Genomic DNA, 72,089 nt, shown 5'->3' with positions numbered 1-72,089 from the left:
ACATGAATATGAATGGATATTGGAAACTAAGGAGCAAAATTAGCCAATTCTTGAAAAATAGAAAATGAGGGAAAATAAAATATAACTGCACAAATTTTCCCAAATGGTTGCCTAGGATACTTAGCTAGGAGTGGTTCTCTCTCTGCTGAATAATTATTAAGGGTCACACTGAATTTAGTCTCTTGGTTCTATCAGTATCAACCAGAAAACTAACATAAGTTTTAGGCATAATAGTTATGAGCACCATATTTTCTATATTATGCTTCTAACAGCAGAAGTGGCCAATTTCAACAATTATGAATGTAATAAGAAAGGAATCATGAGATTGAAGCCCAGGAATACAAGCAGGGTCAAACTTTGAAAATTGAGCCAGTCTGAGATGGCAATTAGTATATGTAATGACAAGTTGTAAATTGTGGTTAAAGCAGCTCAAAGTCCATTTGGCAATGTGATTTAAGATTTATAGCTTGCCCAGTGTTCTGCTGAAAACCATTTTTCCATGTTAAAGAACTTGGTACACCTGAGGTCGTGTAGCGACAAAGTTTCACATTACACTGCAGTTCTTTATTTTCCACAAGTGTCTAGCCCTGTGGATCCTATTATCACTGTTTTCTTTTTAATTGAAGAATTGTGAAGTACGAAAAGCATCAAAAAATGCCTTCCTGCTCCCATTTGAATTTCTGTTTCCTACAGTTTACTCTATTTGCAGAAATGTTAATATTAAGGTGCCATGAATAAGTTCATTTCTAAAACTTTGTCCCCTTTGGGTTTCTTGGGCAGACTTCTTAGGGTGTGTGTGTGGTGGGAATGACTGGGAGGGGACAAGGACCCCAGGAAGCAGGGGTTGTTTTCTGGAATGACTTACACCATCTCTTTTCATAAACAAAAATAGGACTTAAGAGTGTAAGAAGTTTTCTGTTGGTTGGACTAATACTTTAGTCTGTCTTTGTTTTTCTTCAGGTTAAGCACAGAGAGGTTTTCTATAAGAGAGACTTGAAAGGCCATATCCTCTATAGTGGGATAGAATGAATCCTAAGATTATAAATATTTATGCTATAGACAAATTGGAGAGGCATAACATAAAACAACAAGAAGAATATCTCTGGCTTTTGGCACACATTTTGAATTTCCTCCTAGGAATTCATGTTGTTAAACATTTACTCATCCTTATACTGGCATTGTCTTATTAGTTTCCACTATCCAAAAAAAGAAGCGAAGTCGTGGAAGTTCAGGACAGAACCAGCAGCAAAGCAAATGAGATATTCGACCCCCAGCCATCTGTCTGAATCAAGGTCAAAATCATTTCCAAAATAGGAAAGGTACAGAGAAAGCCAAGAAAATCATGGTGAGTTTCCACTCTGGTTGTATTTATAGCTCCTACTGGCTCTAGGTAAAACTAAGGGAAAATACTATGTTCATATCTCTACATATTTTACATAATTTTAGCATAGTTTATGTATGTATATATAATTTTTTTCTAGATAGTATAGTGAGCAAAACAGCTATATATTTTAATTCTAAGCAAATCTCACAAAAGAGCAATAAAGATGTAACTCAGGAATAATGATTGTAATACTGCAAATAATTTTGGAAGTGCCAATAAAATTTGGCATTGCAGTGTTAATATTTCTTACCTGGTGACTCCCAGTTTATGCTCACAGATTAACAATCAGCTGAGTGTGTGACCTTGACACTCTTAATATGTTATATGAGGGAGCTGGTCCTGATGATTTTTCAAAATTTTATTCTGACATTGCTCTATAGGTTTCACTATTTAAGAATTCCTTATATAAAAATTGGGGGAAATATTTATAATTATAAAGACAATATAAGAGAGAAATTTTTTTTAAAAAAGCATTAGATTTCAAATTGAAAAATAATAGGTAATACCAGAAAACAGTTCACAAAGAAGGAAAAGCAAATGTTTGAGAAATAATAAAAATATGAATGGAACACAAGCTGTGTGTGTATGTGTGTGTGTGTGTGTGTGTGTGTATACGCATGGTGTGTTTGTTTCCTGAGTATTAGCAAAGATGAAGCAATATGTTACAGCAGCTAAGTGCATGAACTCTGGAGGTGTAGAAAGTTAACTGGAAGCAATGTTCAACCACTTATAGGTTATTGGTCCTGGGCAAGTCTTCGTTTTCCCACAGCAGATTGTGAATAACTATAGCTCCTACCTCATAGGGTGACTAATGAAGATTTAAATGAAATACTACAATATGTGTAGCATAGTGACTAGCAAAATATTTAAATAAATTTTGATAAATTATTGTCACTCATGCCAGTGGAAGATATTTTAATAAGCAATTGAATAAATGTATTGATGAAATATTCAGTAGTCTTTTAACATGGTTTATATAGTTTTTAAAAACACAGGCATGAATCTAGAAACTTGAGTTTATGAACCACAATGAATTAAAAGTTCCTAGATTTTTCCTCAGCAAAGGTTACTCACTTTTAAGCTGTTTTGACTCAATGTCTCATTCTATAAGAGTACACAGAAGTGTACACATACACACACATACATATATAGGTATAGTTTTGACTTACTATTTCATTCTGTTAGGTGAATGTGTACATGTGCATACAGCATAGTTATGTGAATATATACAAACAATAACAACAAAAATCTAAACAATTCAGAACTTTATGTTCAGTAAAGGGGATGATTTGCCACTGTTGTATAGTAAATTCTGTATCTAATTTTGAAAATGATGATATTCTATATGTGAAAATTAAGAAATTTATTTAGTTATATTTTCTGGAGATGTATTAATTATTTAAAAAATTTTGGTAATGTCCACACAATTTCTAACTGTATATTTTTAAAATATCTAATGCTTGCAAATTTAACTTAAATTCAATAAACTATATGATTTGTCAGCTGGTGATGGAGTGCAGTTGTAAAGCACTTGTCTAGCATGGGCAAGGCCCTCAGTTCAATGACCAATATGGCAAAAAACAAAAAATAAATAAATAAACTATATAATTTGTAAATACATTGAAACCTTCTAAAAATCTTCAAATCAAATAACTAAATGATTCCACTACAGTGTTTACTTTTTATTTAAGTATTTCGATGTTATAGAGCTGATTATTACAAATTGAAGTTGTAGGCATTTTTTTTTTTTTGACTAAGAAAACACCTTATCCACAAAATGAATTATGCACAGTAAACAAAGCTACCATCTAATAATAAACCTTTGTATAACCAATATTTATATCATTGTCTTCCATATCTACCTTTTTTAGTATCTTGTAGAATTTTTTGACAATATATTTCTGAATAAAAGATTTCTAATTAATAAGATTTACTGAGCCTAAACTCCATCCTAAGTTAATTTTGGGCAAGGATGACAGCATATTTTTATATTTATTTTTCTTCTTAGAGCTTAATGATTATACATAGTAATTGGGTTCATCCTAATAAACTCGAACATGCATAGAAATCAATTTCAGTTCATGATTCTCCCTTTTTCCTCCTGTCCTCCTCCACTTCTCCTTCCTTTTCCTCTACTCTCATAGTCTTCCTTTTGTCTATTAATTTGCATTTGATTGGTTCTTTATGTAATCTTATCCTTCCCTCTGCCTTTCCTTTTACTCTAGCTTCCACATATAAGAGAAAACATTTGACCTTTGAGTCTGAGTTTAACTAACTTCACTTAGCATATTATTCTCAATTTCCATCCATTTACCAACAAATGACATAAACTTCATTCATTCTAATGGCCAAGTAAAACTCCATTGTGTATATATACCACATTTCTTAATCCATTCATCTATTGACGGATATCTGGGTTGATTCTATAATTTAGCTATTGCGAATTGTGCTGCTATAAACATTGCTGTGGCCTTGTCACTGTAGTATGCCATATTTAGATCTTCTGGGAAAATACCAAAGAGTGGCATAGTGGGGTCATATGGTGGTTCTATCCCTACTTTTTTGAGGAATCTCCAAACTGGACAGCATATTTTTAAAAAGCTGGCTATCATAATGTTCTCTCATGTGAAAACTTTTTTTCTAAAGATAATTCTTAATTCTTTTAAAACAGGAAAATATTTAAATCTTGGTTTCCAGTGTAATGCCTGAAAACACTTTAATCAACTTAGTATTTTTCTGTGGCTCTTCTGTAGTGGATGAATTAAAGACTTTATTGTTAAAGTTACATGGTCTCTTAGTCAACTCATTATCAGAATTTTTAAACACAATGATTTGTTCTTCTAAATTTGTTCTTTATAGTCAAGTGGATTAAAAAACCCCACAAAACCATCAAGCTCTATTCTTATCATATTTTACTACTTCATGCATATGCACTAATGTGCATAGAGATTATTAAATTAAAATGGACTTTTTATTAATTTGTTAAAAGAATCTTATATTAAGAATTTTTCTCATAGAATAACACTAATAATGATAAATAAAATAATAGTAGGAAAGTTTGGGAGTCAGGAATAAGACAATAGTAGGAAATTTAGGGTAGATTTATGTTAAGAATTATCCTGGCAGCTGCTGCAGATGCCACCGCGGTCACCTGGAGGTCTTTTCTCCAGGCCGGGTTGTGGCCTATACCACCGACTCTGCTGCTCCCCCAAAACACCGCTGCTACTGTAGTCACCAGGAGCACTTCTCTCCAGGAGTGGCTGTTGCCCACATGCTGCCCAGACCCTGCTGCTACCATCACCCAACCGGTTCTCTGGGTGCCAAGTCCAACAACCCACCGCCTGCTGCTGCTGACCTGCTGCTGCTACCACCCAGAGGTCCACTCCCAAGTGCCTGGGTTTGGTTACACGCAGCCGCTTCCATCTTGGGACACTGGCCAGTGCCTGGAGGGTCAGGGTGAGGGCTGCTTTGCCACAGCTGCTTCTGTTTGGGGACACCTGCTGGGAATTGGAGGTCCAGTGTCAGAGTGCCTGCAGACTTGGCTGCTCCTGCTGTTCTCCTGTTGGGCTTGCTGGTGGGCTGCCATCTTGCAGCTTCTTTTCAGGGTCACTCCTCTGTGTGAGGGCATCCCTGGTGATCCCTCTGCAAATTGAAACAGCATTGAGATATTGGAACTGCACTGTGGCCAAACCTAAGGAATTTGAAACCCAGATTGGTGCAGTAGACCCAGACTGGCTCTGCGTGGGCCAGCCTGGGCCTGATAATCCCATGAAGAATCAGAGACAGGAGACTGAAAATACGTTGAACTCTGAAACAAAGAGTTGCTCAGCTTTTCAGTGAGTTTTTAAAATTTGTTTTTATTTATTTTTTTTTGCTTTTGTTTTAAACTATATATATGTAGTCTTAAACTACATAAATATATTATATATATATACATATATATATAATTTAAATTTATTTATTTATTTTTTCTCTTCTCTAGCATCTTTACCATTTTAGGGACCCAGTATTTTTCATGCATCAGTTTGTTGAGGACTGTGGTGTGGTGTTTGGATGGTATTTTGAAGTTTTGCTGTGTATTCTTATATTTTGAATTATTTATTGTATATGATTTTCCTCTTGCTTGTCTTTTTTCCTGGATTCTCCATCTCTCTCTTCACATTTAAAACATTAGAAAAACTAGGGATAGTAGGAACATACCTCAACATTGTAAAAGTTAAACCTAAGGCTAACATCATACTAAATGGAGAAAAATTGAAAGCATTCCCTCTAAAAACTGTATCAAGACAGGATACCCTCTTTCACCACTTCTATTCAGCATAGTCTGGAAACTCTGGCAAGAGCAATTAGGGGTAAGAAATTAAAGAATATGAATAGGAAAAGAAGAACTCAAGACTATCACTATTTGCTGATGACATGATTCTATATTTAGAAGAGCCAAAAAATTCCACCAGAAAACTTCTAAAATTCATAAATGAATTCAGTAAAGCAGCATGTTATCAAATCAGCACCCATAAATCAATCACATTCCTATATGTTAGTGATGAATCTTCTGAAAGAGAAATTAGGAAAACTACCCCATTCAAAATAGCTTAAAAAAAAAATACTTGGGAATCAATTTAACAAGAGGCAAAAGACCTCTACAGTAAAACTACAGAACACTAAAAAAAGAAATTGAAGAAGAACTTAGAAGATGGAAAGACCTCCCATGTTCCTGGATAGGCAGAATTAATATTGTCAAAATGGTCATACTACCAAAAGCATTATACAGATTTAATGCAATTCCAATTAAAATCCCTATGACATTCTTCATAGAACTAGAAAAGGCAATCATGAAATTCATTTGGAAAAATAAAAAACTCAGAATAATCAAAGAACTCTTTACCAAGAAAAGTGAAGCAGGAGGCATCCCAATACCGGTCCTTAAATTATACTATGGAGCCATAGTAACAAAAACAGCATGGTATTAGCACCAAAACAGACACATAGACCAATGGTACAAAATAGAAGACACATAGCCAAACCCACATAAATACAGTTATCTCATACTAGACTAAAGCACCAAAAACATACAATGGAGAAAAGATAGCCTACTCAATAAGTGGTGCTGGGAAAATTGGAAATTCACATGTAACAAAATGAAATTAAACCCCTCTCACCCTGCACAAAACTCAACTCAAAGTGAATCAACGACTTACAGCACTAGACCAGAGACCCTGTGCGTGAGAGAAGAAAAAGTAGGCCCAAATCTTCACCATGTTGGCTTAGGATGTGACTTCCTTAACAAGATTCCCAAAGCACAACAAGTAAAATCAAGAATAAATAAATGGGATGGATTCAAACCAAAAAGCTTCTTCTCAGTAAAGGAAACATTAAGTAATGTAAAGAGAGAGAGACTACAGAATGGAAGAAAATCTTTACCACATACACCTGAGGTAGAGCATTAATCTCCAGGATATATAAAGAACTCAAAATTCTTAACATGAAAAATTAAAATAAAATAAAATAAAATAATCAATAAATGGGCTAAGAAACAAGAAGAAGAAGAAGAAGAAGAAGAAGAAGAAGAAGAAGAAGAAGAAGAAGAAATACAATTGATCAACAAATATAAGAAAAAATATTCAACATCTTTAGCAATTAGAAATGCAAATCAAAACTACTCTAACATTTCATCTCACCCCAGTCGGAATGGCAATTATCAAATACAAACAATAAAAGTTGGCGAGGATGTGGGGAAAAAAGTACAGTCCCGCACTGCTCATGGGAATGCAAATTGGTGCAACCACTCTGGAAAGCAGTATGGAGATTCCTCAGAAAACTTGGAATGGAACCACCACTTGACTCAGCTATCCCACTCCTTGGTTTATACCCAAAGAACTTAAAATCAGCATACTACAGTGATGCAGCCACATCACTGTTTATAGCAGCTCAATTCACAGTAGTTAAACTATGGAACCAACCTAGATGCCCTTCAACAGATGAATGGACAAAAAAAAAAAAAAAAAAAAATGTGGTATGTGAATATTACTTAGCCTTGAAGAAGAATGAAATTATGGCATTTGCTGGTAAATGGAAGGAGCTGGAGAATATCATGCTAAGTGAAATAAGCCAATCCAAAAAACCAGAGGTGAAAAGTTTTCTCTGATATGCTGATGCTAATTCACAATGGGGTGACTAGGGAAGAATAGAGTTACTTCAGATTATGTAGAGGGGATTGAAGGGAGGGAGGAGAATAGGGATAGGAAGGATAGTAGAATGAATCAGACATTATTACCCTGTGTACATATATAACTATACAACCAGTGGGATTCTACATCATGTATAACCAGAAGAATGAGAAATTATACTCCATTATATGTGATGAATCAAAGTGCATTCTACTGTCATGTATAACTAATTAAAACAAATAGAAAAATTTTTAAAAAGAAAATAAAAGAATTCTCCTTACACAAAATAATGATGATGATAAAAAAGATGGTAGTAGGAAACTTTTGGAAGTCATGGATGTTTGTGGCATTGATAGTGTTCATGGCTTCATGGTATATACTTATTTCCTAATTCATCAAGTGGTCTGCATTAAAATATGTACTGCTTTTTGTATATCAATCATTTCTCAACAAATTAGTTTTAAATTAGATTTTCCCAAGTACTCAGTTTTTCTATCATTTTTCATTAAGATTATGGTTATCGTTATTATTTTGGTACCAGAGATTGAACCCATAGATGATTTCCCACTGACCCACATTCCCAGGCAATTTATTTTTTACTTTTTATTTTGAGACAATGTCTTGCTAAGTTGTTTAGGGCCTCACTAAACTGCTGAAACTGACTTTGAACTTGCAAACCTTCTGCTTCATCCTCCCAAGCTCCTGGGATTAAGGTGTGTGTCACCATGCCCAGCGATAATGATTATTATGTTAATAATCTTTTCATAATTTTTAAAAAGTCTCTCTCTTGAATTAATTAGAATAGTGAAACCTGTCCCACAAGGCCAGCATTTTGAGTTCTCTGAAAGGTGCAAACCAGTAAGAAAGTGCAGGTAGAAAAGGTGGAAGAGCCAATGGTGATTTTCTCCTTTGTGTGAGGCCATGTACTTATTAGAGGTATAGTTCCATTATTTTCAACCCGCTAATCACAACTTAAGTGTCTGTTAATTGGGACATTATACCAGCTAACCTGTGCTTCATCCAGCTCTCAGTTTTACCAACCTGGCTGGAGAGTCTGTCATGCTTACTTTTTGTCAAGGTGCAGTTTGCCTAGTTCATGTCAAGACTAAGATCTGAGCACAAGTTCCTGCTCCATCTTTCTCCAGCCCTGCTTGTCATGCCTAGGTAGTGTCTGTCCTATGAATCTATGTTTAATCATCAGCTGTAGATTATACTTTAAGTTCGACTTCAAGAGGAAGACACTCAATTCATATAACTATCTGTACGTCCAAAAGTGTAACCCACCCTGCAAAAAGGAGGTTGGGGCTTCAATAATACTCTTGGGCTTTGCCTCTGCTTCTCAGTTCTCTATGGTTTGTTTGTTTGTTTTTGTTTTGTTTTGCCTATTCACAGCTACATCCAGGAGCTTAAGCTTGTTAACAGGGCTACAGGGCTCAGACTCTTGCCCTTGGTTCTGCTCATCTCTGTCTGGCTTGAGTTTTCACGCCAGGGCTTGATGTGTGGCAGGCAGGATGGACACCAGCAGCCTCAAGCTCACAATTCCCAGTTTAAACACCCCACAGATGGAAGAGACTGATGCCTCCACCTCACAGAGTGCCAGCAAATAAATTCTGGGATGACTTTCGCTTTCTGATTTGAGACCTGCTCCTGCAACTGAACTTTCAGTCTTAGAAAGAAAATATTTGGACTGGCCTTGACTGATACTTGTTCTCCCCACTAGAACGAGGAACAGATAATTGTCCCCATTTGAACCCAGTGGAATTTAGTTGAAGAAAATAAATTTTATTTCTCTACTTATCAAAGCAGTAAATCAATAAATGGCAGACAACTTATTTCTGAATTCTGAAAATATTTTATGGTGTTGCCCATATTTATTATGGAACACATGACCATAATGATAACAATGGAAGGTAAGAGATGATTAGTATCATCTCACTGCATGACTATATATATGTGAACATTTCCATATTATTTAGGGAAAAAAATCATGTCTTTGTTTCTTAAGATCTATTGCTCTATCCTTAGTGAGAAAGTGAAGCAGGAGGCATCACAATACCAGACCTTAAATTATACTCCAGGACTACAGTAACAAAACAGCATGATTTTGTCACCAAAACGGACATGAAGACCAATGGAACAGAATAGAAGACACAGAGACAAGCCACATAAATACAGTTGTCTCATACTAGACAAAGGTGCAATAAACATACATTGGAGAAAAGAGAGCCTCCACAACAAATGGTGCTGGGAAAACTAGAATAAGATGTATTCCATGTTTGTATAAATATGTCAAAATATACCTTACCATCATGTATTACTACAAAGAACAAATAAAAGATCTAATGCTCTGATGAACTAGAGGAACTTTCAACCCTCAATATCCAATCTCATGATTAATACCACATAAGATTCAAGGAATCATTTCTCCATATATAACCTTGCCTATTGGCTATATCCTTGAAATAAAAGGCAACTCTATTTAAATTCCACAAATGTCTGTGGGTAGTTTTCCTTGCCAAGATCATAGACAAGTCTTCCTTTTAGTTCAGGGAAGATTTGAGCAGGAGAGTCATTTAGTTTAGATAAAAGACTGATTTGTCAAAGTCTTTATCACAGATAAGAAGAATACAGTATATTTTTGCATATAAAATGTCATTTCCTATAACACCAAGCATATGGCTTTTCATTTGTCATTTGTGGTTCCAATACTAACCACAAGTCAAAATGGCATTCACAACAGTTGCACAAAGTAGCTGAGGAACATTTTATAGTATTAAGCAATTTATATTATTTTTAGGTGTAACATGAATAATTCCACTGGTTGAAAATTGAACCCTAGAATTGTGAGCAATTTCTATTGTTCTGCTAACTGCTGGGTCAAAGAGAACTCAACAAATTTTGCTACCTCCATTTTTACTTGGCAATTGAGGCCTAAACTCTTCATCTCTCAGATCCTTCCAAATTTATACCCAAAGGACTCAAAATTAGCATACTACAGTAATGCAGTCACATCAATGTTTATAGCAGCTCAATTCACAATAACTAGATTGTGGAACCAACCTAGATGCCCTTCAACAGATGAATGGATAAAGAAACTGTGGTATATATACACAATGGAATATTATTCAGCCATAAAGAAGAATAATATTATGGCATTTGCAGATATATGAATGGAATTGGAGAATATCATGCTAAGTGAAATAAGCCAAACCTAAAAAACCAAAGACCAAATGTTTTCCCTGATAAGTGGATGATGATACAGAATGGGGGTAGGGGGGTGGAGTGTGAGAGAAGAACGGAGGAACTTTATGTAGAAGGAAATGAGAGGGAGCAGGGTATGAAAAATGGTGGAAAGAGACAGACATCATTACCCATGTAGGTGTATAACTACACAAATGGTATGAATCTACATCGTGCACAACCACAGAAACAAAAAGATGTACCCCATTTGTGTACAATGAATCAAAATGCAGTCTGTAGAAATTAAAAAAAAGTAAATAAAAAATTTTAAAAATAAAAAAAATAATAAAATACACATAAACTAAAAAAAAAAAAAAAAAAAAAAATCCTTTGTCTTGGACTCCTACCCTGAACTAAGCCTGGGGAAAAAGGCAGCTGAAGGACATTGAGTCTCCACAGGGACTCACTAGCTCCCAAACTCTCTGGTTTCCCCATTCATCTCTCTTTCTTCTCTCAGCCCTTTGCTCTAGCCTGGATAATCTTTATTTTCTATGGATTTTACAAAATCCAAGCTGTGAAACTGGCATTTTCTTAGATCCATTATTTATGTCCCTGAATCCCCAAACCAAATGCTTTGACCTCTGTGATAATCCACCACCCATCTCATCTTTCTGCCCCAGCCCACCTCTTGCTTTTCTCTGTTAGCAGTTTTCTGTACAGAATCTATTGCACAAGAGTAGTGACTCCCTCGATCTGGCATGAGTATGTGGTTAGATGAGTGACATTTCCTACTCTCTCTCCAGGGTGAAACCTAGACAGTGGTTTACAAATGCATTTCCTTTGACTGGGTTCCCAGTCGTTTTATAGGCACTTTCCCTCCTGTAAGTGCTGCCCTAACCCCTGTTATCCCTCCTTACCTCTCCTGAAGATATTAGCCATGATGCAGTCAGTAGATCTTTGTGAATAAAACCCAAGGAAACCTCTGGCATAAAGGGTGAAGAGTTGGCTTTCCTTATACGTAGGGTGCAATAGAGCCAGTTTCCCAGAAAAAAGTTTTAGCCATATCTACTCCCTCTGTGTGGCTATTTCCTAGTCTTTTGCCATCAGCTACACAGTTGTAGGAAGTATTTATTTAATCTACACTTGTGCCAGTGGTCCCTCTTTGATTTACTGACTCCTCTAAGTCTACATGGTTTAGCTTTTTAACATGGTTCCTTTTTAGGAGCCCAGCTAAAAACAAAGTTCTGTTTTGAAGAAAGATGCTTACTTAGACTACGCGCTAAACGGCTATCTAAACAAAAATTCTCTCTGGCTTTACCACTGAGTTCAAACTCCTCATTCACAATAAGATCTGGCCTCCAGCATGTGCCTGCACTAATAGTATTTATGTTCTGCATGATAGCTGGGGCTCTGTCTTATGTTTCTGTAGATAGTTTTGTTTTGTTTTGTTTTGTTTCAATTCAGAATTTAAACAATTGGCTTTAAATATAACTTTTACCATTCCTAAGTGTTTTCCACTTAGATTACTGAGCCTCTGTGGCAATTCATAAGGCTCTGTGGACTCCAGTTTCTTTCCTCACGCAGATTCCCATTTCTGTGCCCAGAAAATTCAGTAATTTGCTCAGTTGCAGCCTCATCACTCCAGTGGTTTATCTGAAGTTGGTATTGACTTCAGAGTCAGCCTCAACTCCACATGCCGATTCTCTGTCACCTGTCACTTCAAGATTACTTGCTTCCGTGGGCACACATTTGTCATAGGCAAGCTCTTATATATAGAGGGTACTACTATTAGCCCCCAAGACTCACTTTTATAATATATGTAACTTTATTTTTCTGAATTCAAACTTAGCTGCAATTAGAAGAGTCACAAAATGGTTTCTACTTTATCTTGGTCAAATCTAGATCATTTCAATTCATTCAAGTTTTGTCTATTAAATGTGTAATATTTCACAGGAAAATCAGACAACTGTTCTCCATCTCCTTTTCTCAAATCCACCAGTTTCCCTTCTTCAGTGCCCACAGACTGTGACTTCCTCCCTATTTCAAATGAAGCAGTGTCTCCCGTCTTAAGGAACTCCTCCTCTGCACAAGAGCTCTCAGGCGTTTTTACTCTCTTGAGGACATCTCTCCTACATTCATCTTTATTTTCTTCATTTAACCTGAGACCTTCAAGGTCTTGGACTTTTGTAATTCAAAAGTTCAGGCTTTATCAACTCAAAAGCATTAACTTCTAAAAATTCTCCCCCTCCTCTGCTCTTCAGTCATAGCATTAGGTGTCTCTAAATCTAGTTTGAAAAAGTAATAAGATAAAAAGGAATTGCCAGATATGTTATCATATAATGGTTTTTTTTTTTTTTGGGTGGGGGTACTATGTATTGAACTCAGGGCACTCAGCCACTGAGTCACGTCCCTAAGACTATTTAGTATTTTAATGAGAGACAGGGCCTCACTGAGTTGCTTAGCACCTTGTTTTTGCTGAAGCTGGCTTTGAACTCATAATCCTCCTGCCTCAGCCTCCAGAGCTGCTGGGATTACAGGCGTGTGTGCCACTGGTGGCACCTGGCTCCTACTACAGTTTTTCAGGCAGTGCTGGGTATTGAATCCAGAGCCTTGTACAGTAATTCTAAGTGTGTGCTCTACTACTGAGCAGTGTCCCCAGCCCTCAATTGCACTTAGATTTACTATGACATGACACTGTGTCTACTGCCCATACCAGGTTTCAAGGCTTCCTGGGAGGGCCCAGTGCCCCTGCTGAGATCATCACAACTCCCCTAAAAATGGGAAATGGTACCATATCTATGAAGGCCACTGGGGACCAGTCATTGACTTCTCCCTAGGACATGGTCATTAGAAATAGGCTTATCACCCCTGACATCCAAGTCTCTTGGGTTATCTCTCTTAATTTATATGCTCATCTTTTATGACAATATAACTCTTTTCCAACCCTGTCTTAGTTTGTGCTGTTAATAGAAAAATATCTGACACTGAGTAATTTCGTAAAGCATATTTTTGTTTTTCTTTTTCTCATAGTTCCGGAGGCCAAGAAGCACCAGCAGGTTTGAAGTCTTGTGTAGACCTGGTCCTCAGTGGTGGTGCCATCTAGGTGTCCTCACATGGTAGAAAAGTGGAAGAGAGTTGTTATGATTTAGCTATTGGGTGTTCTCCAAAAGTTCATGTGTTAGAGAATGCGGGTGAATTTGAGGTGAGATGATTGGGTTATGAGAGTTTTAACCTAATTAATGCATTAATTCCCTGATAAGGGATTAACTGCCAGGGAGTGTGTGTCTGGAGATGGTGGGTCATTGGGAGCACATGGAGTACATATTGTCCTTGGAGAGGGGAAATGTCTCTCTCTGCTTCCTGGTGCCTTGTCCTGAGCTACTTTCCTCTGCTCTACTCCTCCACCATGATGTTCTGCTTCACCTTAGGCACAGAGCAATGGAGTCAGCCATTATGGTCGGAGACCTCTGAAACTGTAAGCCCCCACATAAACTCTTCCTCCTCTAGTTCTTCTTGTCAGGTCTTTTGATTACAGCAGTGAAAAAGCTGACTAAACCAACAGTGAGCCTCTTTCCTCAAGCCCTCTTATGAGGGCCCTAATCCCATTAATGAGGGTCCTACCCTTATGACCCACCTCCTTCAGCCACAACTTAAATACCATCTTCATAACATCACATTGGTAATTTTCAGCATATAAATTTTAAGGGATACACTACAACTATAGCAACTCTCCTAAAACTTCACTGTGACAGCTTACAGGAATTCACAGGCAGGCCATCATGAGCAAAATCCTCATACCCTTGGTCATCAATAATTACACCACTTAAAGATTCTCATTCCCTAACAATGACTTTCTTTCTTCTCAGTTCACTACTTATAATAGTGCCACTCCCACAGGGCTTTGACCCCCAGAGGCCTCTCCTAACTTTACCATTTCTTTGCTGTGTCCTGTGCCTCTCGCTTCCTCACTTCTATCAATGCTTGGCTCTATGCTCTATGACTCATTGCTATATGCTCTCATATACAACACGAAGTCACTTCGACCTCACTCTCTCCATTATTCTCACCTTATAAAACCTAACCTTAATAAAATCCATTCCTCTTCCATTCTGAGCTGTACTTGAATGACTTAAAAAACACAAAAACCACTCTGTTTTTGTATTATTACTTTATATCTCGCTACAATATAATATAAACAATTACATTAAAAATATATTTTATGAAGTATTGATTTCTATTTATAATCATGATTTTGAAGAGGGACCTGTGGTGAGGGAGCTGTTGCTAACACAGACCAAACATGTTTGTGTTTTCCATAATGTCAGAATTTCACAGGCCACACCACTTTCATCAGTGGCAGTTCACTGAATACTTGTGAGTCACCTGATAGTCATAAGCCAGGCAAACACAAATTCTTTTATTCCAGTCTTAATTTCTAATATCTATAATATTCAAGTCACACATACTTCATATAATGATATATAAACAGGTTACACAAAAAACTAAGAAAGGGTTAAAGCAGCCACAGGGTTACAGGAGGCTGTGCCAAGAGCATAGGTAGAGAGAGATGTGAATACAGAGTCAAAGAGTTGCTGGAGGTGGTCAGATAAGGATTTTAACGAACCAGTTCTGCAGAGTTGTCCAAGCAGAGGGTCCAGATGGATGACTGTGTCAGTTTCAGAGCATCAGCTTGAGGTGTCAGCCTGGAGTGGGCTGTGCATGATCATCACAGGCAGAGGAAACTGCACTGTGCTGAAGCTTGATGGGGGAAAGAAAGCAGAAGTTCTTGGCTGTGGCGATTTTTCTGGGTGAGGCTTTTGATGACCGATCAGGTGATGGGATCAAGGTGTCACCAAGTAAGTCTCAGAGGGCTCCTCCTTTTATGGATCTTGAGTGAGGGGCTCCCATCTGATGGGGTTGATAAGTTCCCATATCTGCCGTTTGTATAAATAGCTTCTGAGTTATTTATCAATTTGTGCCTTATGTTGGTGCTGGGCAGATGGTGGTTGTTTGCTTGTACAAACAAGATATAGAGTCATTCTACCTTGGTGCTCATACTCAAAATGGAATTGCTTAAGACAAACTTCTTATAAAATGGAATACTCAGTTTTAGGCAAAACTGCTGTTCCAGACATCAAAGAGTAACTTAAACAGAACATGACCTGCTGTCCCAGGACCTCAACACCTTCTATGCCTTCCAATACATTTCCTGAGTGAATTCCTTTTCATCTACTCAAGCACCTTCTCTTCCTTATTCTACTAATGAAGTTGCTTCCAATTTCAGTGAGAATATAGAAACAATCAGAACAGGACTTCCTCTCTCTACCACCAACACATATCCACCAACACACATCTGTGGCAACATAGTCAGTGTTCTATTCATATCTAACCCCTTCTACTTATATCCTGGGTCTTGTGTTCTCTTGCTCAGTATGTGCATTATGCTCATTAGCATAACACTGTGCTTTCATATCAACCAACAACAGCAACAAAAAAGCTCCATGACTCCACATAACCTTTCAACCACGGTCCCACTGCCCCAGTTTCTAAGTCCTTCCTTCTGACAGAACTCCTTAAAGGATTTGCCTATGCTTGCTGTCCATCCACTTTCTTTCCCTTGAGTTTCTCTCCAGCTACTCTTCCAGCCTGTGGAAATCACTGTTATCAAGAGGCATCAGTGACATCTCTGGTACTTAACCTGGAGATCTACTCTCTCTCGTCTTACCCAACTTCTCACGAGCACTTGACAGCCAACCACTCTTTCTTGGAGCACCACTTCCTTTGTCTGTCTGTATGGAACCAGTTTTCTTTTTGTCCTACCTCGCTGGCCTCCTTTTCTCAGTTTTCCTATCTATCTCTTTCTACATTTTCTTATTTGTGTATTAAAATATTTTGTTTTAGTTGTAGGTGGACACAATACCTTTATTTTATATGTGGTGCTGAGGATAGAATCCAGGACCTCACAAATACTAGGTAAGTACTCTACCATTGAGCCATAACCCCAGTCTCATTTTTCTGATTTAGTAATGCTAGAGAATTACTAAGGCTCAGTCTTTGAATTGCTTTTCTGTAGGTCCAGGGTCACTCCTTGGAATCTAAATGGGTAGATGATCTAATTCAGTGCCATAGCTTTAAAGATCAATTATATAGCTAGACCTGGTGGGGCATACCTATAATTCCAGTGACTTAGGATGCTGAGGCAGAAGGATCAAAAGTTGTAGGGCAGACTCAGCAAATTAATGAGAATCTGTCTCAAAATAAAATAAAAATAACTGAGGGTTGAGCTCACTGGTAAAGTGTTCTAGATTCAACTCTCAAGTCACAAAAATAAATAAATAAGTAACTAAATATATGTGTCAATTATATGCTTCAGATTGCTACTAAATATATGTATTATTTACGTTCTTCACTCTGAATATTCTCTTATAAATCTAGACTTCCATGTTCAAAAATCTACTTGATAGCTACCTTTAATGGATAGTGGACATCTCAAACTTATTTCCAAAAGAGAAATACTGATTAATCCCTTCAAAGTCAGTTTTCCCCTAGTTTCTTTAATGCATTAAGTGGAATTACAGTGTAATTGACTGCTCTAGCCAAAAGGCTTGTACTCTTTCTTGATATCCCCCTTTCTCTCAGATGGGACAGTGAAGATCAGCCTCAGGGGATGCATGCCCAAGCCAGAGAAGATGACTGGGGATAAGACATTGTGATACTAACTTGACAATTTCTGGCCCCAGGCCCTTTCAACTCATTGCCTGTCCTAGGATATTAAATGCAATGTCACAGAGATAAAGGAGGATGGAATTCTCGAAAATGAATTTATTGGAACACTCAAATTACTTAATAATCAAACATTATACCTATCGTTCAGAAAAGTGACTAAATAAAATGCTATTAGATAGAAAGGAAATTTGAGTTAGTAATTAAGTTCAGTTCCAGAAAAACAAAGAAGTACATTATTATATGGAGGTCTGGCCTGAAAATTCATACCTACTGTCTTTAGGGTTTCTCTCCTTTTCATGAGGCTTGTGAGTTTTTGTTCATGATTGTTCCCTTAAGTAGGGGAGGGGGAGAGTTAGGGCTGCAAGAATTCCAGTGATTCTGCAAATGATCTAATAAAGCATCAAAGTACTGGTATGCTCATTAATATTTAATTCTATGAAAAATGAGATAGAACTTAATCTTTACTAAGATGTATGTATGAATTGACATTGGTCCTTTGACTCAGGCCTGTGTCATACTGTCACTCATCATGAGGTGTCCTCAGGGCAGAGAAAGTGATAGAAAGTGGAAATCTCATTTTTCATCCCATTTCAGTTCTCTCTGACTTACTGCATTGCATGCAGGCCCCATTGGCTGAATTAATAGATAAAGTATCTAGTTTATTTAAACTGAATCTTGTGAAATGAGACAAAATAGTGAAAAAAAAAGTCTAAAAATAGGATGTTGTGGTTTGAATGTGAAGCCCAAAAACTCATGTGTGAGACAATGCAAGAACATTCAGAGATGAAATGATTGGGTTATGAAAATCTTAACCCAGTCGTGAATTAATCCCCTGTCAGGGATTAACTGAGTGGTACCTGAAGGCAGTTAGTGTGTGGCTGGTGGAGGTGGGTCACTGGGGCGTGGCTTTGGGGTATGTATTTTGTATATGGTGAGTAGATTCTCTCTCTCTGCTTCCTGATCATCAAGTAAGCTGCCTCGCTTGGCCACGCTCTTCAGCCTGGTGTTCTGCCTCACCTCGAACCTGGACAAATGGAGCTGGCTGTCTTTGAACTGAGACCTCTGAAATCATGACTCCCCAAATAAACTTTCCCTCCTCTAAAATTGTTCTTGTCAGGTTTTTTTAGTCATAGTAGCAAAAAATCTGACTAAAATATAGGATATGAAACAATATTAATATGCATACAACTTAATAAAGAATGAATGCTGATATGTGTCCTCAGTGCAAGTTTTTGTCAGTTACATTCTAAGGTATAAATTCAACCAGTGTAAATTATTTTAACAAAAAAAAAATACTGAAATTTCACAATATAAGTCATCTTACATACAAGCATTTTATAAAAGTCATTCATTATATATACCCATGGTTACTAAAAGATAACTCTCACCCTAAGTGTATATTGGACCTTGAAATAGTATCTAACAATTTAATGAGGCCATCTGCAATTAGCAGAACAATATATTAAAATGTATTTATTAATCTATGTTCATCTTATTCTTTTTTGTTTTACATTGTTCACATTATGTTAGTTTGATAATATATACACATAAATCATGAATAAACAAATATGCATATGTGAGTTGGACATTTTTTATTGATCACCTAAAATATAAAATAATGTTTAGAAACCACTGCTCAATAAAACAGCAATTATCAGGGATGCTTCTAAATCTTACAATAGAAAATGGTAAAGCTATACAGGCTCAGAGAAGTTACTTGAAGAAACAAACTCTCTTGGTACCAACATCAAATTCTGTTCTCTTCTTGGATTTTTCCTTTGTAAAGTTATAAAGCAGGAAACTAGTTTTCATATACTCAGAATGAGTCCCACACCTCCCATGCATTAATTCATTCAAATATACTTATGAAACACATTATTTATGTAGATTATGACAATGCAGAGCCCAGAGGATCCTCCTGGGAGTTTCCAAATCAGGTAACAAGAATTCTTGGCAACAATTCTAAATTGTTCTCAGTATTTGGCCTCCATCTGCCCCCACAGGGTGTGTGCCAACTTTGCAAATCAAACTACTGGGAGAGGTTTGTCATTACTAAAGTTAAAAATCTAGACATGCAAATTAATTCTAGTTAATTCCTGGCTTAAAAACTTATTTCTAGAGGCTGGCAATGCAACTCAGTAAAATCTCTTACCTAGTATGTACAAGGCCCTGGGTTAGATCCCCAGAACTGCAAAAACAGAAACAGAAAGCAAACAAAAAAAAAATCCAATAAAAAAAAAGACCATTTTTCTTCCTCTTTATTCTTTTATTTTTCTCCTTTTAATGAAATAATGTTGCAGGTTGTCATAAACATCTAAATTAGCCAGGACTAAGAGGATATAAAAAATGATAATAGCTCACATATACCGAGTACTTGTTGTGACACTATTCTAAGTGCTTTATTTGTAATTACTCATTTAGTCCTTACATTGACCTTATATGATGGTAATGCCCATTTTAAAAAAGACAGTAAGGCACAGAAATGTTTAACAATGTTAATTTTTATATGGTAAGAATACACAGAGGCGGGATTTAGATCAGGAATCACTAAGCTCTAATACTACTGTAGTTTACCTATGGTTCATGAGGAAATGTTATTTTTTAAAAACTTTTCAAAGATATAATTTATATGTTACACAGATTCAGTCTGACATAACTGTCACCATCTTGAGTTGTAACCACCATAACTGCCCCTGAGTAACCGTGTTTTTTCCTGTATGGTTTCACAATAAATCTTAAAAAAGAAAAAAAAAAAAAAACATTAAAGCCAGACCCTGACTTTAGAGATGTGCCTGACTCTTACATATTATCTTAAGATAAATAAAACACATTTGAGTCAGAATGAAGTCATTTTTGCTTTTGTTCATAAATCTGTCCAACTTCCTGACTCAAATTGTGGGAATACATGTGGTCCTGTTGCCAACTCAGGAGCACATTTCTGTCAGCGAGTTCCCCAATAAATGGCACCCTGTGCTATTCTGGATCTGTTTGCCTTTTTCTTTGGACTCACGCAAGTTGGGGCCACTCCTCAAGTACTAGGACTGGGTTACTCAATAACATATATAACAAATGGACTTATTTTAAATTATATAGTTTGGTAGTTTTGATAAATGTATACACCCAGGTATCAAAAAAAAAACAAAACACCAATCAAATGGAAAACATTTCCATCACTCTAAAAGTTCCTTCATGCCCCTTTCAAGAAATAACACTTGAATAATTGACTCTTATCATTAGAAGATGTTCTTCTTGACTGCTTCATTGTCCTGAAGTCTACCTTATTTCATAATACTGTAACTGCTTCAATTTTCTTATGATTAATATTTACATGGTATATTTTCTATACATTTACTTTAAGAAATGTGACTTTAAAGTAAATTTCTTATGAAAAACTTACTTGGGATTTGTGTATGTGATTTTTTAGTCTGACATTTTGCTCTTTGAAGCAATTTGATTTTTTAGCACTTCTTAATAGACACTTTTGGCCTATTAGCTATATTTCCTTTCATTTGACTCTAAAAAATAAGGCTGGGGAATAATTTACATTCATTGCTCAACTGGTCAGGTGGTTTTTTTGTAGGTTGTTTTTTTTTAGCTGTACTAGGCAAGCAGTCTACCACTGAGCCACACCTCCATCACTTGAACGGGTCAGTTGAGGAACAATTGATCTTTTCTAAGAAGCTTTTTTTTTCTTTGAACACACAACTGTCATAACTTATTGTAACATATTGAATTGATTGCATTTAAGTGATTTCTAAGCTAAACTTAGCATTATTTACCTGAGAACTCAAATATTACTGCTTCAGTTCTATCTCCCCTCCCCAATTCTTTTTAAAGTTTAGAAATATTTTCTATCTCAAAGAGTTAATTCAGTAGAATTGTTTTGTTTGCCTTGCCTTAGAATCATGAGGGCAGTAGGTGATCGCTTCAGGAGGGATTATGTAATGTTTTCTCACAAGGGCACTGTTAATATACATACAGGTCAAAGATCTCTTGTCAGATCAGGGTTTCCATGAAGTGAAAAATGAAAACCAACCAAATAATGCAGAAATGCCAGAGTTCTGGATATTAGAGAAAGAAGGAACCTAAGACCTGGTCCTGAGTAGCCCCATCATTTCCAAACTGAATCAAAAGGTTAGTTTGTCTAAGGATACATTCTGTGCTTTAACCAGGCATTAATCATTCAAAGTCAAAACAGGAAAATCTTCACATAATAGGATTTTAATATAGGGCAGTCAGAGATTACTATATTAATTAATCTAAGTACTAGATTTGAACAGATTTAAGATTAAAAATGCTAATCTCTAGGTTGTGGAGTTTTACTTCATATTTTTTCTGTTTTATTATTTTTGCAACCAAAGGCTGTCTTGAAGAGAGTAAAAGGACTGAGAACACAGATTTATCTGTAGAGAATCAACATTTATTGAAAGAAGTGTGAAAGTTTTGAGACTTGGAGTCACAGCTTCATGGTTGCTAAATTGGAAGACTACATATAATAATGATGAAACCTTTGCTGAAAAAATGTATAATTTTTAACTCAGTTGTAATCTGCTAATGTTTCGAAAAGAAGATTTTTCAAAAGAAATGTTGAAGGAGGCATTGGCTAATTATTTATCACACATCTCCTCTTTGAAAAAAAAAAAAAAAACTGTTTTCCCCTAATGTAAGTTACAACAACAGCAGTTGTGAACATGGTTTGAAAAATGAATCCTAGATTATCCCCTTTGGAAAAGGATGTATCTGGATGTATCCTTCGTGTAAATTGAAAACCACTGCCTTAAAGTCTTTGTCATTGTTTAGAGTCTGGACTTGATCCTGAGGATTTTGAAACATGACAGCAAACCTTGATCTTATCTAATGTGGAAACTAAGCTGTCATGCAATCAGACTTCACTAGAAATACAATTACTGTAAGTAAATTGGGTTATCAAGTTCATTGCTAAATGCAGTCGTCTCCTGCACCTGGTAACACAGGAACATTATAATGAGAATGTCAGTGATTGATTTTCCATCTTGTCCTTCCTTCCTTCCCCCCACTTTCCTTCCTTCTTTCCCTCTTTCTTTCCTTTCTATTTCTTTTTACTTGTTTTTTCTTTTTGTTTCATTTTGGCTTTTTTTGTGGTGCTAAGGATGGAACCTAGGGCCTTGTGCATGCTAGGTAAGTTCTTTACCTTGAGCTACATCTCCAAATTGATTTATTGATTTTCAAAAGAAAAAAATCTCTTTTACACTCAATGAAAATTGACCTTGTATGGACAAATAAGATTATAACATTAACAAAGGAGCATAACTAATCTAACTTTTTAGTCCACATAATAGCCAGATTGCACAGAATTTTCTCTTAGAGAAAGATCTCTTATTTGGAAACACTTTAAGAACTAGTTAATACCAAGGTTGTGGATTAACATCATCAAGGAAATAGAAGATATGACTGAATGACTTGGGTTTGGAAATGAATAGAAATTTAATACTAGTAAAAATTATGGAAAGGAAAAAGATGTTACTATTCAAACAGAGTTTTTGCTGTATAAACTCTGTCTTCCTAAAACGTAAGAAAAATGTGCCAAAGTCACAAAAACCTCCTGTCAGTTGTTTTATCTGGGGAAATGAAGGAAAGAGAGTTCCATATCCTTCTGACACGATACAGAGCAGGTTGAGCACATTAGAGCAAGGCAAACCATATTCTGAAATTCTTTAGCAGCAGCAATCTGGAAGTGACTTGTAAAACCTCACCTTATGGAATTTGAAGATATTGTGATGAAGACAAAGTTATCCAAGAGACATGGGAAGGGTTTCCAAATAATGTTATCTGTCCACCTTTAATTTCATTTTATATATTACAGATTAAGGATAAAAGTAGCATAAAATCTTGAAGACTCAGATGTTTTCCAAAATCACTTAGTTATAATTTATAAATTATATTTATTTGTGATATAAATTATAATGTATAATTTATAGATTCATATATCATTTTCAGATTTATTTCTAAAAGCATGTAAATTTACAAAATGCATTCTTATGTATGTTCCACCTAGAAGTTATTTCCTTAGCCGATGAATACCTTCTTTCTTATATGTACAAAAGTGGCAGAAGAAAATACATTCAGTGAATGTATCTGAATTCCAGAAACACCTTAACTGTCAATGATTTATTCATAAAATTCCTTATATTTATCTAAGTTTTTCCAAGTAGAATAAAAACTTAACATGGTGAACAGAAAATTTATGAAGTGCTACTATTTCCTTAACAATTCCAAATATAGGCTCACCTTTGACCAAATTGCTAGGAATAAAAGTTTGTAAAGTCATTTTAATATGCTTAAAAACAACAACAAAGATAAATGCTTTCAAGTGATCGTTTCAGTTTAAAAACTTGCTTTGGAAGTGAAAAATATTAAGTTAATTACCTTATTTTATTTTATTTTTATATCAGTAGAATTCAAGATATAATACTATGCTTTCCAGTCAGCTAATGGAGGAAAAAAATCAAATTTCAATGACCTGTTTTTAAATGTTATAATGATATTACTGTTCAAATTAGTAGTTCATAGCTGCTCCAACAAATTATCTTAAAAATAATGTACTGAAAAGACTAAAACATCCGCTGGAAAATATTTACATAAGGGTTCCATTTCTTCTGTAAAATGAGTTTGAAAATACCTTATTCATCTGATGGAACCAGATGCTCTCTAAGGACAAGACTTTCTAATGTCAGAAACGTCCCCATAAAAATTAATAAAATGCTCATTGAACTTGGTGGATCCTGCAAGTTCGTGTTACGATTGGAGATAACCTCCATTGCAGCACAGAGCTTTACATGCTAACATTTGTTCAATCTTTGGAATAGTTATGGGTCATGTTTTTTCCTTGCTGAATATCACATGGCACTTTAATACCACTTTAAAATACAGAGACAGCCTTATTAAAAGTCGTGCACAGTTTCTGCAATCATCTGAGGGCCAAAAAATTAGTAGCATCACTAGACTTGTCCTACTTTAGTGCTTAGCATTAAAGAAATATTAAAATTCAGATATAGTATTATTATTCTGATAATTTGGAATGGACTAGTTTGCATTAAATGCATTACACATGTAGAATTTTAACCTAAGATATTGTTTTTCCAAATGCCTTAGATTTTGTTGATACAAAGGCCTTAGCCCCAGACAGCCTATATGAAAATTTGTCCAGGAAAACTTGGAATTTGCATAATTATTCATCTCTGCAGGTGATTCTAATGATCATCCAATTTTAAGTACTACTGCTCTACAATATTCCCGGACATCTAAGATCTCTTCATTTCTTCATTCTCCCTCCTAATAAACACATTTAAAATCCATCCAAATATTTCTTTCTTTTTGTGGTGCTGGGGATTGAATCCAGGGCCTTGTGCATGTGAGGCAAGCATTCTACCAACTGAGCTATATCCCCAGCCCCCTAACCAAATATTTCTAAGTGATGGATGGAGTGTGGTGGATTGGCTTGTCTGACCTATGCTCCTGCTTCCTTCTGTGGTTCTCTCTGCTCTGCAGAAGTAGTGGAGATCAAACAACATCTCCAAATCCTCCCACTTGATGTAGATTTTCCCTATCAAACGTACTTGTTGTGTAATACTTGAATTCAACTAAGAAGTGAGAGAGAACACATGCAAGACCTCCATTTGCTGTTGAATTGGGCCCATGTGGTGTGTTTTGGAATATTTCTAAGGGAAATTCCCTCACTACCAGATGACAACTGAAGCAGGATATTCCTAAAGCCAGCTGGTGAAGAAGCACCTGCTCGATTCCTCGGCTTCCTGGGAATAGTTGAGATCACGAATGCCTTAGCAAGCCCATATCTTTGGTCATGTTCTGAGAGTATTTCTAAAAACTCAGTTTAGCCTAAAATCTATTCCTTTTACTCTTACAATAGCTTTGTAAGCATCTTGGTCATGTTCAGAGTATTTCTAAAAGCTCAGGTTAGCTTAAAATCTATTCCTTTTACTCTTCCAATAACTTTGTAAGCATCCAATTCCCTGTTTTTGGTTCTGTTTCTGTTAAAAGTAGCAGTGATTTCTTTAATCTTCAACTGATCCTAGGTTAATAACTTCCTTTAATAGATACCAGTCTGGTAAACATGACTTGAAACTTACTCCAAAGTAAGCTTTATGCCCAAATAAACAGCAGAAATCTCCAAGAACTATAAGAACAGTAAAAAAAAATAGTTTTTGAAGTTTTAAATTTACAAATCATAACAACTCATAATAAATGGACCAGAGGATTCATTAAAGGAGAGTTTCCATTGCAAACTCTTTGGCATCAGGTTTCTAACATGACATGGCACACAATCTTCCACTCTTGCATTAATAAGTCCATCGTGCATTTGAATGTTCTCACAGACTATCTATGTGCATTTACTTCAAAGAAAAACTCTAAAAATAATTCCAAATTCTTGGTTTTCTCCCAAACATTAATATGATAGGGATGAAGATGAAGCTTAGATCTCCTGCCTTGGGGTCCTACAGGTTGCAAAGGGAGGAAGTCCGGATAAAGACTTGAAAAAGACTACATGGACAGTAGTTTAAATTCTTACTTTTCGAAAGCTGTTTCTCTGTGTTCTATTTTTTTTTTTTTATTACACTCTGTGGACTTCATATTATGCTAGACAATGGCCCTTAAGCACATTGGGGAATAAAATTGACACATCCTGAAATTTGTGCTCTTATAAGGAAGAAAGATGATTAGTGATTACAAAAGTATTTAATTCAAATTGTGATATGTATAAAAGACACACTGAAACCATGAATAACATAACCATGAGATTTGGACCAATCTTCCTCAAAGAAAGCATATTTGAGCTAACCTCTAAAAGACAAGTGGAAATTAATGAGGAACTAGAGAGGAGAGTTTTCTTGGCATTTGTGGTTTATCAATGGTCTGAGGAGGAAAAGTCCTGGAAGTCTTTTGTAACAAGACTGGAATAAGAACAGTTCTCTCCTGGGTTACTTCATCAGAGCTGGAAGCCAACTAAGGTCCTCCTCTATATTTCATGTTCAATAAAATGTGGAGAATAGAACATGTAGATAATGGTAGGGAAATGGAGGAAAAAACTGCAGGAAATAGAAAAAAGAGAAAATATTTCTCCCCAAATTCTTCTTTTCCAGGGTGTGACACTGGGAGATGCATTTCTTCTCTGATGTAGTCCACATTTTTAAAAGTATAAGAGAAGAATTTCGCTGGGGAGATAGCTCAGTCGGTAGAGTGCTCGCCTCACAAGTACAAGGCCCTGGGTTCGATCCCTAGCACCGCGGGGAAAAAAAGAAAAAGAGAGAAGAATTTCACATCACCAAGATACAGAGAAGTCACTTGTTTTCCCCTCCATTCCTCATCATCATGAAATTCCATCACCAATATTGCATCAAGTCCTGCTTGAAGTTTGGGATCCTCATCACTCCTCACCAGCTGGCTGAGCTGGTCGGTTGTGGGGGTGGGGATGATGAAAGGTGCAAGTGGGACAGACAGGTGAGCCCCTAGGGTAGGTCTGTAGTACTGTTTCAGCCCAATGGTTTTGTCTGATCTTACCTATTATCTACTACAGGAGAGGTTGTAGATCAAGGGTGCCTTCCTGGCATCATCACATTTCATTTCCAAGTATAGAGATATTCCACTAGTATTTTATTCTCTATAATTTGGTAACAAAATAACCTCAAGCAAGGACTTTGAATTTTATTTAATTACTCTTAATGTATACCCTTGGATTATTTTACAAGAAATAGTGTCATGACCTTGGTTGGCTTACTTTGCTCAAGAACAATGTTAAAAATTTATTAGCAATCTGTTTTCTTAAGAAGGAAAAACTTAGAAAGAAGGCACAGGCTCACTTGGAGATTTTGCCAACATCTCTCAAAGCATCTTCTCTCTCTCTTTTCCTTCTATTTCAAAACTTACAATGGATTCCTTAGAGTTCTTATTCCATTAGTTAACACACAAAGGAAATGACTTTGGGAGAGGGATCCAAACTTTTCTTCTTAAACTTGAGGATGCATGTGTATTATGAAAGTCACATTAAAACCACACAGTGCTCCCAGGTTTGGTAAACTTGGAAATATATTTGTTAAATCCTCCTTAGTACAACAGTCTCTGTTCTTTGACTTTCTCTTCTATTTAAACCCTCAATAATCACAGCAAATAAGCTCTTGTTTGAAAGCAATCATTCTTAAGTTTAAATACATTATACAGTAATTTTTTAACCTAATTTACATTAGGTTAAATATGTCAGTTTAGGGAGTCACAAAATAGTCAAGTGGTTTTTCCTAAAATTTCTACTATGGACATTGGTATAATAATATTCTTAGTTTGAGAAACTTTTCCATAGAGAATGGTTCACATAGATAATTATTCTTCTGACTTTTCACAAAAAAAGACAAAGGTGATTTATGAAAAGCATGACTCAGGCTACTGCAGGCACATGGTTCAACAACTCAAATAATGTCAGAGGGTTTGACTGTATGAGCTTTGCTTCCTCTGGGATGGTTTTCAGGCCTTTCATGACTGCTGCTGAGGGCAATTTCGAGCTCACATCACCACAACACTAAGTTCATGTGCCTCTCAGGTTTAGGAAGTTCTAGTCCCTGCTGGAAACTCCGGACTCCTGACCAGCTTTTGCCTGGTCTGCCCACTTGCTGCTGCTCAGGTTTGACAATATCTGCTCTGTGACTTGGGGGTGGGCTGTGATCCTGGCTGGGGCACTACCTATTGTAGGCATTGTCTTATCTATAGCATTCATTGCTTAGATATATGGTATGTGAGCCTCCATTTGAATTCTTACCCTAACTCCTTCAAACATCAGGGGCAGAGTTGGTATAGACAACCTCACTAATTTTGATCTTTAACCTGAGAGCAGGAAGAATCCATCTTAAGGAGTTAAAGTAGTAGAAGAACAAGATCAAGTTTAGATTTTTAAAATGACCTTAATGTGGTATAATTAACACAAAATCAATTGTACTTATTTGATATGTATAATAATAATTTTGACACATCAGTGAAACCATTATAACAACCAAACAAATGAAGAAAAATGAAAAGAAAGAAAAATTTTTGAAACACATATTCAATAAATGACATTTACCTAGAATATAGTTACATAAAGAACACTCACAATTTGGTGGCAAGAAAAGAAAAAAAATCAATTTAAAATAGGTAAGAGTTTTGAGTAGTCACTTTATCAGAGAATATGTACACAAGGCAGAGAAGCACATGAAAAGATGCTCAACAGTCTTTGTCACCACAGAGATGTAGATCTGTACTTTGAAAGGTCACTTGGGCTCCAGTGTGGTGAAAGGACTATAAACCAGAAGTAGCTGCAAGAACAGTGAAGAGATAATTGTCATAGAACTAGTGAGAGCCAGTGGCTGCTGCAATTAGATGGTGGTTATGGAGATGGGAGGAAAATGACAGAGAAATATTCAAGAAGCGAAATGAGGCAGGCCTCGACATTGAGATCCCCCTGAGAGATTGAAGTCTTAGAAATGATTTGTATATGTTTGGTGGGCATAGTTGAGTGTATGATGGGACTATTCACAAGTACAGTTCAAATTAGAAGAACAGGTGTGGTGAAGGTCTTTGAGCTTCTGGTAAGGAGCTCAGAGGGAGCCAAGTAGAAGCATGTAGCTCGCCATTTGCTACATGTTATTCATTTGCTGTATTTGGTGAAGACAGAAGCAGGAATGTAGTTGGGCTGTGGTTTAAGTGGTAGTGGGTGAAGAGCAGGAATTGTCAAATCAAATTCCTTGAGGGGCTGGGAAGGTGGTTTTCACCTTTGGCCTATACGTGCAAAGCAGGGAGAATATCTGGGTGAAGGGGAAATTCAGCGACCTCCTCTAACTACTCAGTTAGAAACTTTGAGATATTTTGCCATTCTTGGGGTACCCTGAGATAGGACAAACTGAAACTCAATTTCTCCTGGTTCCCACCACTCTTCCCCTCATTGCTCATTGATTCCCCTTATTACTAACTCCTAACATGGACACAGATTGTATTTATGTAGATGTAGTCTCAGGAAATCAGAAGGTCTTAATAGTGCATATCATTTAAGATCTTACTAAATGATCTTCTGTTCAGTTCTTCCACAAGCATTCTATAATCTGTTAAAGGAGGGGGAAAAAGAACACTCTCTTCTTTATTTTTGTACCTCATTAATGAATCCTAACCATACTCTTCCTTAGGTCGCTTTTCCATTCCAGTCTGGTTCTCACATTCTTAGAAGGAACAATGAGTTCCTTAAATTCACTCAGTTTGTGTTGCAAAGGGGCCAGATTTGGTTAGCTTCCATTGATACTCAGCGTAGCTTTTGAGCAGTACATCCAGGGAAAGACTTATACCTCCTCCCTGGCCTCTTTTCCCAGTTTGGCATATTCTAGTCTGCGTTTTGCTCTCCCTGTAAATATAAGAGAAAATAAAGTGCACTATTCAGACTCTTTTGTCTGAAAAGTCTGGCATTTCAGTGGTTTTCTGTAAGGGGGTCCTCATTTGTAACCAGCTTTGCCATTAACGGAAATCAATCTGAATGTCCTATTGTGCATCTTTTTTCTTTCCTCACAGTTGGAAATTGCCTTTGCCAAGTTTTTTCTGAACCTGAAAGACCCTCTCTCATTTTCTCTTTCCCCTGCCTCCAGTTCCACTGAAACCCTGCAGAGCTTTTTCAGGCATAAGGGCTGCCCTGTGTCCACTGGGTGGAACTTGACCTACTCTGCTAACCCAGTGGCCTGAGCCAATCACAAAGAGGATTGGAGTCTTCCTTCCCATGCCCTCCCCCTGCAACAGCCTACTGGAAAAAGACACACTGGAGGAGTGAGTTTGCAATTCAGATCATTGGCTTTTTGCCTGCCTATATTTTAGATAAGAAGGAAAGAGTTGCTGCTGAGGTGCAAAGGGGTCTTCTGAATTGCAGTGGCAGGAAGACCTGAGACCCTCTGTCTCTTAGCTGCTTTCAAAGTTAAAGGGGGAAAAGGTAAGGATGGTGGAGGCTTTCTGTGCTACCTGGAAGCTGACGGACAGTCAGAACTTTGATGAATACATGAAGGCTCTAGGTAGGTAAAAATAAGACTTGTTATTCTCCTTTCAACCTGCAGCTTTTGACACTTGCAGATTCCTCTCTTCATCCATCTGGTCAGCAAGAGACAGAGAGATCCCAATGCTCTAATTGCATGCCAGACTATGCGTTTTCCACTGCATGGATTTTTAAATGTGGCACTCGCCTGCTTTCTTGCTTAGGGCAAAATAACAGAACATTTGATGTTTTTTGGAGGACGTGAAGCTTTTGTGACTTTTTTGGTTTTTCTTCAGCATTCATTAATTATAATTTGTGCCCAGTAGTTGTATGATTAATGGACTAATCATTAATCATTAATCACGCTCTAATGCTGCTCACACTTTAGAACCTGGATTCCAGGATTGGAAAGCAGATTTCAGCTTTCTGAGCTATTTTGGAATTGCTGCTAACTGTACTGGTTCCTTTTGCTATTTTAGGTGTGGGCTTTGCCACTAGGCAGGTGGGAAATGTGACCAAACCAACGGTGATTATAAGTCAGGAAGGAGACAAAGTGGTGATCAGGACTCAATGCACATTCAAGAACACAGAGATTAGTTTCCACCTGGGAGAAGAGTTTGATGAAATCAGTGCAGATGACAGAAGCTGTAAGGTAAGAGGCTGTTGCTTCTCAGGGTGGGGATGGGAAGGCGGGTCATAAAAGATAGATTCTCAAAGCCTCTTTGTTTTCTGAAGTTGGAAAGTGGAGAATGTTTCAGGAAGAAGAACATCAAAGGTAGCATTCTAGTGTGCATAGGTGGTATCCTGAACAAGGAGTAACCACATGGCAAACCTGTTTATCTAAAACGTTTTTGACATTTTGTATCAAACTAGTATTTCAGAAAGTATGGAATAATGTTCATCTGAAAGAAAGACTGTGCTTCATTTACTCTCTCTGATTGCCTCAGGTCAGCTAACTAGTTCGTCTCATTCTAAGGCTTTGCTTAAACTGAAGTGGTGATAATTGGAAAGCACTAATTCAGAATTTTTCTTTCTAATGTGAAGTTTTTACGTCTAGATGTATATGTTTCGTCCAAATTATAAATAAAGTTTTCATAATGAGTCTAGAAATAACAGAGGATAAACAACTAAAAGATAATTAGGTGATGACAATTTACTCAATTATATAACTTTTTCAAATATCCTGCTGTCATTTGACTTCTGTATCAGAAATCTGACCTGCATCTATTGCTATACTCTGCATTTTGTTGTTGGTCTCAGTCTGTCATTAACCTGGATGGAGACAAACTCATTCATGTACAGAAATGGGATGGCAAAGAAACAAATTTTGTAAGAGAAATTAAGGATGGCAAAATGGTTGTGGTAAGTGATAAGTGATAAACCTCCATTTTCCATTTCTATCACCTCTTCCCACCCTTCATCCTTCCTCCCTTCCTTCCCTTTATTCTCTTTTTCCTCTCCCTCTCTCCTTTCCTTCCTTTCATTTCTTCCTTCTCTCTCTTTTTTTTCAAAACATTATGTCACTATCAATGACATGTGTAAATAGAAGTGAAAAGATCCTATCTAATTGTCTCCTCTTTGAAGAAAAAGAGTTCATTTAGTGTACATTAAAAATATACAACAAATATACCATTGTTTTACCCAACTCTGTGTGTCAAAACAAAATTTTTTGTAGGATTGCCATGAACATCTGACCCGCAAATATAATTATTAATTGAAATATAAACTAATAATTATGAAAATATATACAAATGATTTATGTTATAAAACATCAAACATGCTGAATCTTGAAAAAGTTTATAACTCCACAATAAATGAGAACTTTAAACATTTTATATTTTAGTTTTTAAAGATTATAGAAATCCAGTGTATATAATTTAGTGTCTAATAGAAAAGTATAATGAAAAAATTAGGAATCTCTTTAATTCCTCATCAGAGAACTATTTTGCTGTTACTTCTTTTGTTCTTTTTGTAAAATGCATAAGGCACTTTTAAAACATATATGTTCAATACTAGGTAGGCATGTAAACATTATACAAGAGGAAATAATTTACAAAGAAGTTCCTAATGATAGAGTAGCATCAGAAACTAATCTTTTATTGGTTATGCCTTGGTCCAGCCTTTCTCAGGCCTTTTACTGCAAACTGAATAATGGTATTTTGATGATACTGACATATTAAGTTGATTTATTCCTTTGTATATGTGTGTGTGGGGATTGTTTTACATGTCCCTATTAAGTTAATAACAGAAAGGTTTTTTGTTGTTGCTATTTAAGAAAACTGACTATCTTCCCCTTGGCTATTATAGTCAGAGCTATTCTAGTAATGAACTATAGAAATGATCCGTGAAAGTATAGCTTCTGACCTATTCATATTTTGTTACATGCATAGAATTAAGGGTGACAAGCAGGGGACAGTTTGGCTAAAATGAAAAAGGATGTTTGCCCACATTTTTCTGCAATAACCACCACCAACAACAACAAAAAATGATTCATTTCTAAAAGATCCAAATGGAAGTTATCCTTTATGCTTTTACCACAATTTTTACCCTGACTATAGAAAGGAAAGAACTGAACTCTGGCACATTTGACTGTGATCAGGCACGGCTGAGTTGAGAAATGTAGATTCAAAGCAATGGATGACCAGGGCATTGCTATATCTTTCAAAATCAGGTCAATACTGGAAAATTATGAGCACAACATCTTCCTTTCCCAAATTTTATCAAGTTATGTTATGGTTTTTCTTCAGAGCAGTAGAGTCAATGGTTCACCTCATACCCGAATGACTACCTAGGTTTATATGGGCTACATAAAACCCCACAAAGTAATGAGAACAGTTGTATAGTCACATTTTCCTGCTGATTTTTGGAACAAGTCGTTCTGAATACAATTAGTGCAAATGATTGGATTTTCTTAAAAAATGATCTAGGTATGAACTGAAAACTTCTATGAAAACCTATCATAAATCTTATTCACTTTTGACCCAGAGATGCAAGAACAAAGTGAACACACTCCATTCCTTACCCAGTATCCTTCCTCCCCTCCCCAACTTCATCCCCCTCTCTTCTTTCCCTCCTTCCCTCCTTCTTTAATATTATTATGTCACTTCCAAGGTTCTTTAACAATATGTCAAGCAGAAGAAAGAATCCTAGCTAATTGTTTCCTCAGCTCAGCTTCTTTGATTGCTCCAGTAACTCTGCTAACTTAAAACTGAAAGTATTCTTTTGTCCTGAATTTAGATTGTGAACTCAGTGTTTTGCTCCATTTTCCTTCTGGAGATGTGAAAAATGTCTACATGTTATTCACTCATTGAACATCAAGGTTTCGTTCTCCTTGTTTTAAGAAATGAAGAGCTTATGCAGTATTTAATATTTGTAAATGTCATTATTCTTTTGTGTTGTAGTTAAATCGTATACATGATAATCTTTAAAAATTCAACTATGAAAGTTCCTGTGTAAAAAAAGATTTGATTATCCTTTGAATTTTTCAGACTCTTACTTTTGGTGATGTTGTTGCTGTTCGTTACTATGAGAAGGCATAGAAAAGTTCCTGCTCTGGGCTGGAGAAGCTGGTTCCTTACATCTCTGTGCTATCTTGCTATTGCAGCAAGCTGATCACTAATTAGAAAGTCATCTTTGGTGTGAAGGCAGAAAATAGTGACTTAAATACTTGATACTTCAAGCAACTAGCCCAATTTTGATATGTAAATTTATCATGGTTTATAGTTTCCATTACAATTTTGTAACAATTTTTTTTATAAACTAGTGAATACATTTTATGATTTCCTTTGGAATGCAATCAAATTGAAATAAAAATCTTACTTATAAAATTTTGTTGTTTTTAATGTCATTAATCTGTCTAGGAAGTGTGTATTAGAGAGTTTAAATAAATTAGCTATTCTTGTGGCATAAAGTAAGGCTGGAAAAGTTGGCAACTTGTATAAAATACTAATTTAAAAAAATAAGTAGAAGCCTCAGGAAATGTGGAAATGCCACACATATTTGTTTGAGACTTTCATGAACAATTTATGATTGGATTTATTTGGCCAGGACCTAAAGAAGTTTTGTCATAGTGAGTTGAGCTATAAAAATGACTTTTGCTAGCAGAAACACATAATCTGAAGAAACAAAGTTATATACTTAAAAATGTCTTATAAAAAGGTACATATAATCAAAACACCATTTAATCAAAATGCCAATAATGGACATTTCTTATTGGAAGATAAATATATGTAAAGGAAGTAGATTTTACCCTAGGTTATTAAAAGGAGTCTCCAGACAACTAAATTGAACTGTACTGATTCAACAGAAGTGCTGAAATGAAGTGTGTAAAGAATGTGCATCAAGGTATTCAAATTCCTCTTTATTTTAATCCTGGCACTGGGAGGAACTGGGTGATTGGAACTGAGTTGACCAAACCAAAGTAAGTATCTGTTTGTAACTGGCTATGGACTTACATTTGCAATGTACAAACAAACAAATACTGTTTTTTATTTTATCACTTAAAATTTGTTTTTTGCATTTTGTCAATCCAAAATGTGAAGAAAGTAAGGCAAGTATTTCTTTTACCTTACTATTGAGGAAACGGAAGATTAGCTTTGCATGTTCAAGTTCTCATGGCTCATGAAGTTACTGAAAACTACAAACTTTGCGACATGCAACATTGCAATCCTAAAAAATAATATTTCTGTGAGCTTTTCTTCTGAAAAAAAAATCCAAGATTTTATTTTCCCTGAGTGTTCCTCACATAATCTGTTCACTGTTAGCTCCTGTGGTAATGGGGCAGACAGAGGTAAATACTTTTTAAGAAAATATGCAATATTCATTTTTAATCAATCTAGTGATTTCAGTAAGTTTTCATGTTAATTCAAGGTCCAATTAGCTTATAGGTAGATACTTCCTTTAACTTACACAATTCACCATGTTGATACTATTATCTGACTGTGGTATTACAGATTGAGTATCCCTTATCTGATGCTCAGGAGCAGAAATATGTTGGATTTGTGGATTTTAGAATATTCACATATACATAATGAGATGTCTTGGGGATGGAACTCAAGTTTAAACACAAAATTGGTTGTTTTATATATACCTTTAACATATAGCCTATGGGTATTTTTGTGCAATATTTTTCATGGACCTATTTTGACTGGTAACTGTCACATGAGTCAGTTGTGGAGTTTTTCATTTGTGGTGTCTGTCAGTGCTCAAAATGTATGGGACTTTGGAGTATTTTGGATTTTAGGACTAGAGATGCTCAACGTGTATTTTACTCTGGCATATGTTACAAAAATATAAGGTACAGCTTTAGGATTTAACATTCGATTGCATAATGATTACTGTCAAGATAATCTAGCTAAGGTTTCCAGTCCTACAGAGTCTACTGCTGTCTTGAAAAACATGAAACCGAACATTAAGAGGGTGTTTGCTCCAATTACCCTGACAACCATGGTCTCTGCTTCTGGTAAGAGTTACTGATTCCTGGTGATTTCAGTTTGTGCTCTAGGAACATGGATTCTGGCTTATTATTAAAGGTACAACACCAAGGATGGAGAATTCCCTTCAACTCTTATGATGAGGGCAATCACATTCTATTGCTATTAATTTCCAACAGAGGGAAGTATGGAAAGATGTTAGGGTTAGCCTAAATGGTCACCATGTCACCATGGGTGAAGATCAGTGTGGCAGTAGTAGATCACATGCATATTTCTAGAAAGATCATTAACAGATATTTTTTCTTCCTAATTTTTTACAGGATATTTGCAAATTCTTTTTCTTCAAGCCAAATTCTATCTCTGATAGTAATCTGTCAATGTGCTAACTTCTCTGGTTTGTTGCCTGCCCCCCTTCCACTTAACATAGTTAAAGGAAAGGAAAAGACCAAAGGTAATTTGACCAACAGGCCTGGGAAGAACATTTCTGAAATTCTGTCTCAAAGATATAAATTAGTTTAAAAGTTGCTTTTTGAAGCCCAGTCATGCTACTGACAGCGAGTAACCAGAAGCTTCCGCCCTTCTTTCACAAGTTTACTAACTGAACTATTTCACAACCAATTTGCTTCAAGTAAAGTGTATTGAAATTTGGAGAAAAATGAGCAAAAATAAATGTGTTTACAATTTGTCTTTTTCCTATCTTTCAAAATGTTTGAACTAGAAACTAGGTATTTTGCTAACCTTAAAGCTGTTCTCTCACAAGCTCACCATTTTTCCCCCTCCTCCACTTCCCCCCATGCTCTATAGGATGAAAACTGAGAAACTGCAAGGACCATTTTGTCACTGGGAAGCACACTGGTTCTTGCACTGCTTTTTGAATCTTCTGGAAGCTGAGGCTGGGTTTGGGCTGCCCTGACCAAACTTGAAACAGAATAATGAGGTGCCCTGGTTCCCATTTCAAGACTCTTTGAGATACACTTCCATTAAATCACACACGATACAAAATAAGGTTTTCTCTGGTGGGAAACAAATACACTGTACAATATCTTTTATGAGGTTAGTAAATCTGAAAGTATTTTCCTATCCAAAGAAATTCCATGACTTATAAACTATTAGCATTTTCTTAGAGAGACCAGCACCCTCATAAATGGTAAGAGAAAGGGTACAGGATGATGCCTCTGCACAGTTGGCAGATTCTGACTTCTTTGCCAAAGTGTCTTTAAAAAGTCCTTGGAAATGTAAGATCAACTGCCTCTGTCCATACTTTCCATACAGCTCCAGAATGCAGACAGCACGATTCGGAGACAATGTTGTCACTTGCAAAATAAAATATAAAAATAAAAAGTAAATAAAACAATCCAACCTAGAGTCTTTGAGCAGTGTTTTTCAAGCATCATAACAATTATCACCTGGAAGGCTTGTGAAAACACGCTTTGCTGGACTCTATTCCCAGAGTCCCTAATTCATTAAGTCCGGAGTGGGGCCTGGGAATTTGCATCTCTAACCAGACTTCTCAGGTGCTACTACTCATACTGCTGATCCAGAAACTGCATTTCGAGATCTACTGCGCTATCCCAAACTTCTGCTGGCCTAGATGATCAAAGTACACTTCAGGGCTCTCTGAAAGGCCTTTGCTAAGGCGCCTCTCTATTTACAGCCTGATGGCATTTAAGGAAGACGACGTGTGTGGGACTGGCCCAAGAGCATTCTTTCCCAGTCCAGTCACTGACGCTAAGAAACAAGACGGCACATAATCACTACACAGCAGCTGAAGGTCAGGCAAACCGACTCGCTGGGCATTAGCCTATGCACGTGATCGGCTGGGCGTCTACACCCGCGCCCTCCTCTGCCTCCTCCCCACCCCTAGGCCGGCCGGTCCCAGTGGAGCCGCAAGACACAACAGCCCGAGCCTCCCGGGTCCGCGGCCCGCCATGGCGCTGCTGGGTGCATTCCTGTACTGCCTGATGGCCGCCTGGTACGGCCGCCCGGGCTTCGGGCTGCCCACTGGCGGCGGGTGTCCCGCTGCGGCGGTGGGTGAGTCGTCCGGGAGCTGCGGAAGGCGCCGGGCCCAAGGGCCCGTGCAAAGTTGGGAAAGTAGGCGGGGCGGCCGAGCGCCTAGCCGAGGCCCAGGCAACCCCGGCTGGCCCGACGGCGCTGACCCGGCCGCGGGGCGCACAAGGGCAGCGCAGGGCAGGGCGGCCGAAATCGGGAGCCAGGTCCCGGGCCGGCGCCGCGCCGGCGGAGGCGCTCCTACTGGCGCGTCGGGTTCCGTCCGCAGGGCATTTGTTTACATCCTGCGTCTCGGTTGCTCGGCTCCGGGGAAGGCTGCAAAAGTCACCGGCAGCGGGGCGTCTGTCCTCCTAGCGTCCCTGAACAGCCCAGAGCGGAGGAGGCCCTGCAGTGTCCCCCTCCTCTCGGGGGCACACGTTTCAGTCGGACACAGAGTACTGTCTGTCCAGCTCAGTGAGAGGTTCGTGGCTTTTTCTGTCACGCTGTCAGCCAGAGAGACACTACCCTCTCGGTGCTGCACACCCCTTGCTTGGTCTACCAGAGAAGCGCTTGGCCTGTCATTTCACCAGATGCCCACAGGCTTCCTGCTGCGGGCCCAGTTTTATTCTTTTCCAACACTGAATAAGGTGCCTGTTACAGCAGATTTCTCAAAGTGTGGTCCCCCACCAGCAGCAGCAGCAGCACCTCACCGTTTTAGAAATGTAAAATTTCAGCCTCACGCCAGACCTACTGAAACTGAAACAGCTACGATGGGGCTCAACAGTGTTCAACAAACTGTCTAGGTGATTCTGATGACGCTAAAGTTTAAGAATCACTGGTCTAGACTAAATAAAGGGTGAGAGATTTTACAATGCTTTCTGAGTCCTCAGTTTCAAACATCAAGGAGCCTGACCTCCCTGACTCCCTTTAAAAATAATTGCTCTGTTGTGGAAAAAAATAGAAACAGGTGTTCTGTTTTGGGGTTAGCAGTCCCTGAGACTCAGTAGCAGCCTTAGTGCACAACATCCGGTCCTCCCCCTTCTCTCTGTGCCACTCATTTGCTCTCTCCACTCATGCACAGAACTTCAGGAACACTCTGGCTCTGGGGGAAGTGCCTTTTCTTTGTCCCAGAGCCAAGTGCTTGACTCTGCTGTCAGGCAGTTTGAAGTTAAGAACTGTAAATCGTTTTCTCTGATTGACAAATGTCAGTCATAGCCAAAAATCGTCCCCAAAATGTTGATGTATGATGATGACTTCAGCCTTGATTATAGTTGGAATTGTGTTATGTTAACTATGTGGCTGTTTGGGATTTTGAGATAAAATGTCTCAGGTTGAACCCTACCAAAGGTAAATTCTCCTTTGTTGTTTTTTTTTTTTTTTTTTTTTTTTTTTTTTTTTTTTTGTTGTTGTTGTTTGTTTGTTTTTTGGTACCAGAGATTGAACTTAGGGGCATTTGACCCCTGAGCCACATCCCCAGCCCTATTTTATTTTTTTATTTTTTTATTTTTTTTATTATTGTATACAAATGGAATACATGTTGTTTCTCTATTTGTACATAGAGTCAAGGCATACCATTTGTGTAATCATACGTTTACATAGGGCAATGATGTTTGATTATTTTTTTTCCCTTCCCACCCACCCCTCCCACCCCTCTTTTCCCTCTATACAGTCCTTCTTTCCTTCATTCTTACCGCTCTCCTTATCCCTAACCCTAAACATAACCCTAAACCTAATGCTAACCCCTCCCACCCCCCATTATATGTCCTCATCCGTTTATCAGAGAGATCATTCGTTCTTTAGTTTTTTGAGATTGGCTTATCTCACTTAGCATGATATTCTCCAATTTCATCCATTTGCCTGCATAAGCCATAATTTTATCATTCTTCATTGCAGAGTAATATTCCATTGTATATATATGCCACAGTTTCTTTATCCATTCATCAACTGAAGGGCATCTAGGTTGGTTCCACAATCTGGCTATGGTGAATTGAGCAGCAATGAACATTGATGTGGCTGTATCTCTGTAGTATGCTGATTTTAAGTCCTTTGGGTATAGGCCAAGGAGTGGGATAGCTGGGTCAAATGGTGTTTCCATTCCAAGCTTTCTGAGGAATCTCCACACTGCTTTCCAGAGTGGTTGCACTAATTTGCAGCCCCACCAGCAATGGATGAGTGTACCTTTTTCCCCACATCCTCACCAACACCTATTGTTGCTTGTATTCTTGATAATCGCCATTCTAATTGAGGTGAGATGAAATCTTAGGGTAGTTTTGATTTGCATTTCCCTTATTACTAGGAATGTTGAACATTTTTTCATATATCTGTTGATTACTTATACATCTTCTTCTGTGAAGTGTCTGTTCATTTCCTTAGCCCATTTGTTGATTGGATTATTTGTATTCTTCGTGTAGAGTTTTTTGAGTTCTTTATAGATTCTGGAAATTAGCGCTCTATCTGAGGTATGGTTGGCAAAGATATTCTCCCACTCTGTAGGCTCTCTCTTCACATTTCTGATAGTTTCCTTTGCTGAGAGAAAGCTTTTTAGTTTGAATCTATCCCAGTTGTTGATTCTTGCTTTTATTTCTTGTGCTATGGGAGTCCTGTTAAGGAAGTCTGATCCTAAGCCAACAAGTTGAAGATTTGGACCTACTTTTTCTTCTATAAGATGCAGGGTCTCTGGTCTGATTCCGAGGTCCTTGATCCATTTTGCGTTGAGTGTTGTGAAGGGTGAGAGATAGGGGTTTAATTTCATTCTGTTGTATATGGTTTTCCAGTTTTCCCAGCACCATTTGTTGAAGAGGCTATCTTTTCTCCATTGCATATTTTTGGACCCTTTGTCTAGTATGAGAAAATTGTATTTATTTGGGTTTGTGTCCATGTCCTCTATTCTGTACCATTGATCTACCTGTCTATTTTGGTACCAATACCATGCCGTTTTTGTTACTATTGCTTTGTAGTAGAGTTGAAGATCTGGTATTGCAATACCCCCTGCTTCGCTCTTGCTACTGAGGATTGCTTTAGCTATTCTAGGTTTTTTATTCTTCCAGATGAATTTCATAATTGTTTGCTCTATTTCTGCAAGGTACATCATTGGGATTTTAATTGGAATTGCATTGAATCTGTATAGCACTTTAGGTAGTATAGCCATTTTGACAATATTAATTCTGCCTACCCAGGAACATGGGAGATCTTTCCATCTTCTAAGGTTTTCTTTAATTTCTTTCTTTAGTGTTCTGTAGTTCTCATTGTAGAGGTCTTTCACCTCTTTTGTGAGATTGATACCCAAGTATTTTATTTTTTTCGATGCTATTGTGAATGGGGTAGTTTTCCTAATTTCTCTATCTGAAGATTCATCACTTATGTATAAAAATGCATTGGATTTCTGAGCATTGATCTTGTAATCTGCTACTTTCCTGAATTCACTTATGAGTTCTAAAAGTTTTCTGGTGGAATTTCCAGGTTCCTCTAAATATATAATCATGTCATCAGCGAACAGGGATAGTTTGAGTTCTTCTTTTCCTATTCGTATCCCTTTAATTTCTTTGGTTTGTCTAATTGCTCTGGCTAGAGTTTCAAGGACGATATTGAATAGAAGTGGTGAAAGAGGGCATCCCTGCCTTGTTCCAGTTTTTAGGGGGAATGCTTTCAGTTTTTCACCATTTAGAATGATATTGGCCATGGGCTTAGCATAGATGGCCTTTATAATGTTAAGGAATGTTTCCACTACCCCAATTTTTTCTAGTGTTTTGAGCATGAAGGGATGCTGTATTTTATTGAATGCTTTTTCTGCATCTATTGAAATAATCATGTGATTCTTAACTTTAAGTCTGTTGATATGGTGAATGACATTTATTGATTTCCGAATGTTGAACCAACCTTGCATCCCTGGGATGAAACCCACTTGATCGTGGTGCACTATCTTTTTAATATATATTTGTATGCGATTTGCTAAAATTTTGTTGAGAATTTTTGCGTCGATGTTCATTAAGGATATTGGTCTGAAATTTTCTTTCCTCAATGTGTCTCTGTCTGGTTTAGGTATCAGGGTGATATTGGCTTCATAGAACGAGTTTGGGAGCGTTCCCTCCTCTTCTATTTCATGGAATAGTTTGAGGAGTATTGGAAGGAGCTCTTCTCTAAAGGTTTTGTAGAACTCGGCTGAGAACCCATCTGGTCCCAGACTTTTCTTTGTTGGTAGGCTTTTGATGACCTCTTCTATTTCATTGCTTGAGATTGGTTTATTTAAGTTGTGTATGTCCTCCTCGTTCAGTTTAGGTAATTCATGTCTCTAGAAATTTGTTGATGTCTTCGAGGTTTTCTGTTTTGTTGGAGTATAGATTTTCGAAATAGCTTCTAATTATGTTTTGTATTTCAGTCGTGTCAGCTGTGATGTTTCCTTCTTCATTCCGAATTTTAGTAATTTGAGTTTTCTCCCTCTTTCTCTTTGTTAGTGTGGCTAAGGGTTTATCAATTTTGTTTATTTTTTCAATGAATCAACTATTTATTTTGTTAATTTTTCTGATTGTTTCTTCTGTTTCGATTTCGTTGATTTCGGCTCTGATTTTAACTATTTCCTGTCTTCTACTACTTTTGGTATTGGTCTGCTCTTCTTTTTCTAGCGCTTTGAGCTGTAGTGTTAAGTCGTTTATTTGTTGATTTCTACTTCTTTTTTTGAATGCGCCCCATGAAATAAATCTTCCTCTAAGTACTGCTTTCATAGTGTCCCAGAGATTTTGATATGATGTGTCTTTGTTCTCGTTTACTTCTAAGAATTTTTTTATTTCCCTCCTGATGTCTTCTGTTATCCATTCATCATATAATAGTGTATTATTTAATCTCCAGGTATTGGAGAAGTTTCTGTTTCTTATTCTGTCATTTATTTCTAATTTCAATCCATTATGATCTGATAGAGTACAAGATAGTATCTCTATCTTCTTGTATTTGCTAACAGTAGCTTTGTGGCATAAAATATGGTCTACTTTAGAGAAGGATCCATGTGCTGCTGAGAAGAAAGTGTATTCGTTCTTTGCTGGATGGTATATTCTATATATGTCCGTTAAGTCTAAATTGTTGATTGTGTTGTTGAGATCTATAGTTTCTTTGTTCAATTTTTGTTTGGACGATCTATCCAGTGGTGAGAGAGGTGTGTTAAAATCGCCTAGTATTATTGTGTTGTGGTCTATTTGATTTCTGGAATTGAGAAGGATTTGTTTGACATACGTGGATGAGCCAATGTTCGGGGTATAGATATTTATGATTGTTATGTCTTGCTGATTTATGCTTCCCGTAAGCAGCATGTAATGTCCTTCTTTATCCCTTCTGAGTAGTTTTGGTTTGAAGTCCACATTATCTGAAATGAGGATGGATACTCCAGCTTTTTTGCTGTGTCCGTGGGCATGGTATGTTTTTCCCTATCCTTTCACCTGTAGTCTATGGGTGTCTCTTTCTATGAGATGAGTCTCTTGCAGGCAGCATATTGTTGGATTTTTCTTTTTAATCTAATCTGCCAGTCTATGTCTTTTGATTGATGAGTTCAAGCCATTAACATTCAGGGTTATTATTGTGATATGATTTGTATTCCCATTCAATTGACTCATATTTGTTTTTGACATGATTTGGTTTCTCCTTTATTTGGCTATTCCTTTAGGCTAGCGCCTCCTGTTGCTGATTTGCATCGTTGTTTTTCATCTCTTCCTCATGGAATATTTTGCTGAGAATGTTCTGTAATGCTGGCTTTCTTTTTGTAAATTCCTTTAGCTTTTGTTTATCATGGAAGGATCTTATTTCTTCGTCAAATTTGAAGGTAAGTTTTGCTGGGTATAAGATTCTTGGTTGGCATCCGTTATCTTTCAGGGCTTGGTATATGTTGTTCCAGGCCCTTCTAGCTTTTAGGGTCTGGATTGAAAAATCTGCTGATATTCTTATTGGTTTCCCTCTGAATGTAATTTGATTCTTTTCTCTAGCGGCCTTTAAAATTCTGTCTTTATTTTGTATGTTAGGTACTTTCATAATAATGTGCCTTGGTGTGGGTCTGTTTTAATTTTGTATATTTGGAGTCCTATAAGCCTCTTGTACTTGGTTTTCCATTTCATTCTTCAGATTTGGGAAATTTTCTGATATTATTTCATTGAATAGATAGTTCATTCCTTTGGTTTGTTTCTCTAAGCCTTCCTCAATCCCAATAATTCTTAAATTTGGCCTTTTCATAATAGCCCATAATTCTTGTAGATTCTGTTCATGATTTCTTACCATCTTCTCTGTTTGACCTACTTTGTTTTCAAGATTAAATATTTTGTCTTCAATGTCTGAGGTTCTGTCTTCCAGGTGTTCTATCCTATTGGTTATGCTTTCTATGGAGTTTTTAACTTGGTTTATTGTTTCCTTCATTTCAAGGATTTCAGTTTGTTTTTTTTTCAGTATATCTGACTCTTTATTGAAATGATTTCTTGCTTCCCGTATTTGGTCTTTTAACTGTTGATTGGTGCGATCATTTAATGCCTGCATTTGCTCTTTCATCTCCTCCTTCAATGCCTGCATTTGCTCTTTCATCTCCTCATTTGCTTCCCTGATCGTTTTAATTATGTACATTCTGAACTCCCTTTCTGACATTTCTTCTGCTGTGCTGTCATTGGGTTTTATTGATGTAGTATCTAGGTTTGCTTGGGACATTTTCTTCCCTTGTTTTCTCATATTGGTAAGCTGTCAGTGGGACCCTGAGATATTGCAGATTTCCTCTATTGGCTTATAGTGTCCCGGTAGATTTCCCATGTATCACCTCCCAGCCTTCAGTAGCCTGAAGTCTTGGAGGACTTTGATAATGCAGTGCATCCGAAGAAAGCTGCCCCTAGCCCCCTACTGGTTCCAGGGTTTGGAGCTGGCTCTGTGCGGAAAGGCTCTCACTGTGGGCCTGCACAGTGCAGCTGGCCGTGTGGGAGGAGCCCCCGCCGGAGTGTGGAAGGCTACCTGGGGAAGACTCTAGCTGCCCTGCCCTGCTCTGATAAGCCACCTCTATCTGGGCCTGCCACCCGGGCCGAGCTTTACCCAGTGGGCAGACTCACCCGTGGCTGTATTTCAGTCCGAGTCTCTCAATGCCTCCCCTTCTTAACTCCTGGGTTCTGGAGCGACTGGGGATGCAGTCACCCTCTAGGCTGCCATCTTGAATCGCCCTGTGGAAAGAGCCTGCGGCCGGAGTGGGCAGAGCCGCCTGAAGAGGTCTCTGGCTGCCTTCCCCTGATCCCAGAGGCTGCTTGTGGATCAAAGCTCTCCATTGGTTCGGGGACTTGTGTCTGGTTCTATGTAGAAAGCCTCTCACTGGGCGATCTGCTCCGAGAAGCTAGCCTTGAAAGTCACCACCCACCGCAGGGGTCCAGGCTGCTTGGGGAGGTCTTTGGCTGCCCTATCCTGGTCCCTGAAGCTGCTTGCGTGCCGGAGTACGCTGGGATTACGCTGCGCGCTGGCTCCGGGACTCGGAGCTTGTTCTGGTCAGAAAGGCTCTCACTAGCGGGCCAGTTCCGTTCCGAGAACCTGGAGAAGCTGGCCGTGTGGGCGGGGCCCACCACCAGAGTGCGCAGGGCTGCCTGTGGAAGACTCTAGCTGCCCTGCCTGGCTCCGATAAGCCACCTCTATCTGGGCCTGCCACCCGGGCCGAGCTTTACCCAGTGGGCAGACTCACCCGTGGCTCTATTTCAGTCCGAGTCTCTCAATGCCTCCCCTTCTTAACTCCTGGGTTCTGGAGCGACTGGGGATGCAGTCACCCTCTAGGCTGCCATCTTGAATCGCCCCCCCTATTTTATATTTTATTTAGAGACAGGGTCTCACTGAGTTGCTTAGCACCTTGCTTTGGCCGAGGCTGGCTTTCAACTGGAGATCCTCCTGCCTCAGCCTCCCAAGCCTCTGGGATTACAGGTGTGGGTCACTGTGCAGGGCTCACCCTTTAGTTTTAATGATTGATGCCCAAGATTTCCAAGAAAAACTTTCTGGACATGATATGAAGCTTCTCTTCACTTCTCCTTGTTTTGGTAGAAGCTGCAGAGGAAAGGAAGAGGTAACTGGAATCCAAAGGTCAGAGAAGTGTTGACTTAGGGTTTCACTGTGCATATAGTATTTTACATGTTTTCCACTGGATGTGACCATGTGTCCTCCTTCCATCTCTGAGCCCCCATTGAATGAACTTCCTGAACAATTTCCACCATGCCTGTCTCCTGCTTGTTTTGTGTTTGTAGGACTAAATTCACAGTCTCAGTTTCTGCTCTGCTGAGTCCAGGTCATACAAACACAGCAGCCCTGGGAAGCTTCACCTGGGTGTGTTTGGCACCAATTCTTTTGATTCAGCAGACTGGGGCCTGTTGCTGTGTTTAGTTAGAGAGGAACTGACATTATAAACAATGACCACATGTCCAAACTCTGAGCTAAGGTTCAGTGGGTTCTTTAGAATAAATGGTAACATTTTCTTTGACAAAAGACTTTCTGGTATGATTTTGAGCATTTTTCTAGGTATGTTGAACACACACACACACACACACACACACACACACACACAAGCATGCCTGCATATACAGAACACATTTTAAATGCAGTTTCATTAGGGGTGGGATGTGAGGCCTCCAGAAGCATAAATCTCAGGTTAAGGACTTGTAAGAGATCTGTTCTTGGCGTCTATTTAAAGACATCCTTTAGTGAATCTAAATAATTAGCCCCTCATTTATCTGTCTGGCAATGCCATGTAGTAGAAAGAGCAGTGGAGTCTGGAGAGTCTGGCTTGGTTCAGCTTTCATTACTGAATCATCATGTGATCTTGAATAAATCCCCAAATTGGCCCTGACCTAAAATGTCATCAGATACAAAGAATATTTGTTGAGAACTGGGGTTGGTCAAACATATTCTAGATGCTGGAGGTATATAAGCCAGACACTTGATTAAATCGAAAGGATGTTCCCGTAATGCATTTCAAGTCTTGGGTTACACAAATTTAATAAATTCATTATCTCCTTGGCCTTAATCTTCACAGTATCTCAGATGCCATTACCTATTTTCTTGTGAGGCAAGTGAGAGGATGTTTGACTGAACACACATAGGGAGGCAATGTGTGCAGTGCTGAAGGGTGGGATTCCAGAATTCATGTCTTAGCTCTGTTGTGTAAGATCTATGTGACTTGGATTTAATCTCTGTGTACTTTAGTACCCTATTGGTAAAATGGAGAAGAATAATGAATTAATACATGTAAAATGTTAAAAAGCATAAACATGAGAGAAACAGTTAAGTACTCCATAAGTTTTAACTTGCTTGCAAACAGGCAAGTTCAATTTCAAATTCCAGGTTTGGAATTATAAAGTAGTAACAGTCAAACTAAAGGTGGAGCTTACTAGGTGCCATGTGCCTCCTAAGGGCTTTACTTCTGCCAAGTCACTCAGCCCACACAGCAGGCACTATTATTATTCCCACTTTACAAATGAAACCAGCCAAGATCACTCAACTAGATTAGTAGGTGGTGGAGGTTGTGCTGGAAGTTAGGTGGTCTGACTGGTGTTCTAGCTCTCCACCACAGCACTCTGTCTTGTGTACAGTTTGCTCTACCTTAATGTTCTCCAAATAATACAAATATATGTTTACACAAGAATGAGGTGCTCAAGGAAAGGCAACCTCTAGGACGATTATGAGTTCTTTGTCATCTCTATGTACAGGATAAAGTAAATCTGGAAATTTAGGGTAAGGTATTTTCTGCATTATGGAATAAAATAAATTACTCAGCAGATGTTTTCAAATGGTGACTAAGTACTGAGTAATTGACCATAAGGACTATTTCATGTCTATGTTCATCTAAGTCTGTCGTCTGGCACTTCTGAGTTGTGAATTTGTTATGAAATTATAACAACATTGGCGAGAAGCAACCAAAAAGATTACTCATCTTTTCCACCTTAAAAGATCAATTTTTCACTTTATTTTTCCAGCTTTGGGCTTCATTATGTTTGCATAAATAAAAATTTACATTCTTGTTTGCTTTGGTTTAGTACATGTTACTATGTCACTTCTGTTGTGTTTCTGACCTAAATTAATTGGAATCATAGTGAACTCCAAAACCCTATGTTCGCGTGTGTGTGTTGAAAATTTATTTTGAAAGTCATTTTAAAAGCAAAGTTAAAGATAATATGAGAAAAAAGTGCATGGAATATGCTCAGTAAATAAGTATAGAGACTAAATCAAAATAAAGAAAACGTTTTCTTTTGCAACTCTAGAAATTAGTTGTTATCCTGAAGGTTTTTATATTTAGCCAAATTGGGGGAAATCATGGCCATTAAAGTTGCCTCTTAATCATGTAAACCTATAAGAAATTATTAAAAAAAAACTCTCAATGTTAAAACAAGTTAAAAATGATACATAAGAAAGCAGAAAAGTCACTGAATTTACACATTAATTATGTAGAAGCAAGGTTTGGGGTCCTTCAAATAGGGGTTCAGATTAGCTTTGTGTAGATGAGCAAATTTCTAGTACATGATTTCCTATTTAATAGGATACTTTTGAGAATGAAATAACTTAGTCTATTTAAATTACTTATCACAGTGCCTAGCACATAATAAACTTAATAAAGAAAGGTAACCACTGGGACTGTTTGTTCTTATATGTCCTTCAATGAAGTAATCGTTCTTAAGATGATTTCCAAGCAGGAATGCTATCAAATGGATTTGGCTTCTCCCTGAAAATCCAATGGGAGCATTGTCTTTAACTGCTGCTTCCTATAATACTATAAATGCTTTGTACAAGTATGTAATAGAAGGTGTACCTCTATTAAATAGCTTTTAAGAACCTATGGGAATTTCTGTTTGGAGCATAAGTCTACAGTTTAAGATTTATGCTCTTTCCTTTAATGTTGAAAAGCAAGGTTATATAAAAAATTTACTGAGGTATACTTTTCTTGATTCTGCAGTCTATCTACTTGTGCGACCCTGAGAAACCACATATTTGTGTGTCAACTTTTCTGCAAGGTGAATGTAAATAATTTCCCCAACCTTAAATTCTTTAAGGAGACATACTATTAAGACACAGTATGATATTATCATTGACCTCCCAGAAGGATGTCCCCCAAAATTTCATTATGCAAACTCATATTTGTTACATAGTCTTTGTTAGGTAGTTGTGCTAATAAACTCATTAGTTCTGACATATGTAAGTTGTATATTTTTCTTGCTGTTCTTTGAATATTCATCTTCTCGCAGGGAAGTATTATATTTACTTCATGATGTAAGAACATTTAAATTATTAAAACTTTTTCTCATGTTTCTAGTCTTAGCGTGAATATTTGTGTGGGAATTCCAAAAGAGAAGTATTTATCAGTATTTCTTTTCTGATCAACAGGACAGTTTTGGCATGTGACTGATTTACACTTAGACCCTAGTTACCACATCACAGATGACCACACCAAAGTGTGCTCTTCATCCAAAGGCGCAAATGCCTCCAACCCTGGCCCTTTTGGAGATGTCCTATGTGATTCTCCATATCAACTTATTTTGTCAGCATTTGATTTTATTAAGAACTCAGGACAAGAAGCATCTTTCATGATATGGACAGGGTAAGTGAGCATATAGATATCATTAATTCCTTAGTACTTATTTATAGTATACTAAGCTTCATGTGAATATTGACTTCCATAAGAAGAATAAGTATGTTTTAAGAACCATTTGAGTTAAAAAATACTAGATCAAGTTAATCAACACTGTTTGAGATAAGAACTATTTTTTTTTTTTTGCAGTATTGGGGATTGAACCCAGGGCCTTGTGCTTGCGAGGCAAACACTCTACCAACTGAGGTATATCCCCAGCCCAAGATAAGAACTATTTTTGGAGTCCTGTTTTCCATTTTACAATACATACTTTAGAAATATGTCAGTGCTAACTAAATTATGACTCCATAAACAGCACGCTTGCATGAATATTTTAAGGTATTAATTAATGTGATTATTGACCTTGATTAAATAATCGAGGACAAAAGGCAACATGGGAGTTAGCATGCAATGATAATTTTGTCAAGTCTCATTTTCTGCTGGGACAATTAACTAGTTCCATCCATCATAACAGAGTGAAGAGGCCTAGATTTCTAGTACCTTGAATAATGACCTTGGATAATCCTTGTGTTTACTTTGTGCTTGGGACTGTTTTGATTAGTTTATACATTGCAACTTATTTGATTTTTACCATAGATATCATTATTATTCTTATTTTACAGTTAAGAAAATGAAGGCACTGGCATCTTAATACTTTGTCCAAGTGTACATATCTAGGCCATTTGGCTCCAGAATCTGCTTTACAGATACTATAGTTTTTTTTTTTTTTTCCCTCTCACATTATAGTTTTGTTAGTTTTCTTTTTATAGAATTCTCTGTGGGGGAGAAGTATGTGAAGAGTTTATCAACTCTCCGTTTTGGTTTTTTTTTTTTTTTTTTTTTTTTTTGAGATGGTATCTTTCTGTGTTGCTCGAGTAGGCTTGAGTTCCTGGCTTAAGTGATCTTGTTCTAGTTTCCCGAGTAGATGGGATTCAGGTGCATGCCACCTTGCACCTCACCTGGCATCAACTCTTTAACTGTTATCTGCTATTTGAAAGTGGAAGTTTGCAAGGTATTGTGCCTTAGTCTAATGACTCTTAATAAAAGTGAATTTTGTTCTTTACCACTCCTTCTCCTTTTCAGGGATAGTCCACCTCATGTTCCAGTACCTGAACTCTCAACAGACACTGTTATTAAGGTGATCACTAACATGACAATGACCATCCAGAGTCTCTTTCCAAATCTTCAGGTTTTCCCTGCCCTGGGCAATCATGACTACTGGCCACAGGTAAATGTGACATCAATTTCCAGAAATATTTAGAGGATTTTTCCCATCATTAGTGTCAAAATTATGGTGATTGCTAGCTAGGAGTAGGGCACGGGAATAGGTCTTATGGAAGCAGAATTTATCCTTTGTGATAATCATCAAAAGAAAGCAAGACAAATGCTTTGGGGACTTTAAGAGAATATTTTAAATGATTCATAAAAAGTTATATCAATACTGAGTTTTTCAGAAGCAAATTATCCAGTTTGTAGATAATTAATTCCTGTCTACCCAGTTTGTAGATAATTAACCCCTGTTTTCCTTTACAATATTCTCTAGTTTCTCCTTTTTCTTCAATAACTTTCTTATTCATTTGCATTCCCATGGCAGAGTTAGAAAAGAAAATTAATGTTGATAAATATTTGCATTTTCCAGAATTTCTATTAGGCATACAAAGCTCTGCATTCCCTGATTGTGATTAAAAACAAAACAAAAATAAAACATAAAATGCTATAATAACCAAAGAGGGAGTCTATGTTCATATCCATTTTATCTAATTAAGATGTGATTCATGGCAGAAACTGTGTTCAGAATATTATTGTCTGATGTAGCCCTGGCCCCAACCACTCAGAATGACTATTTGTTAAGGTACCTGTGCATAGCAACTGGTACCAGTTGTGGTTACAAGGTCCTGGTTGTAGTATTGTAGAACTGTAGATTTGTATAGATGCAAGAGATCTCTGAGATTACTGTGTAGTCCAGGGTTTGGCAAACTGTGGCCTGTGATTCAAACTTTGTCCATTGCAACTGCATTTATTTCATAAATAAAATTTTATTGGAACACACTGTGTTTCCATTCTTTTTTTTTTTTTTTATTGTCTGTGGGTGATTTTGTACTATAACAGCAGAACAGAATAGTTATCATAGATGCCATATAGACCATAAGCCTGGTGGATATACCATCCTTCCCTTTATAGAACCGGGTGCTATCCCTGGTCTGGATCAGCCCTCCATTTATACAGATGAGAAAACTGAGGCTTAGAAATGTGGAGTTGCTTTTCCAAGTGCTCACAAGCACTTAGTGGCAGATCCCACGTTCTGGATCTTTTTACCCTAGTCCTGTGTCTGTTTGGAGCACCATCCTTTCATGCATCCCTTGCTTTTGCCAGACTGCCACAATCAGCATTTCCTAAATATAATATTTACTTTGTCCACTTTACCCCCTTTACTTAGAATATCTTTTCCATCTGTGTCAAATGGATGGTGAGTGGTAGTCTTGATTAATTTAGCTAAACTACCCTAAGTAGAGTGATTTTGAAAAGTTATACTCTAGGACAAGCTTCAGTTTCAAGTGACTTCTTGGCTTTGGCCTGCAAGCTTGAGCTAACAGCATGTGAGTCTTTGTGAACCAGCCTCTCAGCCAGCAGTCAACTATTATTACTATTGGGATGTTAAAACTACATAGTGCAAGAGCTTGGGGACAAACAATGTCCAGAAGCCCAAGGTTGCATGCTTTGTTTTTATATGCCTTAGGTGACAGGCACATTGTAAAATAGGGAGTTCAGATAATATTCACTAAAATTTAAATCTCTATCCTGCCCTGCTTTCTAAGAGCTTGACTTTGCATAATTCACATAATGTCCCTCATCACTAGGTCACTCATTTGCAAATAGGAGCGATAATACTTGCCTTGCAAAGTTTTTATGAGAATTAGTGATACATATGAAAAGAAAACAGCTTGCTTCCTGGGACATAAGTGTGGTGGTGGTTTTGTAGCACACAGGAGTGGCACAGGATGCAATTTTTTCTGTCTCCTTTGAAGATTTGTTTCATTTTTTCTTTATTTCTCTCTTCTTTTCATCAAATCAAATCTTAAAATAATTCAAAGATATAGATTCTGACTTACAAAACTTATTCTATTATATGTACAGCTAAGATAAATGGGGTGCACCCACACCTTAAATAGTTCATTCTTTTTCTTTCTAGCTTTTTTTCTGGGGGGGATGGGGAGGGGTGTTGAACTCAGAGCCTCTCATGTCCCAAGCCTGTGTTTTGTCACTGAGTTATAGGCACAACTCCTAGCTTATGATTTTTTTTCTTTGTACAGCTGCCATCTTTCTACCTCACAGTTTTAGAAATGTCAAATGTCACATGAAAGCTCCTCAACACACTTTCCTAAAGACTGACATCTGGGATCTAATTTTGAAGAATATAAAGAATAAATAAATTTGATAAGTGTGAGTTCTCCATTAAGATCCCATAAAGATCACCATAGCTCCATAAACTTGCATGGATCCTTCCTGCTACTGTATGATTGTGGTCCCCGTTTACCCCCACACTGGCAAGACTGGTGCTACCAAGCTTATCACTTCCTGTTATGCTTCATTTCTCTGTAGTGGGCGGTCAAAGCCCAAAAGAATTGAGAAGATGGCAAGGTTCAAGAGACAACTGACCTAAGAGTGATGGTGGGAAGACCTGGGGATTAAAAACCTCCTCTGGGACTTATCAACTGCCAGGATAAACTACCCAGTTTCTCTGGTGCTCATATTTCTCATATTTAAAATATGAAAATCTAGAATGATTTTTATATACAGTCCTATGTAAATATAACTCTGCATCCTCATATTAAACCAATTCTCAGAAAATATTTTCAAAAACTACTTTTGTACTGAAAATGTGCGTGCCTTTTTCTTGCTATTATTCTCTGGACAGCATAGCATAATGGCTATTTACATGACATTTAGATTGGATTAGGTATTATAAGTAGTCTGGATATGATTTAAAGTATACATGGGAATGTGTAGGTTTTATGCAAATTATATTCCATTTTATATACAGGACTTGAGCATCCCCAAGATTTTAGGGGGATCCTGAAACGAATCCCCTGTGGATCCTGAAAGATGGATTGTTACATGTCCTGAATTAACCTGAAAAAAAAAAAAGAACCAAAAAACCAAGATTTTGATTATTTTTGTATTGGTTCATCATAGTTATATATACAGTAGGTTCATTTTGACATAATTATAAATGCATGGAATATAATATGCTCTAGTTAAGCATATTACCGATACTTACCATCTCTTTCCCACTATTCCCTTTCCTTTACTCTACTCCTTTTTTTTAAAAAAAATAGGGTCTTGTGGATATACATAATGATGAGATTCACTCTAGTGTATTCATATATGAATATTGGAAAGTTAGGTCAGATTCATTCCATTATTTTCCCCTTATCTCATCCCTCTTCTCTCCCTCTCAATCCCCTTCTACTCCCCTATTGATCAATGTTGACAGAGAAACTCCTCTAAGATATAGTTTTATTTAGCCTGTAGATGCAGGGAAATGATGAGTTAAGAAAAGGGCTTTAGTTTTTCATATTTCTTTAAAGTAGAAATTATTGTCCAGTTTCACAAATGATTTGTGGGGTTTTATTTAGCATTTTTAAAAGTTCTTTCTTCCTAGAGTTTCTGTCACTATTAATAATATTTCATGAAAACAAAGGTACTTTTTGATAATGTAATAAAATTGGTATAATACAAAGACACTTTTTGATGAAAATGCTTTATATTTTATAAAGTATTATTTAAAAAATCAAAACATGTTGATTTATAACTTAGATGGCCATAAAGACACTTCTTCAAGTCAAAAGCTTGTGGTTGAAAATCTTTATTCAATGAGTTGAGAAACTCCATAGTAGTTGTAGCATTTGGAGGACTTTGTTAAATTCTTAAATCATGTTCTTCCATTTCCCACGGTATGCTAGACCAGGTCCTGCATGTTAGCTCCAACGTGTCTTCAGTAGCTGTTTCATGAGCACACTCCCACGTCCATGCTATACCCTGACCACATGAAAACAGGAGCTTTTCTCTGTTCGTGGCACTGCCCACTGTGCTTTTGGGTCCGTGTCTGGGCCATTTCTTTTGTTTGGGTGGCCTTTCTTGTCAACCTGATGAAGTCACCTATAAGATTGAACGTGATCACTGTCTTTGCTCTCCTTCCTGACTTGACTGTCTCTGCTTCTCTGCTCCCAGAACCTCTGTGGTAGGACAATGTCTCATAGTTTATTACATTTTGCCCTCCTTCCCAACTAAGTTAGCAATTCCTTGAAGATGAAATCTGTCTAGAGTTCAGCCTTGTGTCTACAGATGCCCCATATGGTAGTCAGCACTCAATATATAAATTAATTAATCCTTTAAAGTTTAATTAATTATCTTCAAAGTTTCAATGGTGGATTATATTGTTTGTGGCCAGGATCAGCTGCCTATAGCCACCAGTAAAGTGTACAATGCAGTGGCCAACCTCTGGAAACCATGGCTAGATGAAGAAGCTATTAGTACTTTAAGGAAAGGTAAGTGAAGAAGGATCCCCATTTTGCCTCCTTTTTTATTCATGTTGCATAGTATTAAGTCTTGAGTGTTTGCTTGGATAAGCCATGGACGGTGAGTAGTTACATTGCCACGTGACACACACTCTGAACCTGTTAATCATATAGGAAGCTCTCTCCCTTTCTTTCCACTCTCAATCAGTATGATCCACAAGAAGCTAAAGCTGAATTTAAAATTGGAATATAAATAAAGTATATGTTTTCAATTTGGAAAATTGAGAAGAGAGAAAAAGGACCCTAACATTTAGCTAGCAAGCACAATCTTACAGAACTAACAATTAGCAAAGTGAGAATAACTAAGTTTTTCACATGAACCTCAAGGTGCTTGGAAAAGTCACGTGGAGCCAGTGCTTGGTAAAGCCTTTATGGTGTTTTCTTGAAGGCTCCTTCTTCACTGACTCCCAACACATAAGGATGTAAACCCTGATGTTTTCTGAGCTTCACTGGAGTGGTGATCTGTTAAACTAAACTTTTAGTTTTTTAAACTTTTGAGACAATTATTAACTTAATGGTGGACTTCTCTCAGTTCGAAGTCTCTTTTTCACTATTTTCTTTAAACCTTCTGCCACTGTTTTTTTTGCTAATGTTCAACAAATCACAGGATGTATGACTTTGAGCTCTATTAGCTTAGAATTAGGTCATGGACCAGATTCATCTAGGGAACTGTATCTAGTCCTATACCCCCAAACTGAAACACCTTTGGAGAGCTTGTGTATATTGAAAGAACCATAAGGAACAATCAAGAATCCTAAAGAGACGTTCTGGATTATAAAAGGGCTCAACTTAATGCAGTGAAAGGAGGGCAAAAATAAGCTGACATGGAATGCTGGTCCTAAGAAAGAGCCATATGAGCTGTATATCCACTCCAACCATGTTTATCCAACTTCCACTTAAAGATTAATGTTGAGGGCTGGGGTTGTGGCTCAGGGATAGAGTGCTTGCCTCACATGTGTGAGGTACTGGGTTCGAGTCTCAGTACTGCATATAAATAAATGAATATTCTAAAAAAAAAAAATTGAAAATCATAAAAGGCTTTCAGTGAAAGTCTTTTTTTTTTTTTTTTTTTTTTTGTGGTGCTGGGGATTGAACCCAGGGCCTTGTGCTTGTGAGGCAAGCACTCTACCAACTGAGCTATCTCCCCAGCCCCTCAGTAAAAGTCTTAAAAGCAAAAATGATTTGAAAGACTTTAAACTTTATCATCTTAAGAGCTCCAAGTGATAGCTGTTCCTCATCTTCTGGTACTAGGAAATAAGGGACAGCTTTTAAAAATAACCTGGCTACTACCATAGTAAAAATCATAAAGTGTTCTGGCTATAGATAAGAAGAAATGAAAGAGGTAGGGATCAGTCATTGAAAGCTTGTGAGTGGGCAAGGAAATTAGGCCCAAGCCCTTAGTACCTAACTCTGGAAGCAACAGACCCTGGGTGTGGATAGCCAGTAGATCAGAGGCCTGAATGGGATCAAACCTTTAAGCTTCTCCTCCACTGGCGTCTGTAACAGCTCTGGTTTATCTGACATTTTTTTCCTCTGTAGTCCCTAGCAAGATCTGTGTATATTCTCATTCTTTAGATTTTATATTTCACCATCTTTCGTTTGAACTCCTTCATCCTTTTGAGGTAGGGGTTGATAAATAAATCTTTCTTTTATAAAATTCAGCCTTATTGCTTAATGCCCAAACATTTAATTATTCTTTTCATCTGAATATTGTCTACAACTGTCATTTCCTCAGTATGGACACATCGAGTCTGGCACATACCAGGTTTTCAATAAACGTTTGTTAAATCTGATTGTTATTTAAAGAGTGAGAGGCAAGTCCAAGCTTCCTGACTGCATTATAAATCTTCAGAATTTGCTTTCACAAAGTCTGCATATATATGTGTGTGTATTTCTAAGATGTATTTTTTAAATTGTTTTTACAGGTGGCTTTTATTCACAGAAAGTTACAAATAATCCAAACCTTAGGATCATCAGTCTAAACACAAACTTGTACTATGGTCCAAATGTCGTGACCCTGAACAAGACTGACCCAGCAAGTCAATTTGAATGGCTAGAAGATACTCTGAGTAGCTCTCAGCAAAATAAAGAAAAGGTAGATCCCATAAAGTCAAATCATCAGGGAGAAACAAAAGGCTAAATTTGTTTCTTTATTGAACTTGTCCAGACACAGGTATAAAGGATGATATTAAAATTTGAAGATTTAAAAAAATTATGATCAAGGTCATAGTTACCATATATCATCAACAGTGAAGTATAAATGAGACAAGTGCAGATGTAGTGACCTTAATAGTTTTATTTTTCTTTTTGTCATAAAAAAGAGAGTTGGCATATTTGCTTTCTGAATTTTAATTAATATACTTTCACTCTTGCATATCCAAATGTTTAGTTATGATAAATGTGCAAAAAGAGTCTCATGAGGCCTTTCTTATATTTTTTCCAGGTGTACATCATTGCACATATTCCCGTGGGATATCTGCCTTTTTCTAGAGGCATCACAGCAATGAGACAATACTACAACGAGAAATTGATAGACATTTTTAGAAGATATAGCAATATCATTGCAGGACAATTCTATGGACATACTCACAGAGATAGCATTATGGTTCTTTCTGATAAAAAAGGTAGTGTGACATTCTGGGTTTTTTTGTTTGTTTTGTTTTGTTTTGTTTTAATTTGGTTCCAGGAATTGAACTGAAGGTGCTTTTTATTTTTTATTTTGAGACAAGGTCTTGCTAAATTGCTTAGGGACTCATTAAGTTGCTGAGGCTGACTTTGTGATCCTCCTGCCTCAGCCTCTGGAACCATTGGAATTCCAGGCATGCGCAGCTGCACCTGGCTACATCTCACCTGTACAAGATACTGGAGCAAAGCAATGAATATTCAGTAAATTTACTGATTCAGGAACTCAGAACTTTTGATAAAAAATCTGTCAGCACTGTCCTTTTCTGAATTTACTTAAATGGATATTTGATGAGTGTCCAAATCAAAAGACTAGGCAGGTAATTGGATTTCTGCACTATAAGCTCCCATTAAATGCACAGAGAGCATCATTTGTTTGGCGTCCACATAAAACCCCTGAAACGCTTAGCTCACTCCAATTTTCTTTCAGATCCTTGAGTTTAGAGAGATATTACTGTTTGTTATTTACCTCATGTTTCTTTTTATATGACATGTTTTCTCTTTTTCAGAATTTAGAAAGCAGAGCACAATTTACACAATGACTTAAAATATACATAGCTCTTACCTGTAGGTGCTTAACTGCTATTCTCACCTATTCAGCAGTAAAAGAAAAGAAAAGGGAAGAGCTCTAGCAGTACGCTGAGAGTTAAAACATCAGAATTCGGATTTAATGCTAGACCTGAGGAAAATCAATGCATTTTATTTCGTGATTGGGGAACAATTTTCAAATACTTACCTCTCATCTAAAATGAATTGGTTTGATAAAAATGACCATTTTCCAGCATCTGGGAAAATTTTTAACTCAGAAAAAAATTTACTTTTTTAACAGAAATAAAACATGGTGACACTTTGGTCAAATTCTTAGTATGCAATTATTGGAATATGGTTTTAGGTAGAGGCAACAGAAAGAATGAATTAAAATTTTTTTTTGTAATTTCTATGATAGACCTGAACATTTTTATTATAAAAATTTTATATATAACAGTAGAGAAAATGATACAACAGACATATGTATTAATCATTTCATGATTCATATTCAACTCTATCAAGATTTTGCCACATTTGATTTTTATATATATCTGAAATATATATATACACACATACATGAATACATACACATATGTATGTATGTTTGTATGTATGTGCATATGTATACCTCAGTATTTAAAAATGAAGTACCAAAAAGTGAATCTTCAAACATCAGATCTTATATCAGCCCTACATACTTCTGAATTCATTGCAAAAATATATAGATAATTTATATAACCACAATTTATATAACTACAATTATATAATCATATTACCAACACTAATTCTTTGGTATTGATATTATGCATTTTCCTACTTTCTTAAAAGTGTTTCTATAATTGTTTCAAGTCAGGATGCATCAATATTTGGTTGTTATGTCTGTTAATCTCTTAATCTGGAAGCTATTCCTACTTTTAATATAGTTGAACTCAATTTAAAAGAAAATTTACTTATTTTTTTTCTCCAGGAAGTCCAGTAAATTCTTTGTTTGTGGCTCCTGCTGTTACACCAGTAAAGGGTATTTTTGAAAAAGAAACCAATAATCCTGGTGTCCGACTATTTCAGTATAAGACTTGTGATTATACATTATTGGTAAGTTGGCATGATTTCAGAGCTGACCCCATATTTATGCATGTCTTTGCAGTTTTTTTTTTTTTTAATTTTAGTTGGATGTGTTTCAGCACAGCCTTGTGAGATGTATTTTATGCTGCAATCTCATGATGTTCATCCTTTTTATGTTTGGAATGTCTGTCAGCACTTTCTAAGTGTGGGCCGGTGAGGTTAGCCTTGGGGAACTGTATCTGTCCCTCTAAGGACTTCACACTTATTTAGATGAAGATTTCATTGGATGGTGCCTTATTTATGTACTTGGATACAAATGGAATTTTTTTGCTAAACCATATTAATTACTCATTTCCAAAGCATAACTATTAAGGGGTGTAGCCTCTGGGATCATATTCTTCTCTTGGGCTGTATTAGTGAACTTCTCTCTATCCTAGTCTATTTCTCCCTGAAGTGGGAATTAAAATAGGATAAATTTACTGAGTAGCTGTGAGGATTCCACGAACAAATCTATGTAAAACATTTAGAGAGATGCTTGACTCATACTAAGTGCTCAATACATGTTTTCATCAAATCTTTTATAAAGAAAAAGAAATCAAACTGGACAATTGCCTTTGAGACAAAGTTCTTTGGAGCATATTCATGACTCTATGCTTTAGAACAATATAGCACCAAAAGGCTGGCCATTTAGGTTACAGGTACTTTAGCTTGGGTAACTGCCCCTTTCTACAAATATAATTTGGAAGATTTTTTACAGTTAAAGGAATTATTTATATAATTGCATGTTTTCTAAATAAATTTATGTAAGAGATGACTCTGTTATTCCCTAGACTAACAAGGAAATAGGGCAATAAAAATCTGGTTTCATCCATAAACATTCAGTTAAGTGGGGAATAAAACAATTGATAAACTTGTTCAAAGAAATTCTTTTACAACTGTTAGTTGCCTGCTTTTGGATTTGAACCTCAGCTATATATATATATATACACACACACACCCATTCATGTCTATGCTTGTATATAGATGAATATATATATGATATATATAGAACCTATATAAAATATATATACATATATTATGTAGATATACGGATGTGTATGAGTGTGTATAAGTGTATATGTGTGTGTGTGTGTATACTCACATGGAATGATTCCCCTTAAATAGCTCTAAAAATTTTTAAAAGTACAAAATAGTTTATATAGTATGACTCCATTTTTTGAGAAAGCAACAGAGACACATATTTTCTAAATATTTATCTTTGTTTTGTACATAAAATATAGAACAACACATATACACAGCAGTGCTGATAAATATTTAGCTATTGGTTCATTGGGGAAAATAGTGCCTTGATTTGTAGTGTTTGCTGATTTCCAAGATAGAAATATACCTGTCATGGACAATTTCAAGCTACTAAAGTGACATCATCTGACTTCCAATATTTCTGAACACTTCAGTCAGCTTTTGTGAGCTGGCTTGAGCAGCCTCTAGCACATTATTGATCTACACACAGCTGTTAGCAGTAGTGTGAATTGTATGAATTGAAGGGTGTTTATTTTGTACATCTCTCTTTATATTTTGGTTTATTTACTGTTATATCCTTTTATAATTTCTAAAATTAAAAAAGTGATGACAGATTTTATTTAGGTTATTTTTCTTTAAAACCAATTTTAATGTCAAAAACTTTAAAGATGTCATATAAATCTTAATAAGCACTCTTCATATTGTGCAGTGCTTTATGTGCCAAAAAAATGAACCAAGTTTGTTACTGTCTTTAATTTTAGGATATGCTTCAGTATTATCTGAATCTGACAGATGCAAATCTAAAGGGAGACGCCAACTGGAAACTGGAATATATCCTGACTCAAACCTATGACATTGAGGATTTGCGGCCAAAAAGTTTATATGGATTAGCTAAACAGTTTGCAATTCTAGACAGTAAGAAGTTCATAAAATACTACAATTACTTCTTTGTGAGTTATGACAGTAGTGTAATTTGTGATAAGAAATGTAAGTCCTTGCAAATTTGTGCAATTATGAATCTTGATTATATTTCCTATGTTGATTGCCTCAAGCAACATTATATAAAGCATAACCAATAGAATTTCCCAGTTTGTGTTCGTGGAAAATATAACATTTCTCTGTTTTTGAGATCAATTGTGGGGATTGTTATATAAATCTTTGTGAATCACTGAATGGGCAAACAGAATCATTGTCTTTACTTTCTCTGTTGTGATACCCATATGTAGAGATCCATAACAATCTAAATTTTATTTTATTGAATATATTTAAACTGCCCATTAATAGAGTGATGTTTGGATGTAAATATCCTATTTTCTAGTTTGTGTAATTATATCTAATATATATCCTTGTTGAAATTCATAAAATTTATTCATAAAATAAAGCAAATTGCTTTTCTCTAAGCATGAAGTGTTTTTAATATAATTTTCAGTTTTGAATTCACTTGTTAAAAACTCATATCTAAATCAATGTTCAAACTGTTTTACATCTCATGTGTAAATTGATGCTAATATTTTTTTCCATGCACTCTCTACTCTTGGGGAGACACCAGTGTCTCATTAGAGTCATCTCTGAATCTAAGAACATCATGGGACATATACTGCCCAGGTTTCTTCATTCTGTGCTTTTGACTTTGTACAAAAAGCACAAAGCTGGGACTTCATTTGGCTAACAGTAGAGTTGATGTGGCCCTTTCTGAACCTTTTGCTGAATAACACCTGTGATACTGGCTATCATTGTTAATCCCATCAGATGACAAAGTTGTGAGACAGTCTCTCTAAAAGGCAATACCTCTGGTGGTCCTCTAACTATACTAACCTATACTGTAAAAACGGAATCACTGCAAATAATCACTCAGCCAGTTCTCTAAGACCAACTTGGAAGACGAAATTCTCTATTGCTTGGCAACTTAGTTCTAGAGGTATACTTAAAGAGTTAACTCTCAAAAATAAATGGTAAGAGTCATGTACAAAACATGTAAAAAACAATACTGTAGGACAATATTGTTTAAAAATAACAGTAAACCAAACCTATAAATTATTTAGATATACATCAATAGGAAAAAGGATAAATGAAATGTGGTTTATTATGGAATATTATATAGAAATAAAAACAAATTTGAATAGATATTAAGCATAATGATGTTTTAAAATAGTAAATACAATATATGGTATTACCATTTAAGCAAAACTTAAAGTTTGACTTTTAAACTTAAGGTTTTGCATTAAAAAAAATGCAATAATAGCATTTGTGGCTTAGAAATACATGAAGTAGAAAAAACAGGTGCATTAGTAAAATAAATATGAAATAAAGGATAGATGGGGTACAGCAAATGGGAGAGTTGTTTGAAAAGAGATAATAGCTGTATAGATAATGCTCTATTTTTCTACATCTTAATACATATTAAAGTTATAATATATAATGTACTTTTTATAAAGAGAGATAGAAGTTAAGCCTTTAAACATGATGATCTGGCTCTTCCATGGAGAATGACTTACGGTGAGGGTTGAAGAAGTCTAGCTGAGAGGGGATCGTTGGACTCGGGTGGTAGTGGAGAAGGATAGCCCGGTTCACGATACATTTTGGAAGTAGAAGCAGCAGGATTTATTGATGATGTGGATGTAAGAGACAAAGTACGAAGATTTTTTTCTGGAGTAACTGGCAGATGGTGTATTTTGAGGGAGTTGGGATTGCTAGAAAAGGAGAAGGATAATGGGGAGGGCATGAGGACAGAGCAACAGGTTATTATTGTATGCGACTGTTAGCTGGAACTACCTCAGGATTCCTCCGGCTCATTGAATGCTTTGCCATTATAATTATTTCTCGATTGAGGACATTAAAGTTTCTTTTAAAAAATAAATTGGTATCCTAAGAAAGAAGTCAAACCAACTCAAACTCACTTTATTACTATGATTGTTCCTACGATATTTAAAACTTGTTAGGAATAAATACAATTTTCTTATACAAGTGTGTCATCTGCCCACCTCCTTGCTGGTACAGTGGTATCTGAACTGTTCTAGACAAATGTGGCAGTCATTTAAGGAAAGGGGAGATAGCACTAATTCAATTACTGATGAGCTATCTACTCTTTGGTGGAGAAAGGATTCTCTTGTATAGAATCCCCTACTTGAATTACTCTTTCTTGAGGCAATTCTGTGTATAAGCATAGTGTAGGTAAAACACACAATGAAACATTGGAAAAAATAATGAAAAAATAAGGATCATTATCTACATTGTAACTTCAGTTTCCCAAGATACACCTGAAATTTGTTTACAAAATTATCCTCATTAAACGTAGCATCATTCTGTAACCTTACTTATTAATAAAATGAATTTCCCTCTTTAATATGTATCTGCTTCTTAATTTTCAAATTTTAAATCAGTATAAAACTCTTTTATCTTTTATTGTAAAATTCATTCTTGTGCATTCTATTCCATGTACAATACATTCCCTTTGGAAAGTTTTACATCCTCAAACTTTAAATAATGGTGACAAGGGAAATGACTGTGAATGTCCCCTGACCTGTAGCTCATAGGCTAGAGACATCTTTACATGCAGGACCAGGAATGGATATGCCCTGCTGATTTCTGAGGCCCTTTTGCTGCTTCTGTGCACATTCCTACATCTTGCATCACCACCTCATTTTCTAACTATTTAGAATGGACAGTCAGTTTCTAAACACAAATGCAATTGCCCGTATCTTTAACTTTGCTCATATCATTGCTTTTCCAGTCTAAACTACTCCATTTCTTCCTCTCCCAAACTATTTTCTAAAAGCTTCAGTGTATAAGTTACCTTTGTGGTTAAAACTTCTAACTTTTTAGGCAGAATTAACCTTTATTCCCTGAGGCTATCATCAGAGCACCTCAGTGCATATGTCCCATTCTCTATTTCCCTTATCCCCATTAGCTGAGAGAAAAAGAGCTCTGCTTTACTCAAATTTGTATTCTTGTTGCCTAACAAGGTGCTTAACAAATAGGTAAGTGTGCTAGTCGGCTGGACAGCCATAACAAAATACTACATGGAATGCCTTAAACAGCAGAAACTTATTTTCCCACACTTCTGGAGGTAGGGAGTCAAGACCCCAGTAGGATTGGTTTCTGGTTTCTGGTGAGCCATTTCTTCCTTGTCTCCTCTCTCAGACGACTGCTCTCTCTTGATTTTCTCACTGGGACTTTCCTCTCTCTATTTGGAGAGGGATGGATGGAAAGTTATAGTTATAACTTTCCCAGGTGTCCCCCCCAAATTCATGTGTGAGACGATGTAAGAAAATTTAGAGGTGAAATGACTGGGTTAAGATAGTTTTAACCTAGTCGGTACTTTAATCCTGTTACAGGGATTAACTGGGTGGTAACTGCAGGCAGATAGGGTGTGACTGGAGGAGGTGGGTTACTGATGTTGTGCCTTTGGGGTATATATTTTGTCCCTAGGAAGCAGAGCTCTCTCTTTCTGCCATGTCCTGAGCTATACTCTTCACTTAGATGTTCTGCTTCACCTTAGGCCCAGAGCTATGAAACTAGTCAATCTATGGACAGAGACCTCAGAAACCATGAGCCAAATAAACTTCCCCTCCTCTAAGTGTCCTTTTCAAGTTTCTTTATTTGGTCATAGAGTGAAACAGTTGACTGAAACAGAGAAAACCTAAAAGTAAATTCTGGTTTCTTTCTCTTCTTATAAGGGTACTATTCCTATGAATTTAGGGTCTCTCACTTATGACTTTGTTTAATCTTAATCACCTTAACAACCCTATCTCCAAATACAGGCACATTGGAGGTTAGAGCTTCACCATATGAATTTGGAGAGTAAATTTTATAATGGGGTTAAATGAATCAAATTAAATTATTTTCAGAATTTTTTTTCCATTAATTACTGCATTTGAGTCACTTTGTACATAATAACAACTGCTTTAACAATTAATATACATTGTTTTACAGGGCCACTTGTATAATGGACTGCATTCCTAGAGAACTAATTAGCAGGGGCCAGCTATGATTGTCATGTCACAAAATGAAAGCTTCAAAAACACTGACAGTTGTATTACAAAGATGTCCATAATTCTTAGAAATTTGGGATGAACCATCAAAAGTGACTAAGATGATTGCTTTATCTGAAGCCTTGTAATTTTATAAACATGGAGATTGTTATTGCAATGTGCAAGAAAAAAAAAAACATGTTTCCAACCAACCTCTGGCAGATTTCATTATTTTTCTGATCAATATTAAGGGAACTGTGTGATACTTACAAAACTCCTTTCCATGGGGGTGCCATGAAAGCCTTTGCTCTCAGATCACTCAGCCCATGAGGGAGCAGTGCTTGGAACAATGAGTAGAGATCCACAGGGCATTTTGCTGGAGTGCTCTCTTTTGCCTTCTTCCCTGTTAAGTTCTCAAGTTGCTGCCAAAAGGTGTTTAAGCACCATAGCAACAACCTGAGGAGTTTCTATTCACCTGAAAATTCATTAATCACCTTTTCCCTTCAAATCTAACTGAACTCTTCAACTGAAATCTGTGTAATTTCTCATCCTCTTTTGTTTGGAAAGGGTTGGTAGACCTTATCTTAAAATATTGGGTTATAAAACTATTTGAAAATTTTAAAAAATGACTTCAGAAATTCAAGATGACATTTACTAATTATTTGTATTTTAGTGGTTATTTTTGCTCTACTGGAAAAACCCAAATCTTTCATTTGGAGTCTCTCTGCTTTAGAAGCTTGAGGATCCTGCCAATGAGTGCACATTTAAGATGCTATTTGTCTTCTTTAGTTGCGGATGGTAGGCTGTAGAATATTAAATTGGGTATTTCTTTGTTTAGAGGCTGCAGTGTGTTTGTTTAAGTTTTCAAATGTTCAACGACTCTTTTATGGAAAAGGAAGGAGCGCATTCACACATTCATCAAGCATTTTCTTAAAGTCTGTTATGTGTCTGTGGGTTCAGAGATAATTGAATTAGGAAACAAAAGGGAAGGCATATATATAAACAGGCAAATAAAAAATTATTATAGTACAGAAATTGTATTGATTTTAGTGTCATACTTTGCCAATTCTTTGTAGTTTTATTTTGTTTGTTTGTTTTGGGGTTTTTTTGTTTGGGACGGGGTCTCATGCTGCCCAAGACTGGCCTTGAACTTGAGATCATTCCACCTCAACCTCCAGAATAGCTGTGACTATAGCATGACCTCTGTAGCTTTGAGTTTCTAGTTCTTACCTTTAATTGAGAATTTGAACAAACTGTCTTAATTTATTTTTGACTTGTTTTTAATTAGTTTAGAAATATAGTACCCCTGTGAGTCTTATGGTGGCTTTCTCTCCTTTTGTTATGTTAGTTGTGTATAATATCTATGGCAGACTTTTTCTGTTAATCAGCTTCCAGTGAAGTACATCTACTTCTGGATTTGACCAAGATCAAGGAAAGAGTTTCCTGCTTATAAAACACAGATAGTAATAGAACTTTGTAGTCTTATGAAGATAAGAATCTATTGTTGCAAAGCATGTACAACATACCTGACACATAGTAGGTTCTGCAAAAATGCATTTAAACTACATAAAGACACCTGTTACTCTTGAGGCGTATTATGCATTGGATATGAGGTGTCTCCCAAAAGCTCATGTGTGAGACAGTGCAAGAAGGTTGAGAGGAGAAATGATTGGGCTGTGAGAGTCTTAATCCAATCAGTGATTTACTCCTCTGATAGGGATTAACTTGAGTGGTAACCGAAGTGTTAGGGTGTGGCCCGAGGAGGTGGGAATTGGGGCGTGGCTTTTGGTATTTATTTGTACTTGTCGAGCACAGTCTCTGTTCCTATTCCTGATCTCACCTGAGCTGCTTCCCTCAGCCACACACTCTACCAGGATGTTCAGCCTCACTTCGAGCCCCAAGGGATGAGCCAGCCTTCTATGGACAAAGGCCTCTGAAACCGTGAGCCCTCAAAGAAATTCTTCCTTCTCTGTAATTGTGCTGGTCGGGTCTTTCGTCACAGCAGTGAAATAGCTGACGAAAACAAGGCCTATGGTGGTCTACTTGGCTGTTGTGGTAGGTCCAAGTCAACTTACACTCTTTGTTCTTTTGTGGTAGAAATGATAGCCATTGCTAAATTCTTGGGTGTCAGGTTAAAGTGAAAGCAAGTTTCAGTCAAATTATACCATACATACAGGCATTTATTAGCTAAATACTTATTTGTAAGGAAACATAGAGAACAATAACAAATTAAATGACAAAACTTTACACAACTAATTTTATGGTCTTGAGAAGCCATGTTTCCTCATCTATTGAGATGCTTTGAGCACTGCCTTAAATGAATGTTTTGCTGGAGATAATTGTTGAAGTTCTAGAAACAGATATTTCAGTTTGTAGCTCTTTAGATGTGCAACATGAGGAGAGTGAGGCACCTATCAAAGAGGCAAAATCCAAGGAGACATCCCAAACTCTGTGTTCAAGAGAGGTTATATTTTAAGGCAGTGCTTAAAAATTTTAATTGAATGCAAAAAAAAAATCACTGTGTAGGAAATATCAAATTTTAAACAAAGGCAGGCTGTTGCTGTTTGATGTCTTTGCATTATGGTGAGATGAGTGGTCACTCCATGCAGTCAGTGGTTCCTGACCTTCTAGCATGGGTTCATAAGGGTTGAAGACACCGTGTGATCATTGGACAGCACATTGAGCAACATGGGACCTGATATCTGTGTTTTTTGATTGTGGAGATTGTATTAAGTGTTTCTAGTTGGTTCAAAATATAGAATATTTTAGTGAGTGTAAATAAGGACACACTTTGTTTTTCGTTACTGAATTTTGTCTTTGATGTGGTGCTGATCAAAGCTCTCAGGAATTTGCCTGTGGAGGGAGGAAGGAGTAAGGATTTAGCCTAAGGCATCATCACTTAGACTTTTGACCTTTTGGGGCTCTTCTACCTCACTCATGTATGCTAAGTATGTTTTAACAAGCTTTTTCACCAGGTGACTCAAAGACCTGACTAGCACAACTGTAGAGGAGGAAGAGTTTGTCTGGGGGCTCACAGTTGCAGAGGTCTCAGTCCATAGACAACTGGCTCCATTCCCTGGGGCTTGAGGTGAAGCAGGACATCATGATGGAAGAGTGCTGCAGAGGAAGCAGCTCACAATATGATCAGAGAAAGAGATCTCCACTGGCAGATACAAATATATACCCTAGAACTACACCCCCAAGGCTCCACCTCCTCCACTCATCAACTCCCTCTTCAATTACCACTCAACTGATCCCATCAGGTGATTAAATCACTGATGGGTTAAAACTCTTACAACCCAGTCATTTTTCCTCTGAACCTCTTGCATTGTCTCATATGTGAGCTTCTGGGAGAAATCTCATATCCAAACCATAACACCCACACTGATTGTTCTGGGATGTGCATTCTTGATAGTGGACCACCCTAGTGTGTGAAATTTCCATCACAGCAAGACTGCCCCTATACTTGAGCTGGTATGTTATTTTGTCTCTTTTTGTTTGGTTGTCTGAGCTGCTAAAATTTCTGAATATGAGATACCCATAATTTTCTACATTCAGTGTATTTGGAATCATTCTACCTATATATATATATATATATATATATATATATATATATATAAAATTTTATTTATGGGAGCTACATATTCCAGAGTTCTACAAACATTTCTCCTACACAGATCTTGCCCAGTTTCTTTCTAGGAGTTTTAATCACTAGTTTTAAATAGATAGATAAATAGAGTGATAGATAAATAGATAAATAGATAGGTAAATAGATAGATAAAGAGAGTGAGCTAGATGCGTATGTCTATATGGAACAGAGTGTATATATATACATCTGTTGTGTATATCTGTAGTTGCATATAGATACACACATTTGCTGATGTGTTTATCTACCTCTGTATATAGATATACACATCTGTATATAGATAAATAGACTGAGGATGAAGGAAACTAATATTCAGTTATTGATTTGGATGGGAAGAGGTATATACAATGGTTTCGGGTTGGTGTATGCCTTGTGATTCCCTGCCAGTGGTAGATAGTGGTGTAAGGATGATGGTTTTCCTTCTTTCAAGGCAGCAGGTTTTCATTGCTTGATTTCTGTTTTAGTCAACCTTTTCATCACTGAGACCAAAAGACCTGACAAGAATAATTTTAAAGGAGAAAAACTTTATTTGGAGCTCAAGGTTTCAGAGATCTTAGTCCACAGACAGACAACGCCATTGTTTTTGTCCATACCTAAAGCAGAACATCATGGCATCATGGTGGAAGGGTATGAAGGAGGAAAATAGCTCAACACATGACCCAGAAAGCAGAAAGAGTTCCACTGCTGGGGAATAAAATATATATCCCAAAGGCAGACCTCCAGCCCCTCCCTACCACCTACAGTTACCACCTAGTTATTCCAGAGTTCTACAAACATTTCTCCTACACAGATCTTGCCCAGTTTCTTTCTAGGAGTTTTAATCACTAGTTTTAAATAGATAGATAAATAGAGTGATAGATAAATAGATAAATAGGTAAATAGATAGATAATAGATAAAGAGAGTGAGTTAGATATGCATGTCTATATGGAACAGATGTGTATATATATATACATCTGTTGTGTGTATCTGTAGTTATTAAGTGGATTAATGTATTGATTAGGTTAAGGCTCTCATAACTCAATCATTTCACCTCTAAACTTTCTTGCATTACCTCACACATGAACCTTTGGGGGCCACTTCATATCTAAACAACAATTGTACATTGTGTAGGGTCAGTAATTGTCTTCCTATCTACTCATTAGTTGAAATTCTTCCCAAATTCTGACAGCAGTATAACTCCAAGTCCTGGTTAATTATTTTCTCCTTTCATCAAACGTTTATGGAATTTCTGGTACACAGTAGATACTGTTTAGTCACTGAAGACACAAAAAAAGTATTCCTACCTTTATGGAGCTTAAATTCTTGATGTACCTTATTAGCTTATTCTGTGAATTTAGGGAGTAGCAGTAAGAAGAGCTGCTAGACAGGTGACATAAAACACTTTAAGTCTATCTAGTGCATTTCAAATATTGGGGACACTCTTAGTTCAATCTATTCTAATATTAATAAATCAAGGAAATTAATATTATTAAATAAAACTGTACAACATTTTATGTATTTACTACATGAATTTAGAAAAATTCTTTTAGTATTTCAATATTTCAGAAGCATAGTCATGTGTATAACATTATTTATGGGCAGAGTCAGCTCAAAAAGATTAGGCCAACAGCTCAAAGGAAATATCTAAGTAAAGAAGCTAAAACTCACACTTGTATAAATTTGCAGTTTCCAGCACTTTCTATGCTGATGTGTAATTCATTAATTCACTAGGCAACAGATAATAAACTTTTCTACTAAAATAATTTTAGTTATATTTTCACAATTGAGCTAAACAATGGATTTTTTCCCGAAGATTGTCTGCTGGTATTTCCAAAGCACTGTGTTTATTCAATAAGTGTCTTGCCTCTGCCCTGTTAGACTCTGCCTGTCCTGAGGATGAGGTCACCACTGTCCTGAGACTTCACACGTCCCTGTGAAGAAACACTCACTCTATTGTTGTTAGTGATGAGCACAAACCAACAGTAAGGCCCCACGGTGTTTCTTGATCTGCTTCTATTAAGTTTAAACTTTTCTTTTATATTTTAGTTTCACTTTTTTCCTGACCAAGATATAATTTAGGAATCATTCAAGAAATAGCTTATTCTTTTCCCATTACTCTGAGTAGGTAAAATGTAACTCTTCAAATATTAGGTGGTTTTTCTAGTCTCAATTTTCATATATTAAATGCATGATTACTTTCAAATGTATTTCTAGAAAGCTTTCTTTTACCTTTTAATAACCCAACATACATTTAATGGGCCTCAATTATTCATTTGACATGGTCTATTAAACAGTCATTTTGTGCAAGGTGTGCAATTAGTTCCAATAAACTTGATCACTGCAATTTATGGAATGGTTTTCAGCTATATTCATTGGGTACTGGATTATTGAGATCCCCTGGAAGATTTGGTATTTAAAAGGATCCATCCACCAATCCTTTTATTTAGAAGGTAATAACAATCCTATAATACCATGAAAAAAATAAGGATTGTATTGGATAAAACAGAACCATATATAATTCATATAATGCCCCAGAACTATCTTAGGAAGCATGAATAACTAACTGTGTACACACACACTCAACTTCATGAGAGCAAAGTGTCTTCACTCAAAGACACCAGAATGAGAAATAAGTGTCTCAAGCAGTCAATTAAATTATATGTTTGATAAATTGCAGTTATTTCTCAATGCATCTAAAGGCATAAAAGTGAGAAATGACACAATCCAAAGTTCTTTTTTTAAATTTGTACTAATGTAGTTTTTTCAAAAGATACTAAAATTGTTATAATTTAATATAATATTTCAAGCATCATGAATGGATGCTAAAACAATTGGATGACAGTCTTAAGAAGAACAGTATTGCATTATCTCAAAATATCTCTCCACAGATTACAAATTAATTGCAAAAATTAAAATGGTAACTTTACAGTAGAAAATCTGGTGGTGCCATCTTAACCAAGTATTCACAGTTAGGGTCACCAACAAGGGACAAACAGCTGAGCCTCCTTGTTGTGATACATTAATGTATTACTCTTGCATAAAATGAATAAACAAACATACATTTAAAGAAACAGACAAATTCACTGTGAGAAACATTCCACAATATAACTGGCCTGTAATCTTCACAAAGGCC

General features: G+C 36.7%; 2 protein-coding genes across 4 annotated transcripts; both read left to right on the top strand.

The window, feature by feature from the left end:
- The first annotated feature begins 30,276 nt into the window (after positions 1 to 30,276).
- Fabp7 (fatty acid binding protein 7) lies at positions 30,277 to 34,318 on the top strand. Its single transcript, XM_047557187.1, has 4 exons — positions 30,277 to 30,518; positions 30,958 to 31,130; positions 31,739 to 31,840; positions 33,967 to 34,318. The coding sequence occupies exons 1-4, from the start codon at positions 30,446 to 30,448 to the stop codon at positions 34,015 to 34,017; spliced, it is 399 nt and encodes a 132-aa protein (XP_047413143.1). The 5' UTR covers positions 30,277 to 30,445; the 3' UTR covers positions 34,018 to 34,318.
- Positions 34,319 to 37,750: 3,432 nt separating this feature from the next.
- On the top strand, positions 37,751 to 61,760 carry Smpdl3a (sphingomyelin phosphodiesterase acid like 3A). Of its 3 annotated transcripts, none has more exons than XM_047559728.1 (8): positions 37,752 to 37,941; positions 49,246 to 49,459; positions 50,573 to 50,717; positions 54,942 to 55,038; positions 56,994 to 57,163; positions 57,512 to 57,692; positions 59,246 to 59,370; positions 61,122 to 61,760. In XM_047559728.1, exons 1-8 carry the CDS (start codon positions 37,839 to 37,841, stop codon positions 61,437 to 61,439), a joined length of 1,353 nt encoding a protein of 450 aa, XP_047415684.1. In that variant the 5' UTR covers positions 37,752 to 37,838; the 3' UTR covers positions 61,440 to 61,760. The 3 variants fall into 3 exon arrangements, with proteins under 3 accessions (XP_047415685.1, XP_047415684.1, XP_047415686.1); XM_047559730.1 differs by having other exon boundaries at positions 37,787 to 37,882; XM_047559729.1 differs by lacking the exons at positions 54,942 to 55,038; positions 56,994 to 57,163 and having other exon boundaries at positions 37,751 to 37,941.
- The last annotated feature ends 10,329 nt before the right edge of the window (positions 61,761 to 72,089 follow it).

The sequence above is a fragment of the Sciurus carolinensis genome, chromosome 7, assembly GCF_902686445.1.
Source record: "Sciurus carolinensis chromosome 7, mSciCar1.2, whole genome shotgun sequence".
Taxonomy (NCBI): domain Eukaryota; kingdom Metazoa; phylum Chordata; class Mammalia; order Rodentia; family Sciuridae; genus Sciurus; species Sciurus carolinensis.
Note: the sequence above shows the minus strand (reverse complement) of the source record. Positions and strands in the feature narration are given on the sequence as shown.

Coding starts and splice junctions, on each gene's coding strand:
- Fabp7 (XM_047557187.1), top strand. CDS start 30,446: ATGGTGGAGGCTTTCTGTGCTACCTGGAAGCTGACGGACAGTCAGAAC. Junction 30,519..30,957: donor TGAATACATGAAGGCTCTAG/GTAGGTAAAAAT, acceptor TTGCTATTTTAG/GTGTGGGCTTTGCCACTAGG. Junction 31,841..33,966: donor AGGATGGCAAAATGGTTGTG/GTAAGTGATAAG, acceptor TGAATTTTTCAG/ACTCTTACTTTTGGTGATGT.
- Smpdl3a (XM_047559728.1), top strand. CDS start 37,839: ATGGCGCTGCTGGGTGCATTCCTGTACTGCCTGATGGCCGCCTGGTAC. Junction 49,460..50,572: donor TCTTTCATGATATGGACAGG/GTAAGTGAGCAT, acceptor TCTCCTTTTCAG/GGATAGTCCACCTCATGTTC. Junction 59,371..61,121: donor CTTGTGATTATACATTATTG/GTAAGTTGGCAT, acceptor CTTTAATTTTAG/GATATGCTTCAGTATTATCT.